At 40.0% G+C, this 72,089-nt stretch overlaps 3 protein-coding genes across 11 annotated transcripts in view; 1 reads left to right on the top strand and 2 right to left on the bottom strand.

The window, feature by feature from the left end:
• LOC131240403 (uncharacterized protein At1g03900) overlaps positions 1 to 18,967 on the bottom strand; it is a 24,198-nt gene extending 5,231 nt beyond the window's left edge. Inside the window, exons 1-2 of the mRNA XM_058238615.1 lie at positions 17,720 to 18,967; positions 353 to 631 (exon numbers count right to left, since the gene is read on the bottom strand). Of these exons, the coding sequence (XP_058094598.1) occupies positions 353 to 631; positions 17,720 to 18,202 (762 nt within the window). The 5' untranslated portion in view covers positions 18,203 to 18,967. The remainder of the gene's footprint in view (positions 1 to 352; positions 632 to 17,719) is intronic.
• Positions 640 to 3,679, bottom strand: LOC131240404 (uncharacterized). The gene is made up of 2 exons (XM_058238616.1): positions 2,462 to 3,679; positions 640 to 1,074 (listed from the first exon to the last, which is right to left on the bottom strand). Exons 1-2 carry the CDS (start codon positions 2,905 to 2,907, stop codon positions 1,041 to 1,043), a joined length of 480 nt encoding a protein of 159 aa, XP_058094599.1. The 5' UTR covers positions 2,908 to 3,679; the 3' UTR covers positions 640 to 1,040.
• A 24,191-nt stretch (positions 18,968 to 43,158) lies between the features above and the next one.
• Positions 43,159 to 71,571, top strand: LOC131240402 (uncharacterized). 9 transcript variants are annotated; one of them, XM_058238607.1, is made up of 11 exons: positions 43,159 to 43,298; positions 43,535 to 43,653; positions 50,382 to 50,852; positions 51,774 to 51,884; positions 52,252 to 52,342; positions 55,574 to 55,642; positions 55,985 to 56,062; positions 63,697 to 63,783; positions 64,431 to 64,481; positions 69,906 to 70,127; positions 71,071 to 71,571. In XM_058238607.1, the coding sequence occupies exons 2-11, from the start codon at positions 43,571 to 43,573 to the stop codon at positions 71,179 to 71,181; spliced, it is 1,374 nt and encodes a 457-aa protein (XP_058094590.1). In that variant the 5' UTR covers positions 43,159 to 43,298; positions 43,535 to 43,570; the 3' UTR covers positions 71,182 to 71,571. The 9 variants fall into 9 exon arrangements, with proteins under 9 accessions (XP_058094590.1, XP_058094596.1, XP_058094597.1 ...); XM_058238613.1 differs by having other exon boundaries at positions 43,161 to 43,298; positions 50,436 to 50,852; XM_058238606.1 differs by having other exon boundaries at positions 43,188 to 43,653; positions 71,071 to 71,204; positions 71,290 to 71,571.
• Positions 71,572 to 72,089: the final 518 nt, after the last annotated feature.

The raw sequence follows: 72,089 nt of genomic DNA, 5'->3' as shown, positions 1-72,089 counted from the left end.
GGGAACCTTTCCATCCACGGCCTGTGAATAAAGTGCTAAAGGAACACAAAAACAGTTCACATTCAACAAAAAAGACCCAAAGATTGGATAGCTAGGATCTCCAAAAGTGAGATATTTTTGTGGTATGATCTTTTCAGGGGCTGATTAGATCAACAGTGGATCACACCATGGGTCCTTGTAAAAATTTACGACAAATATCCTTGGGTCAAGGATCATATAATTCCTCTCTTCTGCAAGGGGTAGTATGCATTTACACATGCTTCTCAATCACGCGCGCATGTGCATGAGCGTGAGTGCACACGCGTGTGTGCACACACACACACACACAAAATGGAGATAGGATGGGGTATACCTCGATCTTTGAAAGATCTGAAAAAGGATCCATGGTGCGCCTTGAATTTTCCTTGGGACCCTTAAGTCCCACACCAGGACTAGAAGTCATCCGAGCAGCAGCAGGGTCGTTTGGCGGGGGTGGAAGGACAGTCTTGATTTTCCCTACTCCAGGAGGCGGCGGTGCAAGCGCACTGGGTTTTCCAGTGCTGGAAACACCCCCAGTCAACCCAGCAGCTGAAAGCATGCCAGTTCCGCTAGATGATTTGTTCTTCACATTTATCCGGATGGTCTCACCTTCCTAAGATCCAAATCCTCAAAAGAATCAAGTCAACCTAGAGAATGGATACATATTGCAATTTGTCTATAAAACTAACCAATATGGATATTGCATAAGACATTTTATGCCACACCAATACAACAATATGAAAATATATGTGATGTTCGAATGGTAAAGAGAATAACTGTAGTCACAGCAATTATTCAAGGACCTAGTTATATTATTAATTAATGCATGACAAAGTTTATTTACGGCAAGCAAAACATAAGAGTATGTTCCTATGTAACAACGGCACCTCAATCTTTAAAGCGATCATGTTGGACACAAATCAACTGACTTGGGACACACCTTGGCTTGTCCGTTTTCCTTCTTTTATGGTGTGACTTATGTAGTAGTACTCTGTTTATAGATAAGTTTGTCGTGCTAATCATCATATCATCATCACTGTATTCCAGCTACAAATCCTGTACAAAAAAAATTTTTGAAACTGGATCAACCTCGTGGTAGTTTGGCAAAATTTTGATGGCTGGCCATCCACCTGACATCAACCCTCCTTTGTTTACCTCGGCCCACAAGTAGCAGGAGCAATCGCCACAATGCTGAATTCCTTTATTATGTTGTACCAACAAGTAAAATTAGCAAGAAGGTCATATTTAATTTTAAATTATTAATAAATAAATAAATAAATAGGGCTCCTCAGATTTGCTAGGGCCCACATTTCGGATGCCTTGCTTTCTATCTCTAAGGAGGTATTTTCACATGAGAAAAGATGTTTTGAGCTGGTAAGACTCAAATTTTGATAGTAGAACAGTGTGCCACAATGCTAAGTGAGCAATTTGGAACCAAACCTCTCCTTGAAGAAAGTGTGGGTAAAACAACACCAATTTCCAAAGGAGAATATTAACATTTAGATATCAGAAAGATGAGATATTCATCAGTCCTTTATCCAGGCGGAGAAACGGCTCTACCAAATACGATGATTCACATGATAGCAATATAAAGCATGCTCCACCTTCTAAAAGTTGCAGTTTCAGGCAAAGATATCACAAACCCATTGATAAAACCATCAGGACAAAGCCTTAATGGGGTTATAAAGCATGCTCCATCTTTTCTTTTGTATTATGGTATTAGCTATACCCAACATATATAAGGGGTATAATGTATTTCAATATATAGAAGAATATATTTCTATATCATCAGCGTCGATATAGAATGGAGAAGGCACTGAGGATGATGATAGCGGAATGTATGCAGGCATCACAATGGCCACTCCCTACGAAAGAATGAATAGCTGATGATCTGATTCACTACAAGTGTGGCCCACCTAATGAGTAGCCCAGATCAGCTTGATTTCTGGGCCACGTGATCTTCATGGTGGGACCCATGTTTGCAATGGCTTGCATCTTGTAACTCCCATGGAACATTGACACGTGCAAGCTGGACGGTGACCTACCACTCATTGAGGTGACGTGAACACTAATATCCCACACATTATTGGAAGTTTTTGAGGCATTTCATTAGTAAAAGGGTTCAAGAAATTGGATAGGAACGATCTGCCCACACTACTGGATCACCAATGTCTTTTCCAACATCATTATCATCATAACCATAATCATAAATAGGGCTGCCAATGGACCAGGCCTAGGGTTGTCTTAGGCCTGGATTTTGAACTGTTAGGGCCAATACTAATCAAAATTGCTTTTGCTAGGCCCAGTCCCCAACCATTGACAGCCCTAATAATCATCTACGCCTTATTCCAACTAATTGGGATCAGCTACACGAATCCTTTTCCACCATTCCACTCTATCAAGGACCATATCCAATTTCCTCTCCAACTTAACTCCAAAATACCTCATGAAGCCCTGCATGACTTCCACAGCAGACATGGAGAACTGGTCTATCCTCCAAATGTGTAAAAGTAGTAACTGAGAAGAGCTTGAAGTAGCGAAGAAAAGAAACCCCGTCTTTTCTTTTCTTTTTTTTGAAGTAGTAACCGCCGCCTTCAAAGGAGCACCGTAGTGCCATAGCCAAACTGTTGGAGCCATCCCATCAAAACCATCTCTTTCACATAGAGACCAACAAAGAGATCTCATTGAGAACGATCCTGACTTTTCTTTTAACCATTTTATGGAATCTGGATTTGATAGCCTTGGAGAAACCTTCTCTAGCATTTGAAGAAGCTGCAAAAATTCTTCAAACTCTTCATCAGCCAGATTTCTTCTACAACATGGAGTCCAAGTGACTACTTCATCCCTCACCGAAAAACTACTACTACCATCCCCCAAGCTAAAACCCATACCTTCCCACACTCTTATCTTTTAATGACGCCACCAATTTCCATAGACATGAAGATCGATACAACGAGGATGCTTTAGTCCACCGCCCCCCTTCCTCCACCCCATATTTTCTTGTTAAGACCTCTCTCCATTTGGTGTCCCTTCCTCTACCCCATATCCCTCACCGGTTTCTTTAACTTTCTTCTTCTTCTTTCTCATACATTAAGGAAAAGGATCACATATTTGTCAACTCTTGTTCCTATACATCTGACGACAAGCAGAAAACAAGTTAATGGCCAATATTGCACAGACAACAATCTGTAATACATCAATTCAGCCAACAAATTCAACTCGGGGCCTAACAAGTAGATTCCAGCCTTTTAATCATGACCTGCATTGTTTGCATGCTGACTACGACCATTGGTTCACAGCTCATAAATAGCAACTGTTGAGACAAAACTGATACATTGGGTAGGCCGGTAGGCTTAGTTCAATTTAATCATTTGGTTCAGCAATCCAGCTCACTCCAGTTTGCTAAAATGAAACAGTTTGATTCACTAACCAGGTTCCCATTGTATTAAATTCTAATTGCTACATATTAGGTGTGTTTAATTTGGACAAATTGTAAGTGTTAGTACAAAATACTACATTACATTCAATTATTCGTAGATATGGGTTCTACCTTGGTGGTTGGGGGTGATTTCAATGTGATTCGCTTTGTCCACAAGAAGCTTCACGGGATTAGGAGATCCAGTAGTATGAGGAGCTTGGGGCTTGGGTTTAACAAGCACGAGTAGGTAGATCTCCTTGGGGGGTGGTTAGGTTGGCAAGGGGAGGGTTTGTCAACTTCACTTGGTCAAATGGTCAGGCTTCTCCGGCTTTGTCTCTGTTAGACAGGTTCTTGGTTTCTCCAGTGTGGGTTCAAATGTTTCCCTTGTCTCATTAGAGAGCCCTTCCCAAACCTGTCTGATAATTGTCCAGTTCTTTTGGAGGAGATTAATGGGGGTCCTAAGCCCTTCAGATTCCAGCTAGCTTGGCTTGAAGTTGATGGGTTTTGGGATCTCATTTTTTATTGGTGAGCTTCCTTCATAGTTGTAGGCTGAGTGGGCTTTATCCTGTTCAAAAAGTTGAAGATGCTGAAGGCAAAGATTTGTTCCTGGAAACAGGAAGTCTTCAACCTTAGAGAGAAGGAGATAGATGCCATGCTCAACGACATCCAAGTTTTGGACATCAAAGAGGAAAGTGGTCTGCTCTCTGTAGAGGATAATGCTCTTAAAGATAGGTTATATTATGCCTATCGTTCTACAATATTGGAGGAGATAAAGTGGAGGCAGAGGTCACAGGTTGCCAGGCTTAAGGAGGGAGATAGGAATACCAAATTCTTTTATAGGATAGCTAGTGCCTATGCTCGGGCCAATTGTATCTCCTCCCTCATGATTAATAGTCTTAAGATAGTTAAGAAAGGTCCAATCTGTGATGTTGTTATTAAGTTCTATTTTAATCTATTTTTTTATGAGGGTTGGGATGTCCCAATCTTGATAATTTAGATTTTGACTATCTGTCGGTGGAGGATGCTCTCAATCCGGAGGTGCCTATTCGCCTCAAGGAGATTAAGGAGGCCGTTTGGGCTATAGGTAGGGTAAAGCCCCTGGGCCCGATAGCTTCTCGTTGGCTTTTTTCTAGACTTGTTGGGACCTTATTCATTTGGAACTCCTAGCTTTTGCGGAGGATTTCTTTTCCTTGCCCTATCTCCCTAAAGAGTTGGGTTGCACCTTCCCAATCCTCATCTGCAAGATTGATGGTGTTGATTGTTTAAGGAATTTTAGACCTACAAGCCTCCCAAGGAGCCCGTATAAAATTATTGTTGAAGTCTTGAGCCAAAGAATTAGGGCAATTCTCCCTAAGGTCATTTCACCTTTCCAGAGTGCCTTCATATATGGCAAGCAGATTATTGATAGTGCACTGATTGCCCATGAATGTTTGGACTTGTGCCACAGAACAGGCAATCAAGGTGTGGTCTGCGAGCTAGACTTGGAAAAGGCTTATGATCAGGTGAATTGGTCTTTTTTGAATTACTTGATGAGGCGGATGGGATTAGGCAAGAAGTGAAGACGCTCACTTCATTCAATGTTGTGCATCTACGGCTACCCCTTTTGTGGCCTTAGGTAGGGAGAACCTCTATCCCCTTTCCTTTTTGTGATTGTAGCTGAAGCCCTTAGCAACATGCTTTCTCATGGGCTGGCTAAGGGCTTTTCAGGGCCTTTAGGTTCAAATTTTCCCCAAGTCTATTAATCACATCCAATTCGCGGATGATACTTTTTTTGTGTGAGGCTGAGGAATCAATAGGATTGGGATCGTGTTTCAAGTATTAATATCAGTTTGTCTAAAAGTGAACTTCTTGGCATTCAAATCATTGTTGTGGAAGGTCTCTCCCCTTGCTGAGTTGTTTAGGTGCCGTGTGGGGTCTTTCCCCTCCTATCTTGGCCTTCCTTTATGTCTAGGGAAGCTTGCAGCTCACTTGCGGGAAAATGTGGTGGAGAGATTGGAAAGAAAGTTAAGTCCTCAAGAGAAAGTTGCTTTCCCTTAGGGGGAGGCTGATGTTGATTAAGTCTTCTCTTTTTAATCTCCCACTTTACTTCATCCTTATTTCGATGCCCCGAAGCGGTAATCGAGCATATTGATCAATTGAGAAGGGACTTCTTGGGGCAAGGAGGTGACTCTAAAGGTAAGTTCCATCTTTTGAATTGTAAAGAGGGCCATCATCCTTGTGAAGAGGGAGGGCTAGGACAAGGTGTTTGGATCTTGTTAATTTGACTTTGTTAGGTAAATGGGGCTGGCGTTTTGGGGTGAGGCCAAGTTTGGCTCCTCTCCCATGGGGTGGTGGATCAAAGATTTCACCTTATATCGGGCTTCTTTTCTTTGGAAGCCGGTGCATGTTGGTTATAGCTTCACTGTGGGTGAGGGCTTTAGGGTGAGGTTCTATGAGAATATCTAGTGTGGGGATTCTAGATCGTCTTTTCTGGCCTTGGCTAGCCCCTGTCCTGTGGTTGATATTACTGTTGCCAGATATTTTTCGAGGGTGGGTGTCTCTGGAGGTGTCTAGGTTCCCCCTTGTAGGAGGGACTTAAATGATTCTGAGCTAGATGACTTGCTCTGCCTTCTTTCTAGTTTGCGGGGGATTTCGATGTCTTTGAGGGTTGATGATGTGCACGTATGGCATTTTAGGAGCTCAAGCAAATTCTCGATCTACTCCCTATACAAGCGCTTAACCCCGTTCGCGATCGAGAGAGATCATCATCATTCTTCATTTGTGTGGGCTTAAGGGGCTCCTCTAAAAATCCCCACCTTTGCTTGGCTCATGGGGAGAAACAGGACTCTCACGACTGATAACATGTGGAAGAGGTCAATGATTCTTCCCAATGTTTGTACATTGAGTGGGTTCGTGGATCACTTTTTCATTCACTGCTCTTTTCACCAGAGTAGTGTAGTCTAGCATCTTTTAAATCTTGAATGTTAGTTGAGTGATGCTTCAATCAATCCGCAGGGGGGGGGGGGGGGTGTTGTTATTCTTTTCTTGTGTTTTGTTTTCTTTTCATTTGGTTGCTTGGCCCTAATAATATTGCTTCATCTTTGAAAAGAAGAAGAAGAGAGTATATGAGCATTTTTTTTCTTTAACATTATATGATTCAATATTTTGTAATTGAGGTATGATTAAGTTGACTGTATGATACTTACCATGTTGGTGACTCGTGCGGGGCCTGTCATGGGATGTGTTGTTGGACAAAAAGCACCCCTCTCAAGTTTTTCATGGGTTTCGACCAAAAGCGGAGGATGTGGATCAAAGAGTGCATCTCCTTTGCCAAATTCTCTGTGTTGGTCAACGGTTCGGCGAACGACTTCTTCCAAGTATCTAGAGGTTTAAGGCAAGAGGATCCAATCTCTCCCTTCCTTTTTGTAGCAATCATGGAGGTTCTGAGTAGAATGATTCAGAAAGGAGCATATGCAAAGTTGATAAAAGGCTTTGGTGTGGATAATTCCGATATTCAGGTTACGCGCCTTTAGTTTGCAGATGACTCGTCATTATTTTGTGAAGCGGGTCCATATAAAGTCAACATTCCATCATTGTTAGCTTTGAAGCGGTCTCAAGCTTGAAGGTGAATATAACTAAATGCGAACTATTGGGAGTGGGGATTCTGAATGAGGAAGTCAAATCTCTCATCGATATGTTTGGTTGTAGGGAAGGTTCTTTTCCCACCACATATCTTGGTCTCCCGTTATGCATAGCCAGGCCGTTAAAACAGTTATGGGACAAGGTGGTGGAAAGATTCAAAACCAAGCTAGTGCTTCGGCAACAAAGGCTCTTATCCTTTGGGTGAGAAGCTAAATCTTATAAAGGCTTCAATGTCAAACCTTCCGATGTATTACGCGTTGCTTTTCGAATGTCTAAAATTGGAGCTTAATAGATAGACTAGATTTCTTATGGCAAGGGGCGGAAGGCAAACATAAATTTCATTTAATGAAGTGGAAGGAAGTTTGCAAGCCATAGGATCAAGGGCGAGCTGTTCTTAGGAGCTTGGAGACCATGAATTCGGCCCTCTTGGGCAAGTGGATGTGGAGATTCGCAAATGAGAGGGGATCGTTGTGGAGGGAGGTGATAGGAAGGAAATATGGGGTTGTTTCTACAAGAAGATGAACTAGAGCATCATCTTTAAATAGGGCATCTTATATCTAGCATTCGGTGGCAACTTCAGAAAGGAAAGTATGGGAAGGAGTAGGGTTTGAGATGGGAGATGGAAAGGGCATAAGGTTTTGGGAAGATATAGGGAAGATATATGGGTCGGGGATAAGAAACTTAAGGATCTTTTCCAAGATTAGCGAATATTGCGGCAGTATAAGAAGCGCTTGTTGATCAATGCTTTTCGATCCAAGGTGAGCAAGTTGCTTGGGTTCCTATGTGCAGGAGGCATATGTATGACGAAGAGATCTTTGAGCTCTCCAACCTGCTTGTTTTGCTTTCTTCAGTCCGACTGAGGCATAGAAAAAAGGATTCTATGAAATGGTTACATGACGGGTCTAGAAAATTCTTGGTTAAGTCTTTCTACAAAGCTCGATTGATGGTCGTCGGGCTGAAGATCCTAGTCCAACTTTGTATATTTGGCATTATGGCACCCCTCCCAAGGTGGCAGTGTTCGCATGGTTGGTGGGTTGCAAGAAGGTCCTCACGGTGGATTATCTTCAAAAAAGGAAGATGGTTCTACCGAATGTTTCATGTGTTATCAAAATGTGAAAACAGTGGATCATCTTTTCCTTCATTGCCCCTATGCAACTAAGATGTGGAAGGGGTTTTTCAGCTTATTTGGGGTGGATTGAGTGATTCCTAGTTCAATCAATAGATTTTTTTAGGCTTGGCACGAAGGTGGAAAAGGAAAGTTAGGGAAATATGTATGGCGCTTGTCCATGCTAGCAAGCATTTGATGTTTATGGCTAGAAAGAAATGATCGATGTTCCTCGAATAAGCAATGAATGGTGCAATTGATCTTTCAAAAGTCAATATCTCTAGTCAAGGAATGGGTGTGTGCGTCTAGGTTTGTGAAGCATTTTCTTGAGCATTGGGTTGAGTTGTAATTGCCTTCAGCTTTGTTGTTGGCTACGGCCTTTTTCTTTAATAATTTTTTATCGTTTAAAAAAAATGTGCATTTGTGGGGTCACAAGATCTAAGCCTTGCCCTTGGTAGCGATGTTTTTCGGATAGCGAGATTAAAGGCTTGTCATTGTTTACATCTTTATTGAGCTTAATTAGTTTGGCGATATTTCTTGGGTTATTTTTACATCGGCATTTCCTGGGTTTTTTGCAGATCCATTGCAAATTTTACAGTTGATTTGGGATTTCATGGGTTCTTTGCAGATCCATTGGGAATTCAATTGTTGATTAACGCAAAGGCCATTCAATGCAAAACAATTAATTATTAGGAAGATGCTTTAGTTTGCAATCATGTTGGGTCTTTAGAAGGAGAGGAACAACAGAATTTTAAAGGCATTGAAATTCCGACAAATTCGCAACAAAGGAAAGTTGTTTTATTAACAACAATGGGATGAGCTTTTTGTAATCCAAAGGTTTCTTTTGCAGTATTTCTAGATAACTAGAATGCCTAAATATGGGGAGGCCCCTACTTTTTTCTCTTTTACACCCTATGTACTTTCCTCTTTATTTTATTTTTATTTTTTCGTAGTTTTTATTTTTTTGCTCCTCGGATGATTTCTCACCATCTTTTTGTAGTTGTCTTTTTCTGATCTTTTTTTAATGGAGTTTTTTTTTTTTCTTTTCTTTTCTGGAGAAAAAAAACCCACCCATGTACCTTTGGGATAAAATTATAGAACATATGGAGAGGAAACTCTCCCCCTGGAAAAGCAAGTTGCTTTTCCTGGAGGTATCGCCCTTCATCAAGGACTCCCTGGCCAATCTCCCTCATTATTTTATGTCACTCTTTCCTTGCCCCAAGTTAATCATTGTACACATTGATGAACTCTGGCGTGCGCTCCTCTTGTTGAGGAAGGGGCTAACATTAGGCATCTTGTTCTGGTGAATAAGTCCCTTTTGTGCAAATGGATATGGAGATCTACGGTTGAGAATTCTAGCCTTTGGCGGTCTATTCTTACTGCCAAGTATGATCTTAACGTGGTGGCTAGAGAACTAAGCCCTCCCTATATCGTTCCTCGTTCCTTTGGAAACAGATTGTCAAGCTTTCTTTGAGAGTGTTCTCTGAACACCGATTCTCTCTCGAGAATGGGGAAAGAATTAGATTCTGTGAGGATCCTTGGTGTGGGTCTTCCTCCCTAATTTCCTCTTTCCCATCCTTTGCAACCCTCAGTTCTGAGGAGAACATGCGTGGTTGATTGTTTTTCTGAGTCTAGTGAGGAAGGTGTTTGGGTTCCACCTCTTAGGAGGAAATTGGGTGAGATGTGGAATTCCATGACCTAGCGTCGTTGCTCAGGAGCTTTCTCCATGTGTTCCTTCCACTCTATCTTGACGTTATATTCTCCCTCCATTACTACCCTTTGTTCAATAGTTGCAGTCTGGAAGCATGGTGCTCCCCTAAAGGTAGCAATTTGATGTAGGGACATGTGATGACCGAATCTTACATGCATGTATAATCAGGTTAAAGAATGTCCAAATAAATACACTAATCAACTAACCGTTTCCAACCAAAGGGATTAAGTATATTTCAACACAAAGATGAGGTCATTCCGTAAGGATCATGCCCCTTAGCATAAAATCGCGTAAACAGTAAAAAGGAAGAGCTGGGGATATGAGGATATCCCAGATCTAGCATAAATTAGTCCACGGTCAAATTTGGATCCAATTCTACTGACTAATCATCTCTCTTTTCCAGTCAAACTAGAAATGGGATATCCAAAGAAGAATGAAATGGGTGAAGAATTAAGGGCTCGAGATGAAGAAAGTACAGGTTCTTTTGTCGTCAAAAGAAAAGGAGGAGGATGATTCTTATTTTTTCCTGCACCTCGAAGATCTAGAAAGGAAACCTGAAATCGGGGTATAATCCTCAACACCCAAGGGCCAATCCTGAAACCCTAATCTCTTGAATAAAGATAAAGAAAAGATACGAATTTTTATTCATGAAATAATAATGAAAATAGGATTTCTCACAACGTATATATAAGGTATGGAAAAAGTAAAAGTGCACTAAAGCCCCTAAAAACAAGAAAAATAACTTATAAAAAGAAAAAAATAAAGAAAGTGCAATAAAGTCCCTGAAATAAGAAAAAAAAAAAAAGAACAAAAACGCCTAGAAACTAAAACACCCATATGGTAGAGTGTGAAATCCGACCCATGGATCTATAGTCAGGGTGCGGTCATGCCGCTCCTGCACTCGTAGCACTTCAGAAAATGGGTCTGATGGCCCAGCATCCATCCACATCAACTCCTCCACTCCGGTACTCTGTTGACAACGCTTCCTCCTCTGGTACACTCTAAAGGGTGCAACGCTAATGTCCGCATCACATTTTTACTCGGTTAGCCAGAAGAAACATAATCCTCACCATTGATACGTTGAGGAAAAAAGGAATGATTTTGCCAAATGTCTACCTGCTTTGCTTTCAAAACACTGAGAGCGTGGATCATCTCTTCCTCCATTGTTCCTTCTCGTCGATTCTATGGAACAAGGTGTTTGCCTTGGCTAACATTTCTTGGGTTATGCCAGCTTCTATTGGTGATCGTTTCCTCACTTGGGATGGGGAAGATAGGGGCTCTTTCAGTAGGAGGAAGTGGTGTACTATCCTTCTTGTTGTTCTCTGGGCCATCTGGTCCAAAAGAAATAGCAAGTGCTTTTGCAATTCAAGAGCCTCATAACCTAGGGTGTTTTGTTGGGTCATTTGTTTGTTTAGGGATTAGATCCCTTAACTCTATTGGGTTTCCTAGCCGTGCGGCTAGTGTGTTGTATTACTAGTTTTCCTTTTTCTTTCTTTTCTTTTCTTTTTTCAGTTGTTTCTTCGCTTTGTCTTTCTTGTTTTTGTCTCTGGCTTAATAATATATCGTCTTTTTTTTATTTAAAAAATCCTAGAGAGCCAAACAGTGGTTGGCTTGTTGGCTAAAGGCGTAGCAAGACAATCTTTGTATGTGGGTAACTCCTATCTATGCCTTCAACGTAGGATTTCATAAACCATAAATGCTTATAAATAAATACATAAATAATCTTTTTTTTAAAAAAAACTATAAAGTCAAATGATCAAACAATTAGGTAATTATTTAACTAGTTTTAAAGAATCATAAAATATATAAACATGTCATTCAAATGCATTTATCTTATAACTTGTAACGCTTTACTATGTATACATTGCTAGTCATAGGAGTGGGCTCTTCATGACATTTGAAATTAAATGCACTCATCACTACTAAAGATGTTTGGAATTTCGAAGCATGTTTGGCATGTTGTACTTGATAGAGTGGAATGGAAAAACAATACTCATGTAGCTGACCCTAATTAGTTGGGACATGGTTTGAGTGGCGGCGGCGGCAACGATAGTTTTCCCAAAGGATGAAGAATTAGATGTGATCTTAATAGCAATTTGATCGCAGGTCCCATGTTAAAGCTATCAAAATAGATATCTATAAGAATAAACTTCGATCATGGAATAAAAAATTGGAAGAAACCATGTTGCTTCATCCAAGTCAAATAGGGGTCTCCGTCTTGAATCAAATTGGTTTCATCTTCCTCTTTTTTGTGAAAGTTAACTATTTGCTTATGAGATGGTCATGCCGAAAAAGAATTACATAAAATAAAATGTTCCCCAATCCTGTCCAACCAAGCTACATCTTCGTAGGCTTTCCAGATGTACCCCCACAAAAAAGGCTTTCTAGAAATTGCCCATAATAATGCCATCCTCCACACTCCTCTAACCCTTCTCATCATTACCTAGTTCCTAAAGTCCCTCAAGTGTCCTTCACAACACCCATGACATGCGAGAAATGTTTGGTCGTCTCCTCACTTCACCAACATAATGGGCAGGCATTAATAACGTATAAACCCCTCTTCCTCAAGCTGTCAATCGTTAACACCCTATTCCAGCCCGCCCACCAACCAAGCAAAGGCCGCCACCTTTGAAGGAGCTCCATAGGACCAAAAAATTGAGGTATGCACTCGGTCAATATCGTGAGAAGCATCACTTAGCATTTTGTAAAGAAATTTCACTGAGAATTTACTTGACTTGTCCTCCCTCCAACGTGAGGTGTCGACCTCTGCCAATAGGATCACCCATGATAACTGCGTTAATAGGGCCACAAGTTCCTCAAATCCGTTGTCTTGTAGATTTCTTCGACATGGAGGTGTCCAAGCCCCACTAGCCCTTGAGATGAGAAGCACCAAGCTATTGTGATGTCTGGATCCATGGTAACTTGGGCTAGTCTTGGTCCCATTATAACTATTACAATAGGGCCACAAGTTCCTCAAATTCGTCATCTTGTAGGTTTCTTCCACACGGAGGTGTCCAAGCCCCACTAGCCCCTTGGGATGAGAAGCATCGAGCTACTGTGATATCTAGATCCGTGGTAACTTGGGCTAGTCTTGGGTATATATCTTTTAATTTCTAGTCTTGCAACCACATGTCCTTTCAAAATCTTGTCCTCCGAAAATCTTGTCCTCCGTCCATAACCCACCCCGAAACCCACCCCCTCCTTGATTTTATCCTCCAAACTCATAATTGTGTTCCACACCCCCTCGCTTTATACAAGGACACTCTCTTCGGCCACCATCCCTCCCTCTCTACCCCATACTTTCTAACTACTACCTGCTTCCATAAACTTCCCTCCGAAGCAAATCTCCAAATCCATTTCCCTAAATGAGCCATGTTCATTGTTTCCAAGCTTCTTATCCCTACTCCCTCCTCCTCTTTCAACCTATGTACATCTTCCCACTTCATAAGATGAATTTTATTGTTCTCCTCCAACCTTAGCATAGAAAATTCCTTATAAGCTTTTCCAAATTCTTTAGCACTCCCTACAGGCATTTGAAGATGGACATAAAATATAATGGGAGGTCAAAGAGGGCTGCTTTCATCAATGTAATCCTACCACCCAAAGAAGATGCCTCCTCTTCAATGCTAATAAATTTCTCCCGAAGTTGCCAATAACCCGATCACAAAAATGTTTCGTCGGTTCCCAATGCACAATGAACAACCCTAACCTACACCCAAACACATCAGCAAGATCATTAGCTTCCTCTTTTGATAGCCCAATCCATAACATTTTGGACTTCTGAACATTCGCTTTTAATCTGAGAACAACTAATTCCATTAGCTTCAATCAAAGCTTTTAATCATATTTTAAGAGATGGAGATATATTGGTGAATGGAATTTTTTTAAGAAAAAAGAAGATGAGGGAGACAACATGCAAACAACACTCAATCCACATGAATTACACTCTATAGACTCCTAAGATTTCCTCCCACCTTCGCTATCTCAACCAAGTTTGGGCCTCAAATGAAACTGAGAGTTAGCTGATTCGGATGGCATATATTCATATTATGCTGCTACATTTGATCAGGTTATTAGTGCTCATTCTTTGAGACATCAAATTGTCTACAATAAATATAGGAGATAAATAGGAAATTTTCTAACAAGATGAGCACACCCAACTAGTATCTCAATGCCCATCATTTAAGTGAACCCTTAAGAGGAGAAAACATCACTTAACAGAGTTAGGTCTATTTTTTATGATTTGCTCTTCGTGGAAGTTGTAGATTGGTTTTTTTTTTTTCCTCTATTATTTTTTTATATTCAAAACTCCGAAAATTATCTGCATAGGGCTTGTGAGGAGCTTGCATAATTTGTGCTCACACCTTCTAAAAATAGGTTGAATTATGCAATATGCAGTATCAAATTCTCTATGAGATATTGATCTTCCAATACATAATGCAATCAAGGGTTTTCCGGAGCTTGCGGGAATTGGTTCTCACTACATGACATATATCAAACCAAATAAGGTGAAAATATCAACTTCCTTACATGGACAGTGAGCAATTTAGTTCCATTGAAAAGCGTAAGGCAACCAACTATCCAAGTCATATTGAGGTACAGAGAATGCTTATACATAGCCAACATCATTACTGCCTTCTTTATCTTCCTATAAAGTCTAACCAAGAACCGTATCATGGTGGGGCTTCTAATGATTTCATTCTCAGCTCCCTTTTCAGCGACCGTGTAACAATGCGAAATATCATTGCTTACAATGGACGCATGACACTCCATGGAGATGTGCAATTGGAGAAGTGAGAGAGTAAAAATAGGCATATGAAATATTAACCAAAGGGAGGCAATCCCAGCAAGATGAAGCAAATTGAAAAATAGCTCAAGTGATCAAGAGAGAGATTTAGGAAAATTGGAGTGGAGAGAGTGATCAATGGACAATCGAACGATCGATTGAAATAGAGAGAGAGAGAGAGAAGAGGGGCTTTCAGTTTCTTGGGAAGGGAGGAATTACAGTTTCTTTTGAGAAAGAAGTTTCCTTTTTATTGGAAAGAGAAAGAGCTAATGCTTGCATATAAAGCAAGAAGTCCGTTGCACCTTTTTTTAAAGAGAGAGCTATTGCTTGCGTATTTAGAAAAATTATGTGGAGAAAATGAGAGCGAAAAGGTGGGATTACGGTTTCCTTAACCCCCCCCCCCCCTCTCTCTCTCTCTCTCTCTCTCTCTCTCTTTTCCCCCCAATTTTCCTGAATACTCAAGCAATGGCTCTCTCTTCAACAAAAAGAAGCAACGGTCTTCTTGCTTTATACATAAGCATTAGGTATTTCTCTCTCTAACAAAAAGGAAACCCCCTGGATTGGCAATCCTCCCGATGTGTTTGGCACCCTGGAGTGTGAATCAACTTTAATTCAAAAATACTTATACATGGTATATTTACAGGGGTTTGAATTTAATTACTAAATCAACTTTTAATATCCCTAATTAGTGAGATATATAATTTTTGACACTATGGTTGTGATAAGCCCGCTGAAATATATGCTTTGCCTGAAAATGATGAAATTCCAAGTCTAGGATGGACCGTAAGCACAAGATCATGTCTGAGTGACTAACCAACGATTTTTAATCGTTGATTAATATGGACAATGTTTGGACTGTGCTGGACAATGTTTGGATGGTGCTGATCTACATGGATAATGTTTAGACGGTGTTGATCATCATTAGTGGGCCATGTGCCCAATAGAATGATAGTGTACAATGACATACATTTACACCTACAACTATTGAAATGATTTTAGGTGTAATCCAAGCTCTCATCGTGGATTACAAACCCCCTCAAAGAGGAGATTGGAAACCCCCTGGATTGGCAATCCCCAGTTGCTTCATGCTACCAAACAACCAAGGGGATTTGAAACCCCCTCTAATCCCCTCCCCTCCAATCCACGGTGCCAAACGACCCCTAAGACAACCAACTTTCCAAGTCGTATTGAGGTACTGAGCATACTTATACAGAGCCAAAGTCATTCATGCCTTCTATATCTTCCTCTAAAGTCTAACCAAGAATCGTATCATGGTGAGGCTTCTAATGATTTCGATCTCAACTCCCTTTTCAGCAACCGCGTACTAGTGCGAAATATCATTGTGCACGATGGACGCATGATGCTCCATGGAGATGTGCGATTAGAGAAGTGAGAAAGTAAAAAATGGCATATGAAATATCAACCAAAGAGAGGCAAGCCCAGTAAGATGAAGCAAATTGAAAATTAGCTCAAGTCGATGATTGCGAGAGAGATTCAAGAAAATTGGGGTGGGGAGAACGATCGAAGGCCGATCAAACGATCGATTGGAATTGAGAGAGAGAGAGAGAGAGAGATGAGGGGATTTTGATTTCTTGGGGAGGGGGAGTGGAGTTACGGTTTCTTTTTTGTTGGAATGAGAATAGGCTAATGCTTGCGTATAAAGCAAGAAAACCATTGTACTTTTTTGTTAGAGAGAGAAAGAGCTAATGCTTGTGTATTCAGGGAAATTGGGGTGGGAAAAATGAGAGCAAGAGGGTGGGGTTACAGTTTCCTTGAAGCCCCCCACCACACCGCCCTCCCCCCCCCCCGGCTCTCTCTCTCTCTCCGCCCTAGTTTCCCTAACATCTCTCTCTTGCTCTCATTTTCCCCACCCCAATTTCCCTCAATACACAAGCAATAGCTCTTTCTCTCTCTAGAAAAAATGTGCAATGGTCGTCTTGCTTTATACACAAGCATTGCTCTCTCTCTCTCTCTCTCTCTCTCTCTCTCTCTCTCTCTCTCTCTCTCTCTCTCCAACAAAAAGGAAACCTCTCTCCAAAGAAACCGTAACCCCACCCTCCCTCCCCAACAAACTGAAATCCCCCCATCTCTCGCTCAATCTCAATTTCTATCGATCCCACCAACCATTGACCATGCAAAGGAGGTGCGTTTAAATCATCAAAATGCATATCTGCAATACTGCAGGATAGTTTTCATAATAAATCACCTTTCTTGATTAATAACACGGAATCAACCGTGTTCAACACCACTACTATCAAATTTTGAGTCTATGCCACCCTGCCATACCTTATATTCAAAGTTCAAGCTTCAAGACCATATGTTGATAATGCTATTGAGAATGCATTTATTTTATTTTATTTATTTATTTGAAGCTTTAGAATGCATTTATTATACAGTTGAATTCCTAAACACAATGCCGAAATTGCCTACAAGAATATTGCAAAATCAGCCTCATAAGGCATATGTCCAAACCTAACTGCACAGCAGAATTATGTACTTGTAAAACTCAAAAAAGCTCATATCAAAGTCGTTCTGGCAACAAACGTAAAAACCCAAGACAAGAAGAAAACAAACCCAAAAACCAAAGCATACATCGATCACCATCAGTAACACTTTCTAATTGATCCTACCTCAAAAACAACTACAATTCACATTCAATACCTTGTGCATTGTATTCTGCAAATAAAATAGCTAATTATATCCATCATTTCTCAATTCCCCGCACTATTCAATAGTTCAAGACTGCATTCATGCAAATCCAACAGATAATTCTACCATCAAGGAAATAGAATTCCAAATCAAATACAATGAACTGATGCTTTTTAACACCTTTGAACAACATGATTTAAATACAGGAAAAGGAAACAAATCAAAACATGGAAGAAAAATAAATGCATCAATTACCGTCTGATCAAACATTCTAGTGGATCCCTCTTTAAATTAATCAATGCCCATCAAACATCGACAAATTCAAATTCAAGACGTCATTCACCGTATTCAACAAACCAAAGAGACTAATTCTACCATACAAAAAGTTCAACGATCAGATTCGCATAATACCTTTAACCTGTGATTGACAGCGGGATGAATGTCGATCTGACTGTCGTCACTCGACTCCCCGCCCTCCTTCTCATGCTCCCTCCTAACGTACTTCTCATGGTCCGACAGTGCGACATTGAAGTCGAACGCTTCATTCCTCTCCGTGAACCCCAGCCCAATAAAGGCGTGCTTGCCCGTACCATCCTCGATCTTCAGTACAAAGTATCGTGATGAGTCGAGAACAGTCTCAACGGAGCTCTCCCGCTGGCCCGGGAGGACAAAGCAGGCTGCGAAGAGCTCGCCCGAGTTGGGATCCTCAAGCCGGATCTCGCAGCGGTCCTTGCACGAGACAACGCGGAGACGCCCCGACCAGATCTTGTCGGACTGCAGCCACTCCCCGCATTTGTACCCACCGCTTGTGCTACGAGGTGGGATTTTATAGACGGAGACTTCGCGGACAACCAAAAGGGTGTGCTCGAACGAGTCTTCTTCCTCAAATGACATGGTTTTCAAGTAATTCGAGGTATTTAAATAGGTTTGTGGATGGATCTTTTGGGCCTTTTCTCCTTTTTTGTGGATTTTTGGGTATTAAGTAAACTTCGTAGAATGCCAACAAATTTAGATTTATAATGAGATTTGGAGAAACGGGTACTGAAAAGTCGAAGATCTTGAGTAAGATGGGATGGATTAAGATTTTTTCCTTTTGAGATCTTAGGTGTTTACCGGGGGTTTTTTCTAGGTATTCCAAGAGGTTGAATGGAAATGCATGGAATTCGGGGTTTTGCAGAGATTTGGAGAATCTAAAATTTTGGGTAAAATGGGATGAATTTGAATATAACTTTTGGGTTTTGCAAAATGCAAGAGAATTTGGGCTTTATCCTTTCTGTTTTCTGGAACTTGAATAAAACTGCAAGGGTTTGGGATTTTTTTTGGAAAGTTAGATAAGTAGGTTTTTAGAACCGTGAAGGAAATGGACGGAATTAGAATGCAAGATCCGAAATTTCGTAATCAGAAGCTGAATTTGGAGCTTTAAATGGGGATTTGAGGGTTTCTTTGAGATCTGAAGAAGCGGGTTTTGAGAGGTCGATGAAAATTGGATGTATGATGATGAAATCTAGCGTTTAGTGTGGGGAATTTGAGAAATTTTCAATGGATTCGATATGAATTTGCGAATTTAGATTGAATTTGGTGTGGATTTGAGGCGAATTTGATGGGTATGTGCAGGGATGGAAGTGTTGCAGAGACAGACGTGGATTTTAAGTGTTGGGAAGGTCAGAGAGAGTGACGCAGATTGCCTACTACGCTCCCAATAGCGAGGTGGCTACTGGACGGTGCTATGTGGACCCCACCATGATGTATACGTTTGATCCATGCCGTCCACTATTTTTCCAGATAATTTTAGAACATGATCTTTAAAAATTAGTTAGATCCAAATACCAGGTTCACCACACCGCAGGAAAACAGTTTTGAACGAATTCTCACCGTTAAAAACTTCCTAGGGTCCACTGTAATGTTTATTTTCCATCCAACCCGTTGATTATGTCACACATACCTGGATGAGGGGAAAACACAAATACCAGCTTGATCCGACACTTTCATCGCCCCCGATAAATTTTTAACGGTGGGCGTTCAATCACCATTATTTCCTTTGGTGTGGTCCACCTGAGATCTGGATATATCTATTGCCCAAATTGATAGACGGCGTGGATAAAACAAATACATCACGGTTCGGCCCACAGAGTGCCGACCAGTAGCGTACCAGAGAGAGCAGATAATGTCCTATCTGTAAATTACACGCGCGGTTTCTTGATCTGATGATCCTCACCCTTCATCTAGTGGTACCCGCCTTGGATGGACCACGGATTAAAAACCTCCACGTTTTGACGGTATTAGCTGCCACATCTAGATCCCCCAACAGATGGAGCATAGCTCTGATCGGACGGTCCAACCCGTAAGATCCTTAAACCGTTGAACCGCTTGTATATGAACACCAATAGACGTTCGTGATCTCCTGATCAACGTTCCCAGTGGGAAACTTAATTTGGACGGTTGTTATTGACTTGCGTGTGTGAGACGTGCAAGTTAACATGTGCAGGCGTAACTGGCAATCCATACGCACGCGCGCGTGTGGAATGCACGTGCCTCAATTAAAGCGTCCAAGTTGTGGCCTGGCTTTAGATGGACCAAGCCTCGAAATCTGATCGAATCGGATGATCCCAACCTTCGATCAGTGGACGAAAATTGACCGATTGACTGTCTTTCACTTCGATCCATGCCGTTCATCCATTTTTCCAGCTCATTTTAAGTTACTAGGACAAAAATGAGGTAGACTAAAAATCTAAGGTGGACCACAGCACAGGAAACAGCGGAGACTAAGCACTCACCGTTGAAATTTTCCTATGGCCAACTGATCAACCTGATATTTGTGTTTTCCCCTCGTCTAAGATATGTGCGACCTTAAAACCAGGTTGGATGGCACATAAACATTACTGTGCATCCTAGGAAGTTTTCAACGGTGGACGTTCAATCAACACGGTTTCCAATGATGTGGTCCACCTCAGATTTAGATCTGCCTCATTTTCAGGTCACTCCCCAATATGAGCTGAAAATGGATGGATATCATCGATAAAAACACATACATCGTGGCTTCCACACCTGCTGGGTGGTGGCTGGTGTTGAGGTGACCAGACAAGCCACTTCGACGACCATCCTTGGTACGTGCACCAGCACTGAGTTAAGTGCCGTGGGTAGGAGCGATGCCTACACGCCTGTTTACGTGTATCTAAACCATACATCTTGTGCACCTCCTCTTTCTCACGGTTCATAGAAGAATCATCCCAATCCAAGACTCGAGTTGACACAACAGAAGGATATATGTGTATAAATAATCGTTTCTAAAACTCATATACTCACTTGTTTTGGCCCACCTAAGCTTTAGAATATCTTGGGTCCCGTCATGTTGCTTCATTATTTTAGTGGGTCACAACTATGAGTGGATTGGATTAGATATAAAGAACACAGTGGACCCCACATTCCATTAAAAGTCTCTATGGTTTGGGTACCCTACCTCTGTCTGGCGCTTTAGTTTGGCCCACCCAAGTTATGGATGGAGGAAGCAGATCGGCTGGTGTAACACACCAGCTATATAACTGGGGTAGGTACATGTTATGAGAAGAGAAGCGCTGATGCTCCTTGAGCTCTGAGTTGTGCGAGTGGTTCAGAGGAGATCAAAGTTACGTGGCCCCACAATAATATATTTATTGTATATATTGTTCATTATTTTTTGAGATTATTTTAGAGTACACTGCAAAAAATAATCATATCCAAAGATCAACTAGACCACACCACAAATAGCAGCTGAGATAATGATTTTCACTGTTAAAATTTTAATAAGGCTCACCATAACATTTATTTTCCATCAAATCTGTTCATAACATCACAAAGACCTGAATGAAGAGTACAAACAAAATTCATGTTAATCTGCAACTTCCGTGAACCCCAAAATCGTTTCAACGGCAAATGTTCAATCCCCCCATTGCATTTTTAATGTGGTCCAATTGATCATTGGATCTATTTTATTTTTCATCTCAAAACTTAGGACGAGCTCACATAATGGAGGGACAGTTTGGAAATAACACATACCTCATGATGGACCCACAAATTTTGCTAATGTCAATACACAAGCTATATAGCTAGTGTGTGGTACACTAGCCAATCCGCTTCCACATATGAAACTGGATTTTAGGATAAAGTCTAACGGAAGCAGATTGATTGGTGTGCCACACACCAACGGTATATGTATGTGTGTGTGTGTGTATGTCTCGCGAAAAGACGAGCTCGGCGCTCCTCAACCTCTACGTTGTATGAACGAATCAAAGGAGATCAAAGTTACATGGCCCCATGATGATGTATTTATTATATCCACCTGTTCATCCATTTATCCATTTACTACTGAAATATATATATATATATATATATATATATATATATATATATATATATATATATATATATATATATATATATATATATATATATAGAGAGAGAGAGAGAGAGAGAGAGAGAGAGAGAGAGAGAGAGAGAGAGAGAGAGAGAGAGAGAGCAGTGGTCTCCTACGAATAGTACCGCAAGAGATTTCGTGCGCACTAAGGCATTCACATAAACCGTAAGAAACTTCATGCACATCGAGGCCAGCATACTAGCTTGTAGGCTAGGGGTGGGCCCAACACAATAATTTCGTGAAATCCACTATAACCACAAGGTCTGTGATGAAAATTTAGCCACATAATTCAAAACCTAATTAGACTCATGATTTAGGTGGGCCACAATAAAGGAAAAAGTGAGAGAAGGGAATACTTACTGTTGAATTTTTAAAGGGCCCCACCGTGATGCACTTCAACCATGACCTGTCTCATGAATATTCATGCATGGTTATAAAAAATTAGGCACATATATAATTTATATGAGCTATAACAAGTGAATTAATTTGGATGGTAAGCATCCTCCCACATTATTTCCATTAATGTGCCCTACCTAAATTACGGATCATGCTGATGTTTGATCCCTATTGATAATTTTTTATCACCCACCTCTGGGCTGGGGTGGATTTCACATACACATCGAGGTGGGCATCCCAACACATCCTATTGGCATAGGATAGCAGGAGTAGCAGGACGTGGATTCCACTATGCATGTGAACGTCTACCATTAAAAATTACAAAGGGCCACGTAAGTTTTGGAACGAGCTTATAATTATTTTTTTTCCCTTCATCCATGTCTTTAAGATCTTAGTATCATGTTGGATGACAAATAAACATCATTGTGGGATCTAGAAAGGTTTCAACAGTGGAAATCATTATCTCCACCGTTTCCTATGGGATGATCCACCAAATCATTGGATATGCTTCAATTTTGGGTTCAACCCCTTAAATTAGATGAAAAAAGGGATGGACGGCATGGATAGACCACATACATTCAAGGTGGTCCCAAATGAGTTTATTCAGTAAAATAAGAGTGTACTATGTAACTTAGCACGCAATCCAATTTCGCCAATATGGACCTTGTTATTGGTTGTGCTAGCTCGTGGCCCGCACAATGATCCATGAGTTTTATCTAAGTCTATCCACTTTGCTAGCTCATTTTATGACATGACTCAAAAAATGAGTTAGATCCAATCTAAGGTGGACCACACCACAGAAAACAATGGTGATTAAACCCCGACCATTAAAAACTTCCTAGGGTCCACTATAACGTTTGCTTGATATCCAACTTGTTGATTATATCATATAGACTTGGATGAAGGGAAACACAAATATTAGCTTATTCTAAAACTTTTGTAGCCCTTAAAATTCTTTTAATAGTGGTCGTTCAATAACTACATTTTCATGTGGTGTGGTCACATCAATAGTACATACATATAAATTTTTCATTACCGTGCATGAATTTTAACAAAGCAGATAATGGTTGGAATGGATGTCACAAACGAATCATAGTAGGGTCCACCCTCAACCTATTGTCTAAGTAAGCCGGCCTTAGTGTGCACGAAGTCTCATGCAGTACAGTTCGTAAGAGACCACTGCTATATATATATATATATATATATATATAATCATATCCAGCGCTCAAATGGACCACACTAAAATTAGTAGTGAGGATAATGATTTTCACCATTGAAAATTTCGTAAGGCCCACCATAACATTTATTTTTCATCCAATTTATTAAGAAGGTCACATATACATGGATGAAGAGGATATATTTCATATTAATGTGAAACTTCTGTCACCTAAAAAGGTTTCAATGGTAGACGTTCAATCACCCGTTACTTTCTGTAGTGTGGTCCACTTGATTTTTAGATCTATTTTATTTTCGGCTCAAGCCTTGAGATGAAATCGCAAAATGGATGGACAGTTTGGATATAACACATACCTCGCGATGGCACCCACAGAACTTGCTGATGTAAACATGGCAGCTATACATACACCAGCCAATCCGCTTCCGGCCCGACATGGGTGCACATTTAATAGAGAGCTTGAATGGTGCTAACATGTCATGTCGTGCCCCCACACGACTCCTAACTTAGCCGTACAAGAAGGAAGTGGATTGTGCTCACTGAGTAAACTTCGTGGCCACATTGATGTACATGCCTTGTTGACTCTGTCCATCCATTTTAGCAGCTCATTTTAGGCCATGAGACCAAGATTTAAGAATATACATATCTTAACTGGACCATACAATATAGTTTAGTAAAGCACCAAATTCATGTAGAATTGGAAATTGTTTTGGACGGACAGATAATGGGTTTTTCTGGAGTTACGGATTTCACATTGTAATCATTTCCTACCATTTATGTAAGGTGAGGACTGTGACATTTTTTCAGTGTGTGGGGCAAGTTACTTGAGATAAGCTAGGTACACTTTGAGCAACTTATCTTTGTTTCTACTCATTAAGATGATGTGATTAAGTGACTTTAAGTAAAAAGTTTTTTTCTTTCTTTCTTTTTTGGGTTATTTAGTACACATCCCACTATGAGTACACACTCCATTGTTACTTATAATCTATCTTAAAACAAAATTACTTATCTCAAATAAGTTATTTATCTAATGTTTTAAGTATACAAAAATAACTTATTTGGTAGTATCCAAGCTGGCCCTGAATGAGATTTCTAATTTAGAACACTGGCATTTTAAAAATATATTTGCTAATCAATAGTTGCAGGTTATGTGTAATGCCACGGATTTTGAAGGTCGAGTGATACCCGACTCTCAAATTTCCGAGTGCCACTTATGCTTGTAGATTTAACTAACTTGGGTTTCGGTTGATTAGTATATGAGCATTGAAAGAAGTTAAATGGGTCATGCGGTGTAGGCTGAAATCAACCTAATTAAATTATAGCATGACTAGCAAAATGATGAGTCTATGTTCAGTATATAACACCACGTCCTAGCAAAATATATACAGTGTAGAAAAATGTACAAAATAATCCTGCCCTAAGGCCCCGTCGCTAGTCCTAAGGCAGCCTATGGCGACCCGCCCAACTGCTAAAAGTATGAGAGCTCCTCTTCAACATCTATCGTCACCTCATCCAGCGCATGAGGCTCTATAATGCCAAGCGGGCAGCGAGGCCTCGCCGATCCAGCAATGCCATCGCCGATCCGGCAATGGACCAGAGGAGGGCTTGCCCCAAGGGTGATGCCTTCCCTCCCCCCCCCCCCCCCCCTCTCGGGGTGCCGTATGTGTGCGGAGTCTACTTGGATCCCCCCGATTTGCACCGTTTGGGCCCCCGAGTCTGTTTGAGTCGTTTCGGGTCTCATTTCGCATATATTCGCGCTTTTCGGGTTGTTTGAGTGTGGAATATGTCAAACTATCATCTAAACCTGTCAATTGATGGTCTAGAAAGGAACTGGGATCACCTCACATGATCACAGACGCGTACGGGTCCTGTTTTCAATGGTCAATTTCGCTCGTTGGCGAAACTTGGAATCCTACGATCGTTTCTACGGTTTATCGCTCCCTCCTAAGTCAAAATACGTCGGTGTGCGTCGTGTTACTATAACTCAGGTCCAGTTTAATCCAAATCATACTTTAATACCAACTTGTAATGCCCTAAAAACCAGGGGTCGAGCGGGAGCTCAATTCTCGAGTTCCAACGCATCGCTTATGCAACATAGATAATGATGATTAAATGTTGTCTGTATTAGTACATTAAACATGAATATGATTACACTAAAACAACATATCATATTCCAGAGACAATTAATTTACGCAAGCGGAAGACTGTGATACATATATAAGGCATATAAATGGTTGCAAGTCCCTCGAGTATGATCATATCACCGTATTAAATAGTTACATGTATAATCCCAAAATGGACAAAATGAGTATGCATGTGTGTTCCAAAATACAAAATAACAAGTGTAATGGCATCTAGGCAGCATTACAGTAATCCCCGTCAATCAGTAAATGGTCTATATAGACCCGTCTGATAACTGCATGTAGGAGAACTCCTCCTCGTCATCATAGAAGTCAGGCTCCGGCACGTAAGCCTCGACATCATCTGCAACTACAACAGAGTCTGGTTCGTGTTTTAAAACACTATCTCAGAGTGGGAGTGAGTGATCAACTCAGTGGAGCTATAAGGCAAAGGTTAACATGTTATCAATTCAGTCAAGTAGTAATGATAAAGCAATACAACAAGCATTCACTTTAATTAATGTAAGGATGATATATGATAATGATGCATGCCTTCGCTTGCACTCCCTTTGCGACATCATCTCACGATCGCGGCATGCACCCCTTCCTCTGTGCTCAACTCCAACGCCAAAGGCACGTGCAAATGCGGTGCATGTACGTGATTAGTCAAGTTCTTAATTAGACTTATTCATACAACAGGTTTGGGAAGCCAATGTACCTCCCTTTATATCATCTGCTCAAGCGATGATCCATCTAGGGTCGTCAATCCTAGTTAATCACATACGATGGGCAAGTTATGGGGCAACGTCACCCCTGATTTAAAAGCAGTTGACAGGTAAGTTCAGGTCACTATGAAGAGGCTCATCACCTCAACTTAGGCCTTAGTTTATACTCGAGGTCACTACGGGAAAGGCTCGTCACCTTAGCGTAGACCGACGGCTCGAATACAGTGTCCCATACCACCGTATTTAGCTCACGAGTCTGGGTTGCTCACTGATCACTACGGGGAGGCTTGTCACCCTAGCGTAGGCCGACAGCTCAACCACAGTATCCCATACCACCATGCCCGGTTCATGAGTCTTAGCGGATCATGGTACCAAGGTTAAACAGGTTTTTTTCCACTAGTAAATGGTACCTTAGATTCAAGCATGTAGCGTTCATACATGGTGAACATATATTGGGTCAATCGGGTTATTTGACAAGCTCGACTGGTACGAGTGTACGTTGAATTAGTCGACATGGAGCACGTACGCACTCCTTGTGGCCTAACCACTACCGGTAATCACCGTACAACTCAGATTCCTCGAACGCATCCGTCGTGGCTAGAATAGTTCGACCACCGATAGTAAACTATTACCAATTGCCTGGACTACATCGTAGCCCCAATCACACTCCAAGCAATAGCATTTACAAGCGATAATCAAAGACAGAATGAAACAATCAATCTAAATATAAATCTCATTTGATCATTTCAACAAACACTTATTACACGTGTTAACATACACATTCATTTCATCCATAAATTACATAGTAGTAAGATAAGTTACATAATGGATACTGTAACTATAGATAAGGAAATTGAGAATCCCATCTCAATACCCTCTTTAAATACATTTAAACAAGCATTTTCTCATTCAGACATTTTATCAAACACTTATACTACACATATCACATACATGTAATATATTAGTTAAAACATATATTATAGCAAATCCTTCCACATATGAGTTGTCACACGTATAACAATCATGTATTCCCAATCAATAATCATGGAAAGCAAAAATCATAATTCCATACTCATTCAGACATTTCAACAAACACATGGAATGCATTTAAAATCAACATAGTTTGCATATATGTGTAATATACAGAAAACATCGTATCTAAGCATATGTGATAGCAATCAAGTCAGACATAAATCATTTTTGACATTGAAAGCCTTGAAAACCATAACCTAAACGTTTATAGTCCGCACCTTTCGCCGGTAGACTCGTATCGAACTCAGTTTGAACAATACGTCTTTGTTTATGGCACAATGGCTACCTATAGCATGAAATAGGTTAGCTATTTCGCCATATACTCTATTTGGATCCCTAAAACATATTCAGGTCAGGATTTCTTACCCAAGAACGGAGTCGAAATCACCGGAATAGCGATACGGGTAAGATGATTCGGCACATGGAACGGCAGGGATAAATCCCTACTACAATCCCTCACTCTCTCTCTCTCACTTTCTCTCTCTTTCCTTCTTTTTCTCTTTTATTCTCTTTTCTAGGGTTTGAAATTCGTATGGAATGAGAGAGAGAGAGAGAGTTTTAAGGCCCTTATATAGGCCAAAAACTGACCTCAATGGCCCCAGGGCCATAGTATACTTAAGTTATAGCCAAAAGTCGGCTATTTCGGTCCAATGGAGCACATCTGGAGGTCTCCTTTTCTGCATACCGTCCAGAGGAAGTTCTCTGATATTGGATCTAGGTTAGGTTAAGTTTTCGGTCCGATTGGATTTATGGATCGACCACGGAGAACCAGTTTCAGTTCAACAGACATCGTCACTTGATTAGGGCCACAAGTACACTGAACTGTGTAAGGAAATTTCACTGATCCGAGGGTGTATTTGGGTTAGATTCTGACGATCTGAATCCTTAAATTTGGTCCGCAAGTGAACGGCCCAATTCACTTAAATCTGAGTTGGTTTTCTAAAGATATTCGCGTTTCTCACACACTTCGCTCCGGGTCCAAGTTGTGCGTTTCTGGATATTATCTGGACTTGGTTTCCGAGATGGCTGTTAAGTTAAGTAAGGTGATTATAACCGTATAGTTTTGCGGTTATCAGACTTTCGACGCGCGGCTCAGGTCCGAAACGGAGTTTCAAGCTGCTCCCGAGAGCAACTGGGTCTTGAGATTGATCGTACGTTTTTAGGTATCGTAGCATTAGCGGTTCTACTCGTTTTGGGGCTTGTAATTCATATTTAAAGTGGTTTAAGCTAATCTGCCGATTAATTCAATTTAGTTCTTAATTAATTTTCCGTCTAATTTCTAAAAGATTCGGTCCTTAGCAATTTCTACCTGAGGTGATACTCGAGTCTTTATACGGATTTTTTCGAGCCGTTACACATTTCCTATAGTTAGTGTCAAAGTTCCATGGGCCCCACCATAACGTTTGTGTTTTATCCATGTTGTTGATCCATCTTTCCAGCTCATTTAATTTATAAGGCAAAAACTCACGCCATTCATCCATTTTTCCACCTCATTTAAGTTATGAAGCCAAGGGTGAGTCTGACTACAATCTTAGGCGGACCACAATACAGGAAATAATGGATATTAAGCACTTACCATTGAAATTTTCATAGGGCTAACTGATCAAGCTGATATTTGTTTTTTGCCCTTCATCCAGATACGTGTGACCTTATAACCAGGTTAGATGGCACGCAAACATTACTGTGGATCTTTAGTAAGTTTTCAACGGTGGACGTTTAATCATCATTGTGTCCATTTGATGTGGTCCACCTCATATTCAGATCTGCCTCATTTTTGGGCCAGGCCTTAAAATGAATTGAAAACGGACGGATGGCATGGATAAAACACATACATCATGTGGGCCCACGTAGCTTTTACACCCGTTAGGTGCCTGGCGTTGAGGTGACCGGACAAGCCACTTCCACCTCGACGACCATCCTCGTTACGTGCACCGGCACTGTGTTGGTAAATACCGGGGGTCAGAGAGATGCCTACACGCCTGTTTATGTGGATCTAAACCGTACATCTGGTGCACTTCCTGTGCTCGCTGTAATTCCTAGAATCATCCTAATCCAACACTCAAGTCGGACACAACAGACGGAGATATATATAATCGTTCCTAAAACCCATATGCTCGCTTGTTTTGGCCCACCTAAGTTTTGAAATATCTTGGGTCTCTTCATCTTGCTTCATCCCAGTGGGTCACAGCTGATGAACCGATTGGATTAGATATAAACAATACAGTAGACCCCACATTCCATCTGAAAGTTTCTATGGTGTGAGTACCCTACCTCTGTCCGGCGCTTTGGTCTGGCCCACCCAAGTTATGGATGAAACTGGATTTTAGGATAAAGGTCTGACGTGGGTGGACATTTAATAGACAGCTTGGATGGTACTCACATGTCATGTCGTACCCCACACGACTCGAACTTAGCCGTACAAGAGGGAAGTGGATTGTGCTCACTGGGTAAACTTTGTGGCCCCACAGTGATGTATATGACTTATCTAAGCCGTCCATCCGTTTTATCAGCTCATTTAAGGCCATGAGAGGAAGATTGAAGAATATCCATATCTTAACTGGACCACACCACAGAGTTTACTAACGTACCAAATTCACGCAGAATTAGAAATTGTTTTGGACCGACAGATAATGGGTTTTCTGGAGTTACGGATATCACATTGTAATCAGCTCCTACCATTTATATAAGGTGAGGATAGTTACATTTTTTTTAGCGTGCCAGTGTTTGGACTGAGATAAGCTACTTATACCACGAGTGACTTATCTTGATTTCTACTTGTGAAGATGTTGTTAAATAACTTTAAGTAAAAAGTTATTTATAATTGATATTAAACCAAACTTATCTCAAATAAATTATTTATCTACTGTTTTAAGTATAAAACATAACTTATTTGGTGGTATCAAGTGGACCCTAAAAGATTTCTAGTTTAGAACCGTGGCATTTTTAAAATATATTTGCTAATAAATAGTTGCAGGTTATGTATGCTAAAATGTTAAATTTGGTAGGGCATGGTGTAGGGCCCACGGTGATGTATATGTCTTATCCACCCCATTTATTCATTTTACTAGCACGTTATAAGGCATTAGCCCATTTTTGAAGTATATTTAAAGCCCAAGTGGACCACAGCATGAGAAACTATGGGGGTTGTTTATACCCATTTTCGACACCCTCACATGAATCAATGAAAAGTCGCCACGTGTTGATACTAAGGGTTTAGTGCTTACAAAAATCTTACTTGCACCCAAAGATATATTCAATAGTTTTTCCTTTGGTGACACTCGTTTCGTTATTAATATGTTGTGTATTCACACCGTCCATCCGTTGATGGAGTGGGCCCACCCCACGGGTGTGACACGTGTGGGTAGGTGGGACCCACCTTGATTTATGCATTGTATATCCAAGTCGCCTGTCCTTGGACGGTGTACCGCGGAGTACACACTGACGTATGTGATTCCAGCCATGCCATTCACCCCGCTTGTTGGACAGGTATGTTCCACCGTAATGTATTTGTTCTATCTCCACTCCGTCCTTGTCCAGGACCGTGGACCCCGTGGTGATGTATGTGCTACATACACCATCCATCAATGAGGACCCCACCTTGGTGTACGTGCCTTGCACCCAAACCGTCCATTCAACCAAGCTCCTGGACAGTAGCTTTGTATATTTTTTTTAAAGAAAATTTTATAATAATAAAAATATATATATATGTATATTAAATAATATATATAATATATTATAATATATAGATATGTGGTGGGCCCCATGTGAGACCCACCTGCAGGACGGACTGGTAGGGATCCCTACACCAGCTATGTAGCTGTGTAATAACGTCACCAAATTCCGTGGGACCCACCTTAATAGTATGTGTTTCATCTGCACCATCCATCTGCACGGTGTCGTGTACTGCCCCACCATGATGCAGTGTTAGACCTGCACTGTCTGTGCAGTGGCCCACCTTAATGCTTGTGTCTATCAGGCCGGCCATCTGTTGAAAACCCGCCGCGATGTATGTTTTGTATTCCACTCGATATACGTGTTGTATATGAGGCTCATGTAATGCGGCCTACTTGATGCTTATATGGCCCATGTGGTGTACTTTGGGGCCCATGAGCAGGGCCCACCTGTTATGTATCTATGGCCTTTGTCGAGGCTCAATATGATGTTTTTATAGCCCACTTTGATGTATCTTGTGGCCCATTCAAGAGACCCACTTTAATATATTTGTGGCCCATCTATGAGGCCCATCAGTGCGGCCTATTGATGTAGCCCACTTGATGTGTATGAGGCCCATTAATGCGGCCTATTGATGTAGCCCACTTGATGTGTGTGAGGCCCATTAGTACGACCCATTGATGCAGCCCACATGATGTATATTTGAGGCCCATGTGATAGGGCCCACCTGCCTTATATTTAAGGCCCATATGATGGAGCCCACCTGCTTGAATCTGAAGCCTATGGGCAAGGCCCATCATGATATATTCGTGACCTATGGGTAAGGTCCATTGTGATATGTATTAGGCCTATGACGTGTGGTCCTTTTAATGTACTCAAGGCCCAGATAGCCCATTTGATGTATATGAGACCCATGTGTAGGGCCCACATGTAATGTATTTGAGGCCCATGAGTAGGGCCCACCTGTTGTGTATATGAGACTCATTGACGCGGTCTGCTTGATGTATATGAGGCCTATTGTGATGTACATGAGTCCATGAGTGAGGCTCATAGTGATGTGTATTAGGCCCTTGCGTGAGACTATGGGTCCACTATACGTTTAACCCTATGTAAGTCACTCCTTGGGAGCAATGATGGTTAAATGTCCACATTGATGGGCGATGATGGTTGAATGTCCACATTGTGACCTTCCCTTAAGCCTGGTTAGGCCCATTCTCATCATTCTCTGGTGGATTAACCCAAATGAATGGGCCCAATTGATATTGCGTGGACCATTATCGGTCATCCATTTATGAACCCCGCCTTGCTTCATAACCGATTGCCGATTTTGATTATCGAGGCCGATTATCGATCAAGGCCAATTATCATAGCCGATTGCCGATTCCGATTATTGATCGATTCCAATTGTTGTGGCCGATTGCCAATTTCGATTATCGATCGATTCCGATTATTGTGGCCGATTGCCAATTCCGATCATCGAGGTTGATTAGTGATCAATTCTTATTGTTGTGACCGATTGTCAATTACCGGTTATCGATCGATTCCAATTGTTGTTGTCGATTGCCGATTCCGATCATCGAGGCCGATTATTGATCAATTTTGATTGTTGAGGTTGATTGTCGAAGCTAGATATCAAGGCCGATTGTCGAGGCCTAATGTAATAAATATGCGGCCCGTATTTGAGGCCCATTGTGATGCACATTTAGTCCGTGTTTGAGGCCCAATGTGATGAATATGCGGCCCGTATTTGAGGCCCATTGTGATGCACATTCAGCCCGTGTTTGAGGCCCAATGTGATGTATATGTGACACGTATTTGAAGCCCGTTGTGATGTGTATTCAACTCGTGTTTAAGGCCTAATGTGGTATATGTGAGGCCAATGGCATGAGGCCCATTGTGATACATTTGAGGGCCAGGCGATGGAGCTCATTGTGATGTATGTAAGGCCCATGTGAAAGGCCCATCGTGATGTGTATTATGCTCTCGAGTGAGGCCCATGGTGTTGTATATTAGGCCTTGTGTGAGGCCATGGGTCCACTATATGTTAGGCTCTATGTAGGCCATTCCTTGGGGGCAATATTGGTTAAATGTCCACATTGTCAATGTTGGTTATTAATACCGACTATGAGTATGTGATCACATAACATCATGATACATGCTCATACGCATCATCTACATGTTTGTTATGAGATGTGATTAACCATTGCATATGTCATTGGGCAGATTGTTATGAGACTTCCTGATACGCGGAAGTTATCCCACATGAGCGCACAGTATGCGCAGGATTGATACATGACTGGATTGTATAACTCATGCATCTTGCATTGTATGTTGTGATCACTGCACGCCCTAGTGACATTAGAGTCGTAGCCTCCACAGGTATGTCGTGGATGGCTAGATGGGACACCAAAAATGTTTGGTTCGAGCATCTGGGTACTTTGGATGTCCTTGGGTAAAAATTTCTGAACCTCCGTGGCCAGAAGACCTCCTAATGTCGAGACCGAGTGGATACATAAGTGCTCAAGTGCCGAATACTAGGAGGTCGCGTCTCCCACTGTGTCGTGGTCGGTTGGGAGGGGGTGTGGCCTTACCCGCCCGAGCGTACGGGGCATAGCTAGGCTATGTTTGACCAGCTCGTGAATAGGTCTACTATCGACGTGCCAGGTAGATATTGACTGACTACTAGAGAGGCTGTCGGCACCGGATTCAGTGATCGGGATTCCTGTAAATCCGATTTCCGGGTTTGGGGAGTAACAACTAAGGTTTGATCAGCCTCATGAGGTAGATTTACTTGAAAGGTTTACGAAGCTGCAACGACCGGTATTCAATGGTGCCTCTTACCCATAAATAACAAAAGATTGGTTGAAGCAGATTGAGTAAGTTGATGTACTAATTTGAATGTTTTGTTGCAATATTTTATAATGCAATAAATTATATGCTAATTTGTGCCAAATTGTATAGAATTATAATTAGACTTAGAAAGGTTTCAACTGTGGACATCATTATCCCCACTATTTCCTGTGCGCGGTCCACTTGAGCTTTGGATATGCTTTCATTATGGGGTTTTGCCATAAAATGAACCAGCAATATTGATGAATGACATGGATAAAAACGCATGACATGATGGGCTGCACAAGAGTCCTCATTGTGTTGGGTTCACCACCCAATTTAGGTCTAGTGGATGACATATACACTATAATACACTGTAGCTTTCCACATGCAAAGTGTTTTTTATTTTTTAAAACAAGTTTACCATACTATTTTACTTGAAATTTAGTCATTGGTACATATATATAATGTTATGCTTGATAAGGCCTAACACAACTCAACCTGAACCGAACACTCATGGCCCGAAGCACCAAGATAGATAGGAAGAGTGAGTTACCAGTCATCTATGATAAAAAAACTAAGCAATTTAGTTGTCTATTTAGCCACACATAAAATAAATTAGGAAATTTGTGAAGGGAATGGTTCTTCGTTTTAATGAATTCATCTCGCCTTTCGGTGAAATGACTTTTAATGACCATTATATCAGAGATAAACCAATTGTACAATGTAAGAGTAGAGGGAATAAGACTGTATTAATGAAATAAAAATAAAAAGTTATAAAGATAAACCTCGACAATATAGCATTAGTGACATAAATGATAAGGCTCGAGAGCTAACTTTTCCTCGGTTGAATGAATTTACATTTATGAAAAGAATTATACTGCTAACATAAACGGAATAAGGTTTTCCTTGCCCAACGTGACTTGAGCGTAGATGAAGAAAATTACATTGCTCATAAGCTAAGTCAATCTAACATAATAGCATAGATGGACCGAATTGTACTTCTCTTAGGCTTAAGTTGGTCCAGTGCAGCAACGTGGATGGGTTAAATTACACTAGTCCTAAGACAGAATAAGATAAACACAACTGCACTACAAACTTGTATTTATGTTGGGTTAGTGAGTGCTAATAGTTCTTCAATATTTCTCTAAAACTTTGAGGCGGTAGTTGGAGAAAGATCTTCACAGTCACTATTCACATTTACTGGTGTATAAATATTCATCTAGGGCCATAAATAGTTGTGTTATGAATTATGAAATTTGGCTAACTTGACATCGTTGTTACTTTGTAGCTCCTCAAGCAATTATAGCCATAAAAACTTATTTTGTGCGATGTTATAGTGTTGAATTCATCATTTAACTATACTTCAAATGACACCCATTTTAATTTTGGCCATACAAACTTCTTTTATATGATGTTATGGTGTTGAATTTATCATCTAACAGTATTTCAAATGACACCCATTTTAATTTATGAGGTCATTGCACGTTTGTTCTATTACCGTAGGCAACTAGATTTAACCTTTTGGCTCATTAACGACTTTTAGGTTCCATCATATTCAATTGTTAGTATAGTTGAAGATTTTTTTTATTTTTTAATTGAGATCTTATTGTTGTGTAATATCATTGGAGTTGCTAGATTTGATATGGTCAAATCAAGTATAACATTTTTTTCGTTGCAAAGTTATTATTATTATTTATATGGTTTTGTGAATTTATATTAATTATTACCATAAATTAGTAAATATGAATTAACTAAAGTATTGAGCGCATTGAGTGTGCACGGACTCGAAGCCCCAACCCTTTCTTGTGGCTACACCCACGCTTGCCCACCATTAGGTTAGGCTTGGGTACCTGGCCCATTGCCACTCATACCATTCCTCCCGACACGTGGCACTACTCAAAGCAATTCGGACCATTCAAATTGTTAGTTTGATTGTTGATCTACCATATCTCAAAAAATCAGACCAATAAAATGATTACAAACTTCCAATTTACATCAAATTGATGGTTAAAATTAAAATATTAAATGGTCCAAAATCGAAGGGAAAATAATAGACAGTCTGGATTGCTGAAAAACTATGTCATGTGTAGCCCTTCTTTAAATGGTGTAAGATAACACAGGAGTTTTACACCTGAACGAATCTATTATGCCTCTTTGGGACTACGACACAGTGCAGATGAGTGACCATTTCTCCGACTCGTCGAAGAAGCCCGTCCATACGTTTTAGAGCGGAAGCAAAGCCCAGTGCGCTCTTCGCACTCTGTACATTTTAACACAGAAACGACTTATACTATGAGAGAGAGAGGTTCAGTTTCAGGTACTTCTCATATCAGAGTCTATTCAATTCCAATATTTATCTGCATTCTCATCTCCATCTCGTCGTTTTCATTTACCATTTCAAAATTTTCAACAATTTTCTGTTCGAAAATGGTAAAAAAAAGCATCATAATTTCATCCACCACAGGCAGAAACAAAAATACATAAGGAGAGAATTTTTTCTTCAATAAAAAGTGCAAATCGAATTTCAATAGATTTTCTTGTTTAAATTATCGCTGAGAGACCGATTACAGTCTCTCTCCTTTTTTTTCTTTTTATTTAATGGAGTATAAGGTTGTGTTTGGATGCCTATAAGTTTTTAAGTTGTAAGTAAGTTATAGGTAACCTACTTACACATGAAAGAAAGTTACAGGTAATCCTATTTGGATATAAGTTATGACTAACTTACATGTAACTTAGTTTATGTGTTTGGATAACGTGTAAGTTAGTTAGGGGTACGATGTTTTATAGTCACACCAACTGGAGTTTAGAGTATAGGATTGTTAAAAAATTAAATTGTTACATAGAAAAGTTTGGATAAAAGTATGTAATTTTATTAAGCCCATTGACCCACTTAGATGACTAGTTTGACTGATTATAAAGTTAGACTAATCGTTATGTGATAAACATTATTCTTATTATAAAATATAAGTCTGAATAAAAGCTTTCATATACATGTTAGGTCTTATATGCTTAAGTGTGTTATGCTATACTTGGAGGATTTGAGTTTCCCCGCAAGCGGGTATGTGTGTGTGTGTGTGTATGTATATATATGTATATGTGTATATATATGTATGTATATGTATATGTGTGCATATATGTACATAAATATGTGTATATATATGTATGTGTATATGTGTGTACATATGTTTATATGTATTGTAACACCCTAAATTTTGAAGGTTGAGCAAAACTCGAGTCCCGAGATTCTAAACATCACATACGTTTTGTGGAAGCTAATATCCTGATTACTTTCACGTTGGGCATTTGAGCATGCATAGAACTATACTAAACAACGTATCATGCTCCATGTTTAATGTAATTGAAGCAGATGTGTAAATCAAAACATATATATCATGAAGTTTCTTCCAGAGTATAAGTCCATTGCTGGGTTTAATGTATATAGATAATGTTTCAAAATAACAAGCAAAATGTGGCAATGTAACATCCAATTAAGCCCATATGTCCAGTGCTCCCTGCCCGAGGTTCATGGCTTACATCGGCCCATTCGAGAGCTGGAAATAGGAGAATTCCTCCTCATCCATGAATGTCTGCTCCAATGTATCGGCATCAATGGTACCTGCACCTACACTAGCATCTGGTTAGTGTTTTAAAATATCGTCTCAGAGTGGGAGTGAGTGACCAACTCAGTGGTTCCATAAAGTAAAGGTTACACATGTTATCAAGTCAATCAATACAGTAATGATAAGACAATATAAAACAATCACTTCCCAACTACTCTCCTTAATGTAAGAAAGGGGTTTGTGAAATGATGCATGCTTTCACCAATCGATACTAGGGTTGTACACAAACCGGGCTAACCCGATTAGCTCGCTCGACTCAGATTGAAAAAGCTCGACTCAGCCCGACCCGGAACTAAGTTCGGGTTGGGACGGGCCATTTTCTTCGGCCCGAAACTAAGTTCGGGCTGAGTTCAGATAGATTCCAGTTCGGCTTAACTCGGCCCGATCCGGCCCGACTCGGCTTATATATATATATATATATATATAAATTCTCACCCATTTACCCTAACCATTTACAGCAATCCAGGCCGTCCAAATCATGGGTCCCTCTGTAGATGGAGTAAAGTCCCAAAAATCTATGACAAAAGCCCTTCCCAAAAATCAAGGCCGTTTAAGTTACCTGCCAAAGCTCTTCCCATGGAGTAGATGGAGCAAATTCAAAAAATCAAGGTTGTCAAAATCGTGGGTCCGAAACTGGCCCGAACTCGGCTTGAACTCGATCGATTGCTGACCGGGTCGGGTTCGAGCTGGTTTGGCTGGTGACCAAGCCGGGCCGGGTTGAGCCCAGTTTAACTCAGTTTGGCCCGATGTACACCCCTAATCGATACTCCCTCAACATGCGACTCCGACCACCTGTTTCGCACATGTCAACACTTCCTCAACACGCAACTCTAATATATGTATTGTCACATTATAAACTAATACAATGCGATGCATGATCATGTTAGCTGAGTGTTTAATTATGCAATTCATCCAGTAATTTAGGGAAGCTAGGATACATTCATTTTAAACATTGATCCGAATTGAATCACTAGGTAGGGGACGACCGCAGCGGTCCTATGCCTGTATTCTTGATCCGTTTAGGTTCGCCACTCACAGATAAATACATACAATAGACAAATTATAAAAAGGTGATGCTCGCGATCACTGTGGGGAGGCTCATCACCCCATTATAGGTTGACAGCACGGACACGGTGTCCTATACCACCATGTCCGACTCACAAGTCCTAAGGATCACGGTACAATGGTTAATGATGGATCTTTACAATAGTGAGGGGTACCTTAGATTCAAGCAATTGCGATCATATATGGTGAACATACAATAGGTCAACCGGTTTGTTAGGCATTTTGCGGTTAGTACAGTGCACGCTAAGATAATCGGCATGGAGCGCGTGAGTGCCTCACGTGGCCTAGCCATTGTCGATAGTCAATGTCTGACCCGTATCGTTTGAGTTTACTCAGGGCAGCCAATCTAATTCGGCCACCCAAATGTGAAAATTTACTGGTTACCCAGACTTACCCAAACTACTCTCGTAGTTCTATTCATATTCAAATCATGTCAACTAACGTTCAAAACACATGGGTTAACGTTTGATAATCATATTTTGATAAACTACTTATTTAGGCATTTTATCAAACACATAAACATCATTACACTACAACTTATAATTCATCAATTTACTAAATAGAGATATAAGTATACTTAAGACAACAAGAAACTCTACATTAGCAATTATAAATCATTAATTGGAATGAAAACATTGATAAATCGCAACCTAAACATTAATAGTCCGCACCTTTCGGTAGCACGCCTGACTCGAACTCGCTCCTAGGAATATGTTTCCAAGGAAGAATTGTCGGCCGCTTAAACAAGCACACGAGTTAGTTAGGGTTGGAGAAAACCCATTTGAAGATCTACATCTATAAGGGAGTTTGCAATCTTTACTTTAGGTCATAGTTAGAGAAGTTCCGGTAGCAAGAGTGGTGGTAATTAGGCTTGCGAGTCAATTGAAGAGAATCACCATTCGTAGCGAGCACCCCTTCAATCTCTCTCTTCCTTATCTTTCTCTTTTATATTCTCTTTCTCACCATAGGGTTCCCAAATTCGTATTTGGAGGAAATTGGATGAATTGAGAGCTATTTATAGCTTCAGATGGTGTGTGAATGGCCTTAGGGATACTTTATTTGATACTTATACCCTATGAGCGGCCATTTCTGACTAACGGAGCCCCTAGGAAGGCCCGCGGGCTCATCTATACCATGTGGTAGGTTCCCTATCAATGGATCAACACTAAGACACAATTTTGGTGTAATTGAATAAACAGATCGGCCGTGGGAAGCCTGTGTCAGATCAATGGTTAGTCATGTTCAATCGGGGCCATAGTTATACGAACATGTGTGGGAAATTTTTCTTACCCTATGTGTGAAGTTTGGCTATAAACCGACGGTTCGAAATTCTCAACTTTGTGTAAGAGTAGACAACCCGATTTACTTAAGTTTTAACTTATTCTTTTAGGGCATTCGCGCTTCTCATGCACTCGTCCCTCGGCTTAAGTTGAGCAGTTTTGTACACTACTCAGGTCCGACTCCCGTGGTGTACGTCGAGCCCAGTAAGGCGGACATTTCTCTATAATTTCAAGGCTAGCAGACCCCAAACGTGCGATCTAAGTTCCTTGCGAAGTTTCAGGGCACTCCCAAGAGGGGCGGCCCCTCGAAATTTCACTCGGGTTATCAGATGGTGGTGCGTTAGTGTACTTATGATCCTGGACTACATTTATTAGTATGAATGGTGGCCCGAACTTAATTTCTTCTAATGCTAAGTACTAGCGCACACCTGGTCGTTGTTAGCTAGTCGAGTATGGCCCTTGGGCAATCCTGTCCGTGGTTAAACTTGGGTCTCAGTACGGAGTTTTCCAAGATGTTACATGTATATACATATAAGTATATGTGTGTGCATGTGCGAGAGAGAGAGAGAGTGTGTGTATGTGTGTGTGCATGTGTGTGTATATTTGTGTATCTGTATATGTATATATGTATAAATGTATACATGTATATATATGTATATATGTATATATGTATACAAGTATATGTATATGTACGTGTGTATGTATGTGTATGTGTGTGTAAATGTATGCACACACACACATATGTATATGTATGTGTATATGTATATGTATATATGTATGTGTATGTGTATGTATATGTGTGTGTATATGCATGTACACTCATATGAGTGTACATGCATATACACACACATACATATGCATAGATACATGTACACGTATATACAAACATATATATATATATGTATGTATATGTATATACACATATACATATATACATATACATGCACATACACATAATATATACATTCATGTATATACATATACATTCATATATATAACAATGTATGTTAGTTCATCTTATAGGAGTCACGATCCTTGAGAAAACGCGAAGTGTTCGTGATTTAATACCTTCCGTGATTTAATACTTTCTGCAAGTATATTTCTCTCATATAATTCTTTACCAAATTCTCATATTCCCGAAGAATCTAAAACAGCTCTTGACGAGCAAGATGATAATAAGGTCAATGAAGTGGGGCAAGCTCTACCACCACCACCACCTCCAGTTAACATGGCGGATGTTGGACATAACACGCAACTCCTATTATTCACAACCACTATTCGAGCTAACATTGCAGGACCAAATGTTTAGCTATGGGATGCCGTCTTTGGGTTGGTAGTGCGGATGGCCATTCACTTGAACTAGGCATCCCAACACCACCGAAACATATCTTCACTAAGGTTTGATCAGTCTCGTGAGGTAGATTTACTTGAGAGGTTTACGAAGTTGCGATGACAGGTATTCAATGGTGCATCTCACCTATTAATAGCAGAAGATTGGTTGAAGTAGATTGAGTATGTTGATGTACTGATTTAAATGTTTTGTTGCGATATTTTATAATGCGGTGAATTATATACTAATCTGTGCAAAATCGTATAAAATTATAATTGTATCTTAAATTTGTTTATCAAGATAACTATATATAACGGCTATGAAAATGATACGTTCATACATCATTCCTCATTTATTGCTTCCGCGTAATGCATGATCGATTCTAGTGGCTCTCCTTGAAAGAAATGTCGATCCTGGTAGAGCGTTACCCGATACGGGCTATTCCCAAGCCTACCGAGGTGGGAAGCCTACCCAGTGGGTAGTTCGGGTTGATGACCTCTAACCCAAGTTTAAAATCATATTAATATTTGTTTTTCCCTTCATCCAGGTCTCTATGTCTTAATCATAAGATAAGACATCAAATAAAAGTTATAGTTGCCACTAAGAGGTTTTTAAACATGAACACTAGGAGATCTGCCTATGTTTGCTCATTTTAGGATCAAAGCCTAAAATGATATGAAAATTTTGATGAATAACATGGATAAAACATATGCAACATGGTGAGGTCTACAAAGCACCAACCAGTAGTGATATGGTTATTGGTTAACGTCGCTAATCAAACTTGAGTGGATCCATTGAGGTGTGTGAGATTCCAAATTATAGAACCCATTGTGATGTATTTTTCTCACATCTACATCGTTCATCTATGTTGAAAGCTCACTTTAGAACATGATACAAAAAATAAGAAGATTTAAATCTCATGTGGATCATAGTATAAGAAACAATAGTAATTGACCATTAAAAACTTCTTGTGGGCACAAAAGTTATTGGATCAATATGATATTTGTTTGGTATCTTCGTCAAGTCTTTGTTACTTTATCAACGGAAGTAGATTGCGTGCTGAGTAAACTCTTTAAGGCTCACCATGATTTATGTATTGTATCCAATCCGTCCATCCATTTTACCACATAATTTTAAGTCTTTATCCCAAAAACGAAAAATATCCAAATATCAAGTGAACCACACCACAGGAAACCATGTGAATTGAACTTTTACTGTTGAAAATTTTTTAGGGGCCATGGAAGTTTTAGATCAAGCTTATATTTTTGTTTGCCCTTCATCCATATTTGTATGATCTTATAAACATGTTGGATGGCAAATAAACATCACCGTGGGGCCTAGCAAGGTTTCAATGGTGGAAATCATTATTCCCACTGTTTTCATGTGATATGATCCACTTGAGTTATGAATTTGCTTCGATTTTGGTCTCAACCCCTTAAATAAGCCGGAAAAATGGATGGATGGCATGGATAAATCATATAAATTCACCGTGGGCCCAACTGAATTTACTCAGTATGATAAGAGATTTGATTTTCCTGTCAATAGGTTGGATGGGAAATCGGATTGCACACGCTCTTATTGTACTAAGTAAACTCAATTAGGCCTACCTCAAATGTGTGTGGTCTATCCATGCCGTCCATCCATTTTTTCCATCTAATTTAAGGGGTTAAGCCCAAAATTGAAGCATAAACAAAGATGAAGTGGATCATATCACATGACAATTAGGATAATGATTTCCACCTACGAAACCTCTCTAGGCCCCACAGTAATGTGTATTTGTCACTCAACCCAGTAATGTGTATTTGTCACCCAACCTGTTTATTAGATTATGCGGATATGGATGAACGGATTTGAAATTTATATATGCTTCTTTTTTGGGCTCAACCCTAAAATTATCTAAGAAAATGGATGGACGGAGCAGACAAAATACATGAATTATGGTGGAAGTTGTAGAGTTTACCAGTGTAGTGAGTTACCCACCAGGCAAAAGCTTCCGTTGGATGGAAAATAAATATTTTAGTGGATCCGTGATGTTTTTAACAGTAGGAATTTAGTCAAGATTGTTTGTCGTGGTTAGGCCCACTTGAGACCTGGATTAGCTTCATTTGTTGGATCATATCCTAAATCGAGCTTTCAATACAGATGGGCGGTGGATGTAAGGAAAGTACATCACTGTGGGCCCCACAGTTAGGCATCCGAAACCGCCCTGCGAAACAACCCCGTTCCGCACTAACGCAAGAGGATAAAAAACAGGAGAGGAAAAAATACAAAAGAAAAACAATGAGGGTCAGGGCTTCCCTTGCCAGAGCAGAGAGAGAGAGAGAGGGGGGGAAGGAGACGTTGGGTCAGAGCAGGTAGGTGCACTTTCAATGCAGCTGCGTTTCCACTGCCCTCTCCCAAATTCGAAATGGATAGCCGTTGCCTGTAACAAAGTAACCTGTGACTTGAAAAACACCTAATTCCTCTGTTACATTTCTTGCAATCTTACCTGATAGAAAGTTACAGGTTGAGACTTTGTTACCTGTAACATTTCTCCCCCAAACACAAACTGTAAGAAAGTCACCTGTAACTTTTTTACATTGTACTCAAGTTACAGGCATCCAAACGGCCCTAAGGGACGATAAAGATGGCGAAAGAATCGTGCTCCGAAAGGAATGCTTTTGATATTTTAAAGCAATTGGAGCATATATTAGAATCTGATCCTCTCATGTAAGCTTGAATTTTCACCTTTCTTTGCATTTGGATTTTGATATTTACACACACCCTTTTGATAGATACACCACTCTCTCATACATCAGACAGTAAAATAGTTTTCTTCTCTCTACTTTGAGAAATGTCCCAATGCACTCAGAGCATGTAAGCTATGGTGTTCCTAATTACATATGTTTGGTCGGACTGTTCGATCGATTGATCTGAACTGTCCATTAAGTCCAAAACACATTTCATGAGCTGCAATGCAAAAATTGCACAGATCAGATGATACAATCTGTCCTTGATCTGTCCTTATTTTCTATAGCCATCCATTTCCCAACCCATGGATGGGACGGTTATGATTGACTAACAAAACTGATTCTTTAGAATCATAAATAATCCATGATTGGCACTAATGAATCGACATATCAAATTGTTGATTCAACCTACTTCTGTATAAATGATCTTGATCGTTCATATTAATGGCATTGATGAAATGGGTAATATTTTTAGATTGGTGTGATGTTTATGTGATAGCCTATGAAACGTGCATTTCACCTGATGAACAGTCTTGATCGATGGATTGGAATGTCTAAGCGGTTGAATGCAACTAGGAGCACTATAATCTATTTGCTCTAAGAGCACTGGGGCATGTCTCCTCTACTTTTTTATATTATTGTATTACTGATCTTTGCTAAAACTGGTCAGCTAATGCACAACCACCACATATGCTAGGTGGGTGAATTGGTGCAATATAAAAACCATCCATTAGAAGGGCATCACTCTGTAGATTCCCTATCCCAAGAATCAGGTTGGTCCAATAGTCAGGTGGGCCACAATTAACTGAAAAAATGTAGGTTCTGAAAAAAATCATCTAAAGTTTGCTTACCGATCAGCTTATTGATACTATCATGGAACACCTGCTAAATGGACAACCTTTATCTTTGGGCAATAATACCTACATGGCGAGCTCAACCTGCTTAATGGCTTGGATATTTCACCTTTTTGCCATGCTGGCATATGCTGTGGTGTGTCTGTTAGGTGACTTGTATATGTCTGTGGGCTCAACAAAGTTTTGTATCACCAGCCACAGGAAAAGGATGTATACTAAAGTGTGAGTTTAAATAGTGGTCTTCTTTTCTTATATTGAAAAAATTCCTTGTATTTGTCCAAGTTTGATGCTACGTTGTTAATGTGCGTGATCATTTGAGGCGATGCAATATTTCCAGCTTTTAGGTGATGGCTAGTTATTAATATTTCATTTTTGGAACGACACAGTAGAGCATGTAGTACCATAATAGGGTAGAGCACCAATCAGAGTGCTCCATATGGAGTCTTAAAAGAACTTTAAGAAAAAAATTCTGATTTGGTTTTTTTTTTTTTTTAAATAAAATTTATTATTATTATTATTGTTTTTTTTATAAAAGTGATTTTAGCAGTATTACTTAGAAATGTGGCACGGGTGCCAAGTGCCAAAGTGTCCTAAACTGTCCAGCATGACAAACTAAAAAAATCTAGGCACGGGGACACTTTTGTACACAAATGAATAATAATTTAAGTAAATAAATAAAATAAAATAAAACAGTTAGAACATTAAAGATGAAGGAAATTAGAAAGTATGTTCACATAGTTTCAATAGAAAATAATTACTTGCAGTTCAAACTAACAAATTATTAATTAGCAAAACATCATAAATCATGGATAATCATATCTGGAAATAGTTCTTAAGAACATCACTTGTTTGTTAAAATATTAGAACTGAACAAAAGAACAAAAGAACAACAAAGCATGTATTTTTTTGTTATATTGCTCATGGTACTTGTGATAGAAAATGAATTGGAATTGAGAGAGAGAGAGAGAGAGAGAGAGAGAGAGAGAGAGAGAGAGAGAGAGAGAGAGAGAGAGAGAGAGAGAGAGAGAGTACTCCTTATAGTAATCTTCAAGAACAAGAGAATGGAGGCAAGCTTGAAGGCTAAGAGTGAGAGGTCTTTGGCTCGAAAAAGAAATTTGCATAAAAATAATGAGGAAGGTGAAACAAAATCTATGGAGAAAAATGTTTGAACAGCTAGCTTAACACGTGGCACTTTCCGTTCACATAACTAGGCCACTTTTTGTCTAGTACAAATTTTGAAGTGTCATGTCATGTCCAGGAGTGTCCTGGTGTCAGCATGGCAAAATCCTAGAAAGCGGAAGTGTCTAGGTAACATTGGATTTTAGACTATGACGTGAATGTGTGTGATCCTTTGAGACTACATGCATATTTCTAGTTTTTGGGTGATGGGTAGGTTTAGACTATGATTTTGTCAATGACTAGATTTGGGTTTGCATTGATTTGTCCGATTAGGTAGCTATTTCAATTTCTGGATTGAGTATAGATTCCGGGGCTCATGATCCAATGAGAATTCTTTATACCTTATTCCCTTGCTACTTCCTTTGCAGAACCCAAGTGAGCACCCTAAGGTCATGCGGGACCACTTGATGAGAGCAGTTGACCATGGATTCCAGATGACCCTATAATCATCTTGTTTGGATGATCAAAGGCATCTAGTTAGGGGCTTGTGAGATAGATAGCTTCGAAAGGAAAAAAATAAATCTAGACCTTGTTGCAAACTAGGCATAATTGGTATAAGATACTCTAGCTTGAGAGGAAGTGTTGAAAAGAAAAAAGTAAATCTCCGCTTAGATGAATAAGTTTTGCAATTAGTTGAATAGGTATATTGAAAAGAGTTGAATAAGTTGCAATGGGCTTGGGCCCAATCCATATAGAAGGGCTTAAGACACCCATATGCTTTCCACACGTCATTGCCTATTATAAATAATAGCTATGGGATTAGGGTTGCGATACACAAGCAACCATTCTCTCTACATTCTTCATCTCTCTCATCTCTTTCTTCTACCATTCTCTTTCTCTCCTTCTCCCATTTCTATAATCTCTTTGTTCGCCTACATTATTAGCCATGATCGGCCTGCACTTGATCTAAGCGTGCAACGCAGGCTACCCATGTAAAGGGCCTAATGTTGTTCAGCCATGGTAGTTGGCTAATATGTTAATGGTGGTTTTCCACATGGTATCAGAGCGGATCGTTACAACATGTTCCACAGTGTTTGCTGGTCTCCATTATCGTTTTTGGATCTGTTGTGGTTTTCATTTTTGCCTCTACATTCCATCACAATTGTTGATATTTGGATCGATGGTTATCTTTGATCCATTTTTCTGCATCGCTGATCCGCGGAGATCATCTGCCGTGGCCTATTGCTCTCAGATTCTTATGCATCTAATGGTGTCGTGATGTTCCAATCATGGAGTGTTGTGACTTTCTCATAATCTAGTTTTTCATGAGGCCCTCTCCCAGATCTGCTATGCATTGTTGCTTGCAGACCTACTACGTTTGGCTCCCTCTCTGGTGGATCTGCTGTACATTGTTGCAGATATGCTATACATTGTTGCAAATCTGCTGCGTGCTGCTGATGATTAGAAGGACCCGCATTGTTGCAACTACGCCATGCATTTGTAGGAGGCTGATATTCCATTCGACCAGACATCGACCAACCCAGTTCGTTACCTTGTTCTTGCCATAATTTTTTTTAATTTACTTATGCTATGATACCATGTGGAAAATCACCATTAACAAATCAACCAACTACCATAGCTAATCAATGTTGGGCCTTTTACATGAGCGGCGTGCGTTGCATGCTCAAATCAAGTGTAGGGCCGAGTAGGATCGGTGGTGCAGGATGGATAACATAAATTATAATGATGCGAATGAATTAATAAACTAATTATTAGAGTAAATCAAAATATAAAATATTGTCAATCCATCACAAATCAAAAGAAATTAAGTAGTCAACTATGCTCAAATTCAAGGCCACATCACAATCCCACAGATGGATCTTAAGAATATTGATTGGAAACGGCCCTATGGAAGGTAGAACTCCTATCTAGCATAGGATTCAATCTAAATATGAGGATTCACTTGTGCTTAGTTACGGTTTGAAAGAATTAGAGTTTGGAGATTTAAGGTTTTCGGTATTTGAGAGATTAGGGTTTGGAATTATGGGTTATGGGGTTAGGGTTTTAGGTTTTAGGTTTATGGGGTTTTAAAGGGGAAGGATCGATAACTAAAAAGAGGGAAAGAAGGGGGAATGGGGTTGGCCTTACGGACAATCATACTGTTGTGTCCGTACGGTCTTTTTTTTGGGGGGGGGGGGGGGGGTGGGGGGAGGGTTGGTCTCCGTATGGTTGGGTAGGGTTTAGGTCTAGAGGGTTTTGGGGATGGGATTTGGGTGGAAACGAAAGAAAAATAAAAAAAAATAGAGGGATCGAAGAAGAGAAAAGTGAAAAGAATTCCATGAAGAGAAGGAAAAGAGAGAGAAGATAGTTGGAATCACTTCATGGCTTCACATCAAACTCCAATCACAGGAGGAATCTTGCTCCAAAACAAAGAAAGAAGAAATTTTCATTCAATATTCAATAATGCCCTAGGCTCCACACGTCCAAACCTTCTATACTCTATTTGGGGGTGTTTTTACCAAAAACACTATTTATACTGTAAAATGTCCAAAACAGCCCTAATATCAACTAAATCATAAATAAACCAAAATAACTAAAACTAGTGTCCAATGTGAGTCCACGATCAAGACGACACAACCATCAAAATGGTCTAATGGTAAAAATGGCCCATTGTGCGAAATCCAACGGTCCGATAGATGTATCCAATCGATGCAACGGTCCAATACTCTCAACTAAGCAACCAACATACATCTTCCCAGTGTGGCGTCTTCAAAGATGCACGATCATGCATGTGGGGTCTTCAACGTTTCTAGGAACTTGAATTGGGCCCACTGGGCTCTATGTAATGATCACCTAGCCATAAAGAAACTGAGGCAACTCTCATCCTTATCTGATAAACTCTAAAATGTGCTTGGATGTCCTCATCAACCAGTAATGTAGGAGAAGAAAGAGATAGTAAAGAAGGAAGAAGGAGAGAAAGAGAGTGGCATAAGAGAAAGGTGGAGAACATGGAGAGAAGGGAGAGAGGGGTTGCTTGTGTATTACAACCCTAATCCTATAGCTATTATTTATAATAGGCAATGATGTGCGAAAACCGTGTAGGCATCCTAGGCTCTTCTATACGGGTTGGGCCCAAGCCCATTACAACTTATTCAACTATTTCAATATACCTATTCGACTATGTTTATAACTTATTCAACTAGGTCCAAATTTATTTATTTTCCTTTCAACTCTCACCCTCAAGCTGAAGCATTTTATACCAATGATGCCCATCTTGCAACAAGGCTTATTATAATCTATCCTAATAAGGAAATACTTTAACAAACAGTAAGACCATTTTTATTCCAACTCTGCATTTTGAATGTCCTTAATTAGAGTTCTTTGATCATCCAATCGTGGCAACTCCTGGTCCATGATTGATCCGAGGTGGACACTGCTCATCCAACAGTCACTGGTGACCATAGGTGACTCATCTGAGCCCAGAGAGGAATTTGCAATAGAATTAGGTATGCCCAATTCGTATTGGACCATTGCAGTTGATCTTGGTATGGATGTCAACTCTGCAACTGATATATGGAAGCACTGGACATAGAAATGGAATTCAAGGCTCTACCTGAACTGGCAGCTTTTGAGTCAGGGCTAGCACACCGTACATGTGGGGCCCACCTTTCAGTGACCTGCACATTCAGCTGATGGGCCCCACTGTATTAGTGATGATGGTGAAACCACCCCATTTGAACAATCCTTGCCATTGGGTTGTTGGCTTGCAAATGAACAGTTAAAAATAGGGTGAAAGGCCCACTGACCCGATTGCTGTGATGGTTAGATCAATCTTTGATGCTAGAGAAAACCCTGGTTGCTAGCCTTCATGCAAAAATACTGCAAAAATACCAGAAAGAAAAGGAATTATGTTTCGATAAAAGTAGTCTCTTCACTTCGTTTATAAAGCAAGCTTACATTGACTCTTAAAAACCCTGATTCCAGCCTTACCAGGAAACTGAGCATGAGGGTTTTGATAGGATGCTGGACCCTGACACTGTTGGATTGTGATCCATGGATATGCTTTGCTAGCGATCCATTTCGGAATCACTCAATGTGATTATGTGCACCACTGGATTGCAATTCAGGTCCCTGCACCCTATCAAAAGCCCTAATGAATAGTAAAAAACTATGATTAACTAATCTGGAAAATGCACCATGAAAAAGACCTAAAATGTGCATAATCACAACCTCACGTAAACCGCGTTAAAGAAAGATGGAACCTGGAATTTTGAGAAAATAGCTCCTCTAAAGGACAACTCTGAGTAAATATCAATGGACTACTACTCTGTGAAGAATGGACTCAAGGGCAAAATTATGCCATCTGTAGGATGTAGATTATGATGCAGCTTCTGTTGCCTGGTTCCTTTTCTTTTTTTCTTTATCAACTGAACATTACTGACCTTGTCAATTAAATTACAGGTTCATTTCATGCATGCTGGTTTGTCGTTGTTCACACCTGTTTTGTTGTTTTATTTCTTAAAGTGAGGGGCTTTTTATGTATGCTTACAGGAATGTATTAACGAATCCTTCCTGTAACAGATGGGTCAATTGCATTTTATATCCACTTAAATCATATTATTTTTACAACTGCAAGCTTTTGTAGTGCACTCTTTAAGCTCTCATTTAGCTAAGGCAAGCTGAATTTGTTCTTTCATGCCATGCATTCTCATGGTCTCTGTGCCCTTTTTTGCAGTATATTTCTTTATTCATTTTTAACTTCATCTTATTTTGCGGAGCTCAAATGCAGGGACGAAGTAGGGTTTGTTCACCCATCCCAATTTTTGGCACTGAGTGGAGGCTCAGATGCTTCATCCCAATCACCTGTCAGCAATGTCCATTCAACAGATGGGATCAGCACTACAGGCATATCAGAGGCCGGTGTTATGCAGTATGATTATACCATTTTCTGGAACAGAGATCATAAACTGGCCATCTCAACACAGGTGTTACTTCCCTTGTACAAGGCTGCCATGCATGCATTTATGGCTGTGGCCAAAGAATATAGGATGGTAATCAACTTACTAGAAGATACAGATTCATTTGTCAATGAAAGTGCAGGAGATAATTCTTCAGATTCCAAAAGAATTCTTGAAAATGAACTCATGAGGCATAGTAAAGCTCTTTTGGTACTAAGTGGTGACTTTGGAACTGCATGGAATTCCAGGTTTTGCCCTTTCCCCTGCATTTCGTGCATGCAGTGTCTGGCTGTCTGTCTGTTTAAATGATATTTCTTGTTCTATTTCCCTTTTTGATGACTAGTGACGTTATGAGTTAAAAAGTTAATTGGAACTGGTTTTAGATTCATCAGGTGAATTTATTCTTATGAATGAGGTGATAGAGTTGGAATGATTTTGTCTGGAAACAGAAACAAGCACAAGCATGTGAAGGATTCCATAAATTCTAAAGCACATTAATTTTTTTGCTAACTTCAGTAATGCAGCGAGGATTCTGAAAACATTGTCACTCAGAAAAATAAAATTATTAGTTTAATGACCTCACAAATTATAACAATAATAACAACTATTATTATGATGATGAGGAGGAATAGGAGGATGTGAGACTTGCATGTGAAACTTTTTAATATTACAGCTAAATCAGGCTGTAATATTTTTTGAGAGGGCTGTAATATTAAAAAAGAGAATAAAAAACCCACAGAATTGCTTGGCTGAAACAATTTATCACTCATTTACTATAGTCAACTAAGCTAATGTCTAACGTGCACATGTTAGATTGAAAGCACATGTAGGCATTAATCCAACTAAATCCCTGTCGACTCTAGAGGTTCCTGAAGTGAACTCCACAGCTTCATTCCTCTCATATCTAAGGTTCCACATGCAAGGAAATTCTGAATTATTTCTCAGACTACCCAAACTATCAGCATCATCATTGAGGAAGCTTGTGGTATCTATATTGCCCTTTAGCTCCCAAGTCATTTCTTGTTAATAACGAGGACTTTCTACATGACAAATGCCACTGGAACAATGGTATATTCTAATGGCAGCCTTATGAAGTTATGAAATTTACGTGTTATTGCATTGTTAACCTTTGTCATCATGCATAACTGTAGCTTTGCTATGTTATCTAGGAAGCTGGTAGTCTCAAGGAAGGAAAGTTACTCATTACTAATGGAGGAACTGCAGTTATCGGCCCTCATTCTCTCATATTCGCCAAAAAGTGAACATGCCTGGAGTCATAGGTAATCTGATTGTTACTACTTTCAGTCATGCTTCCATTTGTATTAACCAAACAGTTGTGAGACCCTTTTAGTCCACGCAGATGTTAGGTGGGACCGACTTTTATTGGGCTCCTTTCTTGGATTTCTTGAATAGATCTCTCTCTCTCTCTCTACCTATTTTCATTGAGCTCCTTCTTGGGTTTCTTCATAGACATGTCTCTCTTTTTCTGTCTCATTTCAAACTATTTCTTATGAGTTATGACTACCATTTCCTCCCCTTCCCCATTTCAACTATTAATTATGACTACCATCTCTCTATTTCTCTCTCACTCACTCACACACACACACATTTCAAACTATTATTTATGCAAGTATTGACTGTCATCAGGCGATGGGTGGTCAAGATGATTGCTGGAAAATATTGGAATCTGCAGGAGTTAATGGGGAAAGAATCTGAACTAGTCGAGAAAATAGCTGAGGTTTACTTTTCAGTTCAGGAATTGGATACCGTTAATACTGAAGGTTTATTTACTCTTCATTTTGATAATATCGTATGCATGACCTCATAGATATTAGGTTTGAGGCATTACCCAATGCTTCGGCTGAATGGTTATTCAGTTCTGTTTGCACATTTTCAGTTGGTACATGTGGGGCCATGTGGGGCCCATGGTTCAGTGATCTTAACAGTTGATGTCATGGGCCCTGCTGTGGATGGCCCAGTGTACCGAAATTCCCATAGATTGGAAGAATCCTAATCGTTCAATACCTGGCCAACAAATAGATAGTTAAGAAAGAAACTACAGCAATCGTTCACATTTAATAAAAGAAAAGGCTGAATGTCTCTTCTCTAGGATATTCCAATCAGGGGGTTTGTTTGGTGCATGAGGCATCAGGCATCCATGTTGAGGTCTATCATATCAATGGTTTGGGTCATCTTATCATGGGCCCTATTTTTACAAACCGAAAACCTGAACATACAACCATTTGGCCCAAGCATTGTGTAGTAATTTATCAGCTTCTTGTCACTGCCATTGATGACGTGCAGTTTTGTTGTTACACAAATGATTTCAAAGTTGGTCCTTTATTTTTATTTTTTACCTCACAAGTGTTTTCTGTGTTTTTATGCAATTCTTGATTTCTTTAGTTTTATGTTGGAACTAGAACTTGAGGGTGGATTTTATCTCTACATAATATTTATTCGTTTATTATTATTATTATTTTTATGATCATGATTCATGTCAAAGCAATGATTGGACACTTCCCTGGCACAGTTGTGCAGCCTCAAGAATCCTCACTTAGCAAAATAATCTGCAACACATGAGCCTCTCTGCATATACGGAAAGGAAGACATCTAGAAACTCCATCTAATCAAAACATCTTGTAAAGGATGACAAAATCTCCAAGGCCCACCCACCCCCCTCCCAAATGTTATTTTCCTGTTTTTAAATATAAATTAAGATCTTTTTTAGAAAAAGAGGATTGCCAGTGGAGAGACATGTGAGTTTCCAATTAGTGTGGCGTACACTAGGGTCTTTATTGAGCCCACATCTTTTTGCATTGGTTTGGGAGAGTTGACGAGGTGTTTATTGGAAGAGATCCTGTGGTGTATCTTGTTTGACAGTATTGATTGACAAGAGGAGGGAGGGGGTAATGCAAACTAGAATGCTTTAGAATCGAAAGGTTTTAAAATTAATCAGATTAAAACAGAGTATACATAATGCATTTTTAGCAGCAATTGGAGTGGAAATGAGAAATTAGTTAAAGATTGCCTAACAAGAAAAACCCCAAAATGACCATTTTTTTCTTGGGTCGATAATTCTCCTTGTGGAGAGACTGAGGAGGATGTTGCTCATGGACTTAAGAGTTGGGTGGATGAAGTGGAGATGTGCCTTTGGAGTTTAATGTGATCACCACATGCCAATGAAACTGAAGGATAAATTTTATAGAATAGCTATAAGACCAATGTTTTATGGGACAGAATGTTGGGCATTCAAGGGATGTTCAGAGGACGAGTGTCACAGAAATGAAGATGTTGAGATGGATGAGTGGCAAGATGAGGAAGGATGAAATTAAAAATGAATTCATTTGAGGGAACTTAGGAGTAGTAATAGCTCAAATAGGTAATAAGATGAGAGCGTATGCTTTAGATGATTTGGCCCCGTGCAATGGAGACCAAAAACTGTACCAGTTACGAGTGAGTCGGTTCAAGTTGAAAGCTAGAAAAGGACTGGGAAGACCCAAAAGGACGTGGGTGGAGGTAGGAAGAAAAAGACTTGATGACCTACTGTTTAACCGAGGATATGGTCCTTGATAGAGTGGAATGTTGGAACAAGATTCGTGTAGCCAACCCAATTAGTTGGAAATGGGAATAAGGTTAGATGATGATGGTCTTAGGAAAGGAGCAGTGGGGCACATACAAAACTGCCATAAAGGGGATCCGGCCATCAAAAGAAAAGGAAAAAGAAAAAAGAAAAAAAAAAAACTTGCAACACTGAAATTAGCCAATTTATCGGCAAACAGGTTTCATTTCTCTATGAGATGGGAAATATGATCCACATCGGTGCTTGTCCTTAGGAATCCTATCACATGGGGTTCATCAAGAAAATCCTAAGGGTTGAGGGAGTTCGTGATGTATGTTATGGTCAGCATGTCTCCTCTCAAGTGCCTAGAGAAGCTAATGCAGTGTGGACTGTCTTGCCAAGTGTGGTGCAAGCAGGGATCATCTCAATGCAGTTGTTTTTTCGTGTGAGCTTTTGTTTTGTTGTTTCAGTGTTCTTCTGCTTGTTCTGGTATTTTTGTTTTGCCTCTGGGATCCTGCTGTGGCCCCTGCGTTTGCTGTTTTGGTTCTTCTTTTTTGAATAAATTCTGCTTACCCATAAAAAATGAAACTCCTAAGGATTGATACTCTGTTCTTTTGAGCCACTGGATCACCAAGTGGGTACCTCCTTCAGTTGAAAGCGGAAAAGGGGAACACTCAGCAAGATGCCTTACTGCATATGCTAGAGCAAAAATTTCTGCTCCAACCATGCTATATCTCCTGCTGGGTCACATCGGCTAGAATGATTTCACCCTGATCAGAAATCATGTCCAATAATCTTAGCCACTGATTCATGTCTAGTGAATTGCTCTTTGCCATCAGGGTACTGCACAGACGACGAGAGTAGCTTAAGCCCTTGTAGTTTTAGGTCCTGCTTTTGCTTTCTCTCTGTCTCGAAAGCCATCTGACCTGAGAAAGCTCATTTGATCACCTGTATCATCTCTTATTGCACCACAGCTTCCTGTTGACTCTGAATTACTGTTTCAACAGTTTGGCTTCCATGGGATCTTCTAATGTTCACGAATCATATTGCTATATTGGAACTGCCTGTTTTTATCAGATATGCAAGTCGATAATTGACTGTTCAACTACTCTGCTATTTTACGTCTTCCTCCTGTTAAAAGAACGTTGAAGCCGAATTTATATTCTCATTGGGTATCTATAGTTGGTATAATATAATGTCTTAAATAGTTGGTGGTCAGCAATACAAATGTACCACTATTGGGCATAAGTTACTGCATTTTTGCTTTACATTATGGTCCCTTTTGTTTGTCTTTAGTTAATGGTAATCTAGGATAGCAGCACAAAAACAGTGGTAGAAGTGCTGCCGCTCCCTCCCTTTTCTATTGAGATACTCACTTCCACTCTTTTTCTTTTTTTTTTTCTGCCACAGAAATCAAGAATGAATTATCGTGCATGGCATCACCGTTCCTGGCTTGTTACCTACATGACGAAAAAACAGGTCGGATCTATAGCATACTTCTGGTTTTATTTTGAGGCCACTTATCAATTGGAACGGGAAGCATATTGAGGGGAAAGAGATCTAACTGATGTTTGGTAGTTCTACAAGAGGCCACATATTAGATGTCCTAGCCCAAAAATCAGGTTGGTCCAGTCATCAGGTGGGCCGTGGGCTACAATGTAGGTTGGTTGTGATCCTTTTGGGAATCCTTTAACCTTCCATTATTTTGCATTTTCCCCCTACACATTTGATCCACCTGATGATTGAACAGTTCTGATCATGGGTTGAACCAATCAAGAAAATTTCGGTTTATGTCCTAAATAAATACATATGCTTTCGTAGGTGCTAGATGAGTTGAACGAGTCAAGAAGATGGGCTGAGTTACATGTTGCAGATAATTGCTGCTTCCACTATCGCAGAGTGAGTTTTCTTTTTATCTATTTGACTTAACTCCTGCTTCGTATACAATTGCCTCTAGCGTCCTTTAGATCAACGCAACCTCCAACATGTTGTAAGATATTGTGGATGGTGCATGCCCAAGATATATTATTACGAGAGATGCTTCATGAAGAAAGAAGAGTACTGAAAATCTGTACTTCTATAAAAAGTCTTCTTTCCTTGCCTTTGTTTGCATCTTCTACTCTCATTTCTGCTTCGTATTTTTTATCGGACATTCTGAGAAGTACCCATCATAAGCTTGGATTGAAACAATGCTATGAGGTAAAAATCAGTGGAGAATCTGGAGACCATCTCATCTGTGCCCCTGTGGTGGTTCTAATATACTAGAGTGCTGTTACTGATGAAAGATGCTTTGTTTCAAAATGTTGATTCGATGGGTAGCAAGTCCTTGTTTCTCCTCGTATTTGAGAGAGGAAGGGAGGAAGGGCCAAGAGTTTTTTGGTCTTCATGTTTGTTCCAACTTCCAATGTTAAGTTCTCAATCACCTTCCTTGCTTCGACTCATTTTCAATCTCCTCTTGGTATTTGAGTTCATAGAGTTTTTTTGGGGCTTGGGCTATGAGATAAAGGGATTGATTCGCCATGCTCTATCAGTTCGAGCTTTTAGAGGAAGTGGTTAATTGTCTTGCATCAAAATGGTATTAGAATGGGAGGTCTCGTGTTCAAGACTTCTCACTGGAGGTAATTAGTGTAGGGGCATTTTCACACTGAGATTGAGTGGGGTGGCCCCTGGGATGCAAGGGCACACTCAGGTTGGGCCCCTCGTGTGAAGCGGGCCCCACCTGTGTGAGGCAGGTGGCTTGTGTGAAGTGGAATCCATGTGAAGTGGGGCCCACGAGGGGGGTTTCGCCGAGGTCCTAACCCATGGGATGTGGGGCCTGGGCTATGAGATAAAGGGATTGATTCACTATGCTCTATCAGTTTGAGCTTTTAGAGCAAGTAGTTAATTGCCCTGCATTACCCACCTTCTATAAGTAACCATGGTCATTGATCCTAGAGGGTCTTGCTACTGGCTTCCAATTTTACACAGATTGTGCTAACACCCACCCCTAACCTATACCTAAACCTCACCCAAGTTTGCCTCAAAGCCTCAACAATTGATCCAAGACACTGAAAGATGTATGAACCAACCCAAATTTGAGCTAGGGACTACACCCCTCTATTTTATGCCGGTGGAAGTACCTTTTCTACCAATCAGAGAAATTTTTTAAAATGTAACTCCGTGGTTGGCAGAAATACTTCTTCTGCTAATCAGAATTCAGAGGTACTTAAAATATGGCTCTTTGGATAGTGAAAATACTTTTTCCATCACTTAGAAAGCTTGCTGAACTCATTCTTTTCATGTCAATTGTAATGGCCTACTGAACCCAATTTTCAAATATCCTGCTCAATTGTGTAGTCCATTGAGTCAGCTTTCCGTCAAGCCCCCAAATCAGCCCGATCCTAACTCCGGACACTGAGATGCAATTGATTTACTAGAAAGTGGGCAGAGGCCAGTTTGACCTTGAAGTTCAGAAAGTTGACCCAACTTCTAGAGTCCATATATTCCTAATACCTTTGAATTTCAACACCAAACAAAGCGCATTAGATAGCCTATCATATCAGCTTTCCAACAAGCCCAAGTTTTCCAGATGCAATGTCTGAGCACCAAGATCCGATTGAAGAACTGAAGGGTGCATGCCACATAATGATTTTCATGCAAGGAACTATAAAAAATTACAATTTTGCCCTTGCATGGAAATTCAAAACCCAAAATATATTTTTCTTTAATCCTTGCACGCTATTTGTACATACTTACTCCTAGGATCCTTAATTAAACCCTAACCTTCCTTTTCTTTACAAAACTACCCCTAAAAACCCATGGTTTGTGAAATTTCATTTCTACCCCCTCAAGATTTTGACATGTGGCTAAATCCTACCGTTTCCAAACCCAAACCACTAGAAGCCTCATAGGACCTTCCCTCTATCTCAATTACCCTGAAACCTCCCCATTAATAACCTAGATCTTGTCACTTGTCTCCCATCCCAAAACCTCCTACCCTTCAGAAAACTATTCCAGAAACCTCCTACTCTTAAAACCCATTAACTTCTCTCCAATTGCCAAGCTACCACCCTTGATCTCTATAAATGGAGACCTACCAAGAGAAGCGTCTTGATCTTGAAATTCTCTAAGTTCGTAATCATAGGAAGCCTACCCTCTCAAGTCTCAAAACCCCACTCCCTTGGCAAAATTCCTGCAAAAATTCAAGACAATCCGACCATTTGAGAAGAGACTTCCTTTGGAGTGGAAAGGAGAACCAGAAAAAAATTCATCTGATGGACTGGAAAGATGTTTGTTCCCACTTCAAAGATGGTGGAGCAAGTATCAGGAGCCTAAAGGTGATGAACCGGGCTCTCCTCGGCAAATGGACTTGCAGGTTGGCAACAGAATTGAATGCTTTATGGAACGTGGTGATTAAAGGAAAATATGGATCATCTCCCGGGGGTTGGTGGACAAGCGATTCGTTGCGCTATAGGGCCTCTTATATCTGGAAAGGTATTTTACGTGCTCAAAAGCCAGTGGTGTAGAACATTGGGTATCATCTTGGCAACGGTTCAGCTATTAGATTTTGGGAAGATCACTGGATCGGCAAAACAGCTCTCAAATATACATTCGACAACATCTATCGTGTTGCTACTATCAAAGATAGCCCAATCCACTGTTTTTACTCGCAGATTGATTCTGGATTAGTTTGGGAAATAAGTTGCTCCAGGAACCTAAATGATTGGGAGGTAGAGGAATATGCAGATCTTCTTAATTGTCTCTCTTTGGTGTTGCCGATCCGGAACGAGCCTGACAAAGTTTTGTGGAAAGGAGATAAGTCCAGCCTTTTCTCAGTGAGATCTCTTTATTCTCTTCTCTCTCCTTCCACATCTCCACCTCCCTAGGCGCACCATTTTATTTGGAAGTACCAGAGTCCCCCCAAATATATCTATTTTGGCTGGTTAGCAACTACGAATCAAATTTTAACGGTTGCCAACCTGCGGAAAAGAGGCATGCAACTTCCCAATATCTGCCTTTGCTGCATGAATGATGAAGAGACGACCGACCATTTGCTAGTCCACTGCCCGTTCATTTCCCATATTTTGCTGGACTTCTTTAAAAGATTTGAAGTCTGCGGGTGCATTCCTCAAACCGCTTCTTCCTTATTAGCGTACTAGCATGGGTTTAAACTAGGGAAGACGAAAACGTAGATTTGGAGAATGGCGATTCTCGCTATCTGGTGGGCTGTTTGGACAGAAAGAAACCAGCGGTGCTTTAACAATACTCAATCATCGACCCAAGTAGTGGGATCTCGGGCTAAAAATCTTCTTATTGAATGGGTGGTCAATGTTCCTAGTCTTAAGGGTTGTAACCTTTTGTTCTTAGGCTTTTAATCCTTTTCTGCTATCTCAGCAGATCTGCTCTGTTTTATTTTGCTTTTTAATAAATCGTTACTTAAAAAAAAAAAAAAAAAAAAATTCAGGAAAAAATGAAAAGGCAAGGTAGTATGGTTCCCAAGTTTGAGACCCTTTGGTTGTGTGAATTGGTGTCCCTTTATATCTTGCTTTGTCCAAATTTACCCAAGTACAAGGAGACACTATGATAGCCAACCTGCATTCATTTGAATTTCATTACCTTCTCTCTCTCTCTCTCTCTCTCTCTCTCTCTCTCTCTCTCTCTCTCGCTCACTCGCTCTGTTCCTTTTCAATGCTAACATTAAACTACGCCGTGCTGAAATTCCCTTTTAGGAATTTCGCTTCTCACCAAAGCAAAGATTATGTATTGACATTGTGGGGAAGGGCGTGCAATGCATTTCTTCCCATTAACTAAGGCCCTTGCCTAGAATCTTGACTTCATGGGAGTCGTAATTGAAAGTTGTAAACGGGTTTCCTTTGATTTTTCAAACATTTTAATGAACAAGGTTTCTAGCTACCCTTTGATCTAAAATTGGCTAGTGGCAACTCTACATTTTTCGACCATCTCTAGTAGAGATAACCAATTCCATTCACAACGTTGTTTCAGCTTTTGTATATCATCTTATTTATGGTTGTCTTAATCTTACTGAACTTTGTATCCATCCCACTTGATCTCTACAAATAAAGTGTGCTTTTTTTTTTTTCACAATGTTGCTTCTACATTCACTGTTCTTTTATTTTTATAACTAATAAATATGAATTATGAGAGGGAAAACCATTGATGAATGGCCTTGAAATTCCTTTTTTAAGTAAAGAATTAACAATATAGTTAGTCTCTCTTACATTATGGGAGAGCAATTTTTGCAGTATCAATATCACACTATAATCACTGATAGTAGACAACCGACCAGCGCACCAAAAGCTCCATAACTGATGGGGAAGGACCGTTTTATCCTGCAGGCCCTCCCAAGTAAACCCAGGCGAGACCTCCCCATGGGCAACTCCTGCTTCGCATGGGTCCTCGAATTGCACGGTCCCATAGTGAGCCCCACCTCATGGCCATTTTGCACCTCACAAACCCCACCTTGAGGGCCACCCCACCCTAGCGTGGAGATACGGTGCATCCTTGGAATCACACTAAAATGCCCCCCCATCATCCACCCATGGCGGTGAGGAGATTCAAATACTGGGCTCTCACTCTAATATCATTTTGATAGTGGACAACCGACCAACGCACCAAAAGCTCCAAAGCTGATGGGGAAGGATCGGTGTATCCCTATATGTAGGTACACCCGAGCGAGACTTCCTCGTGGACAACCCTCGCATGGGTCCTTGAATCGCACAGTCCCACAGTGGGCCCCACCTCATGGCCGTTCTGCATCTCACAGATCCCAACTCGTGGGCCACCCCACCCGAAAGTGGAGATACGGTGCATCCTTGGAATCACACCAAGATGCCTCCGCATCAATCACACCTTTGGGTTATGGAAATATAATTAGAAACAACATTGCATAATGTGTTGTAGTCTGAGGGAAACATTTGGGAAACTAAAGGAAAATGGTTGAATATTCTAGTTAAATTTCAATGATGTTAAAAGGCACATGATTACACACTTAAAACCAAAACATTACCCCAAAATGTTCAGGGGACAAAATGCACTTTTGGGCACGAGTGATGCAATTATATCCAAAATGAGTTCATATCATTCAAATATAATGCAATATAAGTAATAAAATATAAATAATATAAAAAAACTAAAGATGACATTGGTATTAAATCCACAGAGTGATGTGTTGGTTGATGTTGTCATCCCTACTCATACAGGGGCAGCCATAATACTACAGCTCCACATAACTGCAGTAATGTTCCCAGCTCATGAGATTATGGTACCAGCCATGTACTCTCCATGATATCAATGGTACTAGTCCTTAGCAATGTGCACTAGTATGCCCATAGGTGTATACCAAGCAATCATTGTAACTGTCACCGTCGCTCCCAGTGGCAGTCACTGTGATTGTGGTTGTGGCTGGATGCCTTCATACCCATATTTGTATCCTAGACACATTTGTCCATAGTTGGACCTCTATTCTTATTCCTATCTCTATCCGCAGACAGACTCATGTTAATTTCCCTAAATTCTTTCATTTTTTAACCTTCAAAATCAAAATTTCTTACTTGAAATCCATGCCAATGCATGAAACACATGCATATATGTGGATTTTTACTTTTTCTTTCATTGCCAATGCATGAAACACATGCATATATGTGGATTTGTTAGAAAAAAAGAAAATTTTTTTTGGCACCTTTGAGGTTTTGGCCTAAATCCACTCTCGGATTGCAATTCTTGTCCAAATTCATGTTTTGACATGAAACAACTCAAGCGGAGTTATTAAGAGACACCAATAAACACAATCCTTAAAAGGTTGGGGAATAAAGCTTTTATTTTAATTTTGTAGTTTGTGTTTCTGATTTTCAAATTTTCAATCAAGCATTGAAGTTATCGACGTGGATCGATAGTTCCAAATATCACAAGTATTGATTGACGCTGTATTTATACCAATAAACTTGTGGTGATATATCGTTATATATTGTCCAATATCAACAATATTATCATTGATACCGGGTAACTTCTGTGATCCGCCTGAGCTTTGTATCACTAACCACCCAAAAGTATCTACCGAAAAGAACATTGCATGAGTGAAACAAACCTTTTAGCTCACTACCAAATTTGGAACTACATTAGTTATAAAGTAAGACTCCAAGGCCCATTTCCCTTGTCAAGCTCAATGCATGCCATTGTAGCATCATCATCCTCCCCATCATCTAGCTAAGGTTAGAGTTTTGCATGCCGGGGCCAATTTCCAGTGTGCACAGGCCCCCTGGCTCAGATTCCATTTGGTCGTGGGTTCAAACTTTGAAGATTCAAGGTGTAGGCTCACTCCCAACTAGTGTTTGAAATATCAGTATCGTGTTACATATCACATTCTTGGGATATAGATATGTATCAGTTATCGCACGGGATATGTCCTTTGTATCAGGTAATTTATCGCACTTTTTGGGAAACACGGGGAAGGATTGGGAAAATGGTTGAATTTTTCAGTGAAACTTCAGGGATTATTAAAAAAGACTTTAATATATACTTTTAAATCATTACATCTCAAAAAAGAAGTGCACATAATAAGTTTCATTCGTATAGGGTCCTAAGCTATGCGTTGTTTGACTAAATTAATGCAACCACATTCAAATTGAATGCATAACATTTAGAGTGTATGTGATGATCATTTCATCAATTGACAGATAGTTGAAGGAAAATTATGAAAAAAATAATAATATTTTAATAACTTAAAAAAAAAAGATTAAAAATTATTTTTATTTTCTGAAAATTGACAAGGACTTAACAAATCGGTAGATCAACCCTTATACATGCTTGGTTTCATGTTTGAAGTTCAACATTGCAAATAATTTGGGAGAAATTTGAATTTTCCCCAAATCGGACCACCTACACTCAAAATTCAAAATTAGAGTGTATGTGATGATAATTTTGTCAAGTACTCCTAAATACTTCAAAATTAGTCTCAATTTGGTTGAAGGGAAATTTTGAAAAAAAAAATGGAGAACATGAAGAACCAATGGATATTGAAATCAAAGCTCCAACTCCATGTTTTTTCATGGAAAACATGAAGAACCAATGGATTTATAACCATTTGACACTGGTTTAACATAATTTCAACAAAAAAGGGGATTGGAATTTGAAAATGCTCACCGAATCGAACATGTGGGATATATCGGCACTACCTATGCGTTTCGTATCACACAGGTGGGATACAAGATATTTCGTGGGATATATCGGTCGATATCATCGATATTTAAAACACTGCTCCTAACAATGATCCAGCACTTGATCAACAAAATGTTTTGCTCGACTGGAATCTTAAAGCTACTGCTCAATTATCTCTGGAGATGTTCAGCCCAATGTGGTTGGTCCAACCTTCATCCATCCGTCAATGAGATACAGACAAGGCACTAACATGCTGTCTTTGCATCAACCTCCTCACCACCCCCACATGCATGCACGCATATGGTGTCTGAAAATTTTGATCAAATTGTAGCTTACAACTGTTTTTTTTTTTTTTAACCCTTTTGGCTCGTTGACTGCAGCGACTAATGCTTCAATCGCTAGAGGGAAATTACTCGAAGGAAAGCCCATCATTTGTTTTCAAGTCGGAACTTCTTATGGTGTGGAAGGTACATATCTCTTGAAATTTTTTATGGAGTATGCTCACAACAGGATTGGTGTATATGCATGTGTGCGTGTGCATGTGTTTGTGGGTATTATGCTGATAATAGTATATGATTTTTTATTTCCCCATATAGTAGGTTCTCATTTCCAATGAGCTACTTTGTGCAAATGAATTTTGGGATATTCGAAGTCAGTTTGGTAGAGGCTCTTGGAGTTGATTCTTTGATCAAAACAACAGAGGTCCCCAAAATTTCTTACTTCAGCTTAAGATAATTGGTAAATAAATCTGTGGATTAGCTTGCAGCATATGCATCTACTGTGACAAAGTTTTACATTCTTTGTTTACGATTAGCCGTGATTCATAAATGCTCCTTGAAGTACTGCTGTGCTGGAGTTTTTCTCCACATTACCAATGCTTCTCAGGCCTCATAGTGATTGTTGACCGTGATTGTTGTTTCATCCTTAAGTTCAATTCTCATTAGCTAACTGTACCAATTTTTCATGTTTCTCAAAAGACTGTTTTATTGTTGTTGGGAAAGTGAATGCTTAATTGTTTATCTTCTAATAACTTTTGTCCATGTATCGCTCAAAAACTATGTTTTATATATCAGAAATAGATTGTCTCAAAAATTTGGGAATGCGGTTTTTACAGGAGGAGCTCAACTGGGATGAGCTGTTGATAAAACGTTATATAGGAAGAGAGGTATTCTCTTTATGACTCTCTATTTGTTTTTGCTTCGGCTTTCACTATCTACTTGAATGTTTAGGACAACCAAGGCTCAGAAGACCTAGGGTGTGTTTGGATTTGCTAAAAAAAGTTTTTCTTTTTCTTTTTTGTGATTTTGTTTCTGAAATCACCTTTTTAGCCTTTAATTGTGTTTGGTTAACCACTTAATTAATCTATTTAAAAAAATTATCCAAAATGCCTAGCCCCCCCGTTTCCCATAGTCGTTTCTGCTTCTACAAGCTTGTGAAAATACTCATAAATTTGAAGATCTCTCTGTCTGTTTGTTAACTGCACGCGTGTACAGCCGTACACCTCACACATGTGCCATCATGGCACGTAGGTCCAAGATCAAATCCATCCGCCGTTGGTCTGAACATGTTTTCCCTAAAATTAATCTGGTCCACTCAGAAGGTGGGCCCCAATATTGGAAACAAGTGGATGGGTTGGAAAACTTCCGCTAAGTGTTTTAGAGCTGTACATCTGTTTTGCTAACCGTGGTCCACCTGACCAGTGGATCAAGCTAATTCTTGGGCTAGGGCATCAATATAGTGGTGCCTTCGAATGCATGGATTGGATCTCAAACCTACATGCCATGATGGCAAACGTGCTGCTGTACATGAATTGTATTGCATGTAAATCTCATATCTGGAGAAGAGAAGCTGGACGGATGCAACTTTCCTATAACCCCCACCTGCAGTCTTGTGGGGCCCACCGCGATGCCTGTACAACATCCATTGTCCATTTTGTAATATCATGTTCGGGTATGACTCCAAAAAGAGGTAGACCCAAGACTAAAGAGGGCCACGCTGCAGGAAATAGTAGGGATTCAACTATCACCATTGAAACCTTTGTGGGAAAATTGTTTTTCTTATGCATGTTTACCAAACATGCACTTTTTCTTGAGAATTAATTCTGCAGTTGTTAGAAGCAATGCCAAACAGGCCCCTAGAAAATTCTCTGTAGTTTTAAATGTTGGTAAATGTGACGTATATCAATATTTTGAAACCCTAACTAAGTGGATCATAAGACTGTAGCAGGTCGAATCTTGCATGAAAATTGTTACTATCCAATTAAAAGAAATTGGCAACTGAGCTTTGGCCAAGTCTACAATATCACTACATTTAATATCACTACATTATTATCATTCTAAATCAAATATTCAATTTTTAATATTGTATTGCATTGTTATGAAATATTGGACTGTGTAGAGCTTCCTTCCGCATGACAGACTAGTTTCAAATCATCAATAATTACTAGACCTTCACAAACCTTTTCTTCCTGTCTTTTTTTTTTTTCTTTTTTTTTTTTATGAATAAAACTTTTGTAAGTCCTTTAGTTAACAGGTTCCGATAAAGGAATAAAATAAAAAGATGCAGTTGCGAAAAAGGGAAAAAAAAAAAAAAAAAAACTATGCACAACGATTCTTCCATGACAATAGTTAGCAAAAGGGCATACTACAAAAAAAGAGAGATGGTACAGGAAATGTTCGTTTTTAATTTAGTCTTGATCGTTAGAAATACAGGAAAATTTTCTGTTAAAATAACAGACGCCAAAAATTCAGAGAATAACACCCACATGCATACAGAGGTATTCTTTGCCTATCTCAATTCCGCTCAATTCCGCATGTGAGGGAAGGAGGGAGCAACACCTCTAGGAGATTGGAAGGTAATATTGAAGGACCAGGCTTCTTGGCTTGAAGGACCTCACCTAATAGTGTTAGAGAATTGCCTTCAGCTGTGAGGGATTCGGCAAAGAAGGGAGACAGGTTGCTTTGCATCCATATCATTGGATTCTTCAAATCCAATCACGCTGAAGGTTACTGCAGTATCAATAACCACTGAACTTGCGTGCAAGTTGGAAACTGAATACTCTGGAGGGAGGGACACCTCTTGGAGATTGGAGGGTAATATTGAAGGACCAGGCTTCTTGGCTTGAAGGACCTCACCTAATAGTGTTAGAGAATTGCCCTCAGCTATGACGGATTTGGCAAAGAATGGAGACAGGTTGCTTTGCATCCATATCATTGGATTCTTCAAATCCAATCACGCTGAAGGTTACTGCAGTATCAATAACCACCAAACTTGCATGCAAGTTGGAAACTGAATACTCTGCCCAACTAGGTCAGAACATGGAAGAATATGTAATTAAAGAATATATAACTCTCTGTGAGTAAGGTACATGAAAATATAAAAAATTTAGAAGAAAAGAGCGGATAAGATTCGTAATTTCTCTTCCTTTTTTCCTTTATACTGAGAAATTGAAAACTAATCTATTGAACCTTATTTGTGTTCTTCTTCCTCCTCCTCCTCCTTCATCTTACTAATGGAAGCCCTCAATCAATAGTGGACAAAATCCCAAAAGTCAGGATTATCTTGATCGGGAAGCCTAACTACTTGGTCTTTTTTGATGAATATAGACCCAATAAATATTTCTACAAACCCCTATTGTACTTGCCAATTGTTACTTTTCAATGTTAGGGGTTTCCCACATTGTTGACCATTGAAAAAGTTGTATTCATTTTGTTGATTATAGCTGGAGTTTTCTCTTCCTCGAGTCATCAACAAAGCTTAACTTTATGATTCGAGATTGAACTTGAAAGATACTGTTATGGTAGAAAGGCTTCTCAAAGTAGGCACCTCTCCTTAGGTGGTAGGATTACGCTTATCAAAGCTGCTCTCTCAAACCTCTCTTTGTATTTCATGTCTCTATTCAAATGCTCAAAATTTGTTCTGATAAGGATAAATAGGCAAAGAGGGATTTCCTCTCGCAAGGCATTGCAGCCAAAATGAAAGTTTCATTACTGAATGGAAGGCAGTGTGTAGGCTTTACGATGAAGGGGGTGCGAGGATTAGATGTCTGGAGTAAGTCAGCATTACATTATTGGGAAAGTGGGTCTAGGACAAAAGGTGACTGTTTTTGGAAATCCATCATCACAGGAAAGTATGGTGTGCCGCGCTTTGGTTGGTGGATCAAGTCTTCCTCTCTCTACAAAGCTTCCTTCCTTTGGAAGGCAGTCGCCCAGTTGGCGGGGAAAGTTTTCAAGGGTATCAGCTTTTCTATTGGGGGAGGTGAGACAGTTCAGTTTTGGGATGATATTTGGCTCAGTGAGTCTCCGCTAAGATAGGTGTTCCCTAAATTTACCGCCCTTTCCCCCTCTTTGAATGTCTTGAGAGTGTGATGCTTCTCCAGGCTAGGTACTACTGGGGCTTGGGCCACACTTTGTAGGCTCAATCTTTCCAATGTCGAGATTGATGACCTGCTTTGCCTTCTTGCTTGTCTTCAAGGGGATTCTCCGTCTCTGGGGTGCTCTGGATATTTCGGCCAGTTTTTCTGTGAAATCTTTCTTTTCCCTCATATCCAAGGAGCGTGCAGTGCTTCCATAAAGGCCCTATTTGGTCCTGTGGGGCCTCTCCTAAGGTTCCGGCTTTCGCTTGGCTTGTTTGGAGGAAACGAGTTCTCACCATCGATAATTTAAGGAAGCGGGCTATGGTGCATCCTAATGTGTGCCTCCTTTGTATGAAAGATGCAGATAATCTTTTCATTCTTTGCTCCTTTGCGAGGGCATGCGAGCTTCTTGATGTTTTCAAAGTCCCTTGGGTTATGCTGGGCTCTATTGAGGTTTGTTCTCAGCTTGGCATGAAGGTGTTCTTGGTAGTCATTTTAAGCAGAAGTGGAGGTTGGCTTTGGTCGTTGGCCTCTCGTCTCTATTGGCCGAGCGGAACATCTAATGTTTCAAAAATCATAGCAGGTCCCTTTCAACAGTCCTTTGTAGGGTCCTTATGTTCCTTAAGAAGTGGGTCCCTTAAGTGTTAGGGGCGGTCCTTAGTTTGGCATGGGTGGAGTCTATATTTTTGCTTTCAGGCCTTTTATTAAAATTCTTTATTCCTCTCTCTCTTAAAAAAAAAAAAGAAACTTGTAGGGCCCCTTTCCTCATCTTGCCACTCATCCATATGAACATCCTCATTTCAACTATACTCATCCTATGAACATGTTGTTCCGTAACTGCCCAACATTTTGTTCCATAAAGCATGACTGGTCTATACCTGTCCTATAAAATTTCCCTTTCATTTTGAGTGATACATGACGATCACATAAAACTCCAGAAGCATGTCTCCATTTCTTCCACCTAGCTTGAATCCAATGTCAACATCCTTCTTAATTTCTCCACTCTCATGAATGATTGACTCAAGGTATCGAAAGTGGTCAGTAATGGTGGAAAGGCTTGTATTGAGAAACTATCTAAGATTTTGGATGAAAAGTCTAAATCACCTTATCTTTGGTTGGCTTGTGAGAGTATTCTGAATCGGTAAACTTGTCGAAGTCACATGTTGGGTTTTTGCAATAGAATGAACAAAATAACTAGGACGAGTTCCTTTTTTGCTAGGTTTTGCTAAGAAAATGGGTTGATTCAAGGCTTGGAGAGTTCGAGCTTCGGAACAAAAACCTTTTTGACTCCTTGAATTCACAACAAACTTTTTAAGTTGCTTCCTGCTTCCCAGTCATTAACATCAACGCCCTAAAATTCTTTTTTGAAGGGAACCCACCGTGTGATGAAATTCTTCTTCCCACAACACTAACGACTCTAGGGGTGTATTATTATTTTTCTCATTTACACATGTAATTACTGGTAAATACGTAATGATTATTTACATATGTAATTACGGCATCAGTCTTGAGGTTGATGTTGATAGTAAGCTTGTTTGAAAGCTTCACATTCCAGAGCATTGAATTCGTACAGTTTCCACATGTAAAAATTTTGGGCCCCACCATGATGTTTTTATCTTATCCATGCTGTCCATCCGGTCTGCCAGCTCATTTTAGGGCATGAGCCCAAAAATGAGGTAGATCTGAAGCTCAAGTGGACCACACCATAGGAAATGGTGGGATTTGAACGATTAACATTAAAAACTTCTCGGGGCCCCCTGAAGTTTTGGATCAAGTTGATATTTGTGTATACCCTTCATACATGTTAGTGTGATCTTATGAACGGGTTGGATGATAGATACACATTCCTATGGGCCCTACGAAGCTTTCAATTTTGAATGGTGGACGTCATTAACCCCCTTGTTTCCTATGGTGTGGTCCACTTGAGCTTCTATTCTGCCTCATTTTTCGGCTCATGCCCTATAATGAGATGGTAAAATGGATGAAAGATATAGATCACATATATACATCACTGTGGGATCCACGAATTTTGACAGTACTGAAGCTCTATTGGATTTCATTCTTTATGGCTCTGTTTTCAAGGTATAATTCCGGAGGTATTTTTCTCTTAAACAAATACCCTTCAGAAGTAATTATTGACTATTTACCCATATTTACATATGTAATTGAAAAACAAACACCCCCTTAAGAGTTCTACATCACTAATGGTACTTTCTTGGGGTTTATTCGTCACAGGCTCTATGGGTTCATCGCCGGTTCCTCTCTCAATGTTGGATTAACCATTTCATGGCTGATCAAAGTGCACTTTGCCAGCATTCGGAAAACTACAACTTAGATTCTTTCCTAAACAATGAGCTACAACTCCTACATTCTTGCTTAAGTGTTTCTGATAATGATTTCGAAGATAAAGGCATGCACGCACAACTAGCAGCTTCTTATATACTGTGGATATGGAAGGTAATAGAACTCTCTCTCTCTCTATATGTGTGTGTGTGTGTGTGTGTGTGGGAGGACTGACCTACAACCAATCGTATGCTATAACCAATTATTTCATGCCTCCCAAATACTTTTAAAGTGGGTTGTAGGTGGTGATTCCTCTCTCTCTCTCTCTCTCTCTCTCTCTCTCTCTCTCTATATATATATATATAGAGAGAGAGAGAGAGAGAGAGAGAGAGAGAGAGAGAGTCATGCTCACGTGCGCACCTTTGCACACATGTCATGGGCGTCTAATTTGAACGGTCCATGTGATGCGGAATCCCGTGATACCCTTAGGGACAAATTTTCACCCTAATCTAAAATTCTGGTGGGCCATAGAAAAGAGAAGTGCAAATCAAGGGAGGAAATTGTTTTCTTTTTTCATGGCCCACCAAAGTTTTGGATGAAAGTAAAAAATTGAGCCCGGGAGGGTTTCATGAGGTGCTGCTTCACGTGGACCGTTCAGATTTTGAAGTCACATCACGTATGATGAGTTCTCAAAAAAGTTCGCACAAGTTCTGTGCAAACTGGTGTGCAGCTGAGCATTCAGCTATATATATATATTTCATTCGTGTTGAAAATCTAGCATCTGATGGGTCATTGTACAGCTTTTGTTGCGTATCAACTGCCATTTTCAACCAAAGTCATACATTCTTCAATTGCATATCACCCACAACCAGTTTTATGCTACAACCTATTTTTATGCTTCCAAATGTTTGTTTTAAAAAATGAGTTGTAGGTGGTTATTCCTCTATGGCCTATGCATATCTAGACACCCTCATGTGAACATAAACATGTGAACACACATGCACACCCCTCCCACCCCTATATTTTTTAAATTACAATGAGCTTTTACATCATATAAACTATTCTCTCGCTCTCATATTTCTTTTCTTTTTGCTTCTTTCGTGCGGACAAGTTCCAGCTTCTAGGGAGGGAGATTCAAGAGAAGCACAAGGAATTAGGAGAGCTAAAGACCATATTAAATAAGGTATCCCCTGAAAAGGCATCCCTTTGGGAGGCTTTAATTGAATGAGTGCTCTTCACAGCATCCCCGAGGTAAGAAAAAGATGCCTTTGTAGATGATCTGTTGTAGAAATTCTGCCGTTGTTTGTTTATTACGAGCTGTGCAATTGTAACACAGGTTTATCAATAGGATGTCTTTTCAATGGGGAATGGTACTATAAGAGGCATCATCAGGAGTTGGTCATGACCCACCATGTTAATTACAATTGGAGGACTTGGCTGTGGACCATTTCCCTGTTTGCAAGTGACAAATCAGATGGTTAGGATTGTCTGGTGATTGTATTAATCCACATTTGTCCAAAACTTAACCAAATTGTCCAAACTATGGGGAGTGGCAGCTTGGTAGAGGAACAGTGCGACGGCCACCTTGGGTGGAAGGTGATGATCCAGTCTTTATCTATTACTGTATTCTGGCAGTCCAAAACGTCCTTTTTGTGGCCTTTAAAGTTTTTTTTTTTTGTACACACACCCACCCAAGCTCACTATTTGGTGTGGTCCACTTGAGCATTGGATATGCTTCATTTTGGGGCTCATACCTTAAAATGATCTTAGAAAATGGATGGGCGGTGTGGATAAACAGATACATCATGGTGGGCCCCACAGGATCTCTGGTCGGACGGATGCTGATTTCCTGCCGAAGCCTTAAGCAGGAAGTTCCTGTGCAAGGATGCTGGGTGGGGCCCACTGAGATGTTTGTGGTAAATCCACCCCGTCCATCCGTTTTGAGAGCTCATTTTAGGACGTGAGACGAAAAATGAGGTGTATAAAACACTCAACTGGGCCACACCAGAGGAAAAAGTGGGCATTTAGACCGTTGAAGCATTCTTATGGCCATAAAAAGTTTTGTATCAGGCTATCCTTTGGTGTTTTCACTTCATCACCTTGTAAACGGTTTGGATAGCATATAAACATGAAGGT

This window comes from Magnolia sinica, chromosome 3 (genome assembly GCF_029962835.1).
Source record: "Magnolia sinica isolate HGM2019 chromosome 3, MsV1, whole genome shotgun sequence".
Taxonomy (NCBI): domain Eukaryota; kingdom Viridiplantae; phylum Streptophyta; class Magnoliopsida; order Magnoliales; family Magnoliaceae; genus Magnolia; species Magnolia sinica.
The sequence above is the reverse complement of the archived record's forward strand: the minus strand, read 5'-3'. Positions and strand labels throughout refer to the sequence as shown.

Excerpts from the sequence above, each read along its gene's own strand:
- LOC131240404 (XM_058238616.1), bottom strand. The coding sequence starts at position 2,907 with ATGGGTTTTAGCTTGGGGGATGGTAGTAGTAGTTTTTCGGTGAGGGAT. Across the intron at positions 1,075-2,461 it reads GTCATGCAGGGCTTCATGAG|GATTTGTAGCTGGAATACAG; the intron begins GTATTTTGGAGT and ends TTTTTTGTACAG.
- LOC131240402 (XM_058238607.1), top strand. The coding sequence starts at position 43,571 with ATGGCGAAAGAATCGTGCTCCGAAAGGAATGCTTTTGATATTTTAAAG. Across the intron at positions 50,853-51,773 it reads GGAACTGCATGGAATTCCAG|GAAGCTGGTAGTCTCAAGGA; the intron begins GTTTTGCCCTTT and ends TATGTTATCTAG. Across the intron at positions 51,885-52,251 it reads GAACATGCCTGGAGTCATAG|GCGATGGGTGGTCAAGATGA; the intron begins GTAATCTGATTG and ends GACTGTCATCAG.